The 69,567-nt window shown below is 36.4% G+C and overlaps 1 protein-coding gene and 1 long non-coding RNA gene across 2 annotated transcripts in view; both read right to left on the minus strand.

Annotated features, from left to right (window-relative positions):
* Nucleotides 1–812, minus strand: part of LOC109084398 — an 825-nt gene extending 13 nt beyond the window's left edge. The window contains exons 1-2 of the long non-coding RNA XR_006155697.1: nucleotides 740–812; nucleotides 1–189 (exon numbers count right to left, since the gene is read on the minus strand). The exon at nucleotides 1–189 is cut by the window's left edge and continues 13 nt beyond it. This is a non-coding gene — a long non-coding RNA (uncharacterized LOC109084398). The remainder of the gene's footprint in view (nucleotides 190–739) is intronic.
* Nucleotides 813–9,831: 9,019 nt separating this feature from the next.
* On the minus strand, nucleotides 9,832–35,891 carry nrip1b (nuclear receptor interacting protein 1b). Its single transcript, XM_042732999.1, is given in 3 exon segments — nucleotides 9,832–11,097; nucleotides 11,100–13,605; nucleotides 35,698–35,891. Coding segments are annotated over 2 exon segments (3,171 nt in total). The 5' UTR covers nucleotides 13,243–13,605; nucleotides 35,698–35,891; the 3' UTR covers nucleotides 9,832–10,069.
* Nucleotides 35,892–69,567: the final 33,676 nt, after the last annotated feature.

Consider the following 69,567-nt stretch of genomic DNA (forward strand, 5'->3'; position numbering starts at 1 on the left):
ATGCGTCCACATGTGGGAAAATGCAATTAAATATACAATTTGCAATTCCTTTTGAAAATTGTCCAGAATGTCCTTACCTGTCCATTGATTATGATCAATGCCTGAGAGATCTGCTGGCATTTTCAAATCGCCATGACAGATGGATGGGGTTTTGTGGACTCGGTTAAGGAATTCCACGTTTGTTCCAACCTATAAAATAAATTAAACAAAATACAGATTGTTTTAATAGCAATGATTCACCTATGAGTAGGTCTACAGAAGCTGAATATGCTATAGTGATTGGCTGAAAGGTGTGCTTTCAAACTGTGTAATCAATAGGATGTTCCAGTCAGTATAATCACAGTTTTACATTAATATGCTGGCTATATCGAAACACACAATCACAGTCACTGGCACACAGATATGTGAGATCACACTGCATAGGCACACATAAATTTCTATGACAAGTCACGCAGGTACTGGGTTTACTCCGCAGCTTTTAAATAGCCCATATATAAACAGTTATAGGTGTAAACGTTACCAAAGTGATTAAGGACAAGTCAAAAACACGATCTGGAAAAATGGGTATATGATGAATTCGCTCATTATAAATTATGTACATTCTGAACACAAAGTTACAAAGTGCAGCTTTAACTATAGCACGAAACAAAATTATATGTGCGTTTAAGTTACGCAAGAGTTAGTTGATTTTCACAGACAAACAATATGTATGTTAAATCTATAATAAACATGAACTTACCGTTAGACGTCTCCATAAGACTGCACTCGACGAGTTTTTCTCTCACAAATGTTTCCATGTTCTCTTCTGACAAAAGAACAACATTTTGAATTATGACTTACAAAAAACCTTTATTTACGTATGTAAAGAGACTTTATAAACCACACAGGCATCAAAAATCATCACACTAACGCGGCCTACTCACTCGCTGTGCGTGTGCGCGCACTTTAAAATGTATCGAGGCCCTGAGACGTCGATTCTTTTCCCGGGAATCACTTTGTCCGAGAATTGAAGAACCGGTTTATTTAAACCGGATCGTCGGTTCTTTTAGATCTGCGGTCCGACGACATTGTACGTAATTTGTATGATTTACATGTCGATATAGACAACTGCAGGCATTTGCATTAGAGCAGAAAGTCATATTCACTTATTTTAACTCATTTGACTCACTTAAATGTTAAATTCGCTTTTCAGTGTCAGAAACGACTCTTTCCTCTGTTTTCACAGATATTAACATATTTCAGCGTTCCGTCACTGTCTGATACTTAATAAAACTGTATTAATCTTTCGTCTCAGATACCTTAACATGATTATGCGAGTACACGTAGAATGGCCGTTTGAGGTAAACTGTTCATCATTTAACATAACTAATGTTGGCCTGTAGAAGTTTAAACAGTATTGTTGCCGCAAAAAAGTTATAATTCTGCCATTTAAAATAATTATTAACGAAAACATGAAATAAACTTACCTTAAAACAGTTTGAAACCAGTTGCTTGCCCGTTGTCCTTCCAAAATGACAGTTAGGGAGCGATTTAAAACATCTTCAAGGCGCGTTAAATAACCCAGTGCTGGCCTGAAACAACCCAGCGTTGCAACCCAGCAGGTTTAACTCAACACCTGGTAAATTGAAAACTACCCAAAAGTGTTTTAAAAAGTAATAAAATAAACCCAACAAGATGACCCAACAGACTCAGCCCAGCATTTTGGGTTAAAAAATAACCCAGCCGTTCGTTTTTAGAGTTTAGTTAAATAAAGTGTGCGCTCTGTTTGATGCGTCTTAATATGAATTAATATCGGTTATTTTATGAATATAAAGCCATGCATTTATCAGTTTTTCTTCTGCAATCACACAAAAAAAGAAAGTGTAATATATAATTATATAAATATATTCCCTCTCTCTCTTTCTCTCTCTCTATATATATATATTAGTATGAATTATTATTAAAGTGTGTGACCCTTCACAGACTATTAATATTAAATTAATTAGTGTGCAGTCTGACAAATGCATCTTAATGTTGATTTATATAGGTCCTTTTTATTAATATTATATATCCATGTGATTATTATTAACGTGTCGAAATGAGATAGATAGATAGATAGATAGATAGATAGATAGATAGATAGATAGATAGATAGATAGATAGATAGATAGATAGATAGATAGAACTCAGTGTCCTGCCAGCAGGTGGCGCTCATGTATATGTTTTCAGTCAATGTAAGGTTGCATAAGCTTTGCCGCAGCCAGGCAGCAGAGTAAAGGCCAAGAGGACTCAAGAAGTCATTAATGAGAGGTTTGGATGTTTGTGCTTTTTAGACCTTGTTTGATGAAAGCTATGCACTTATCTTTCAGATCAAGAGAAGCACAAAGCACTGAATCTGTAATTGTGTCATTTTGTAGCCCTGTTCCTGATTTTTTTGTATATGGAGTTTGGTCTCTCGTGATCCTTATAGTGTGGGATATTTCACTGCATGTGTTTATCTACAGTAATAATCTGAAGAATATCAAAACTGTACTGTAATTAAGCACAGCTCTCTCTGATTACATAAGATTTTTATTTACAAGTCAGAGGTCACTAAAATGTAATCATAATGCAATTATGTGAGTTCATGTTACAGCTGTAATCTGTAAGGTTAAATTAAAAATAGCATTCATAGTAACTTGGCATGTTACTTACAAAGAATTCACAGTGAAGAATTCATGTTTTTAATCAAACTAAATCAGATTAATCTGACCTCCACCTCTGAATCAACTCTTAGCTCTCTTAACATTTATATTAAGCCTAAATCAAGGATTTGCTGGTCATTTTTGTGAATTTCATAGGTGTTGTGAGTTGAGTTTGGTCTTGGGCAATATTCTGTAGATATGCGTTGGTTATGGCAGTCACTCTCTGACCTTTGCACTCAGAACCAATAGTTCTAATCTCAATCTGGCCTCAGTGAGATTGCTTGAAACTAAAGCACCCTTTCACATTTAGAAGTGATTTGTGGAAATGTTTGCACTGAAAGTCCATGACCCATGAAGTTGAATTTGAGTTGGTCATACATAGAACATCTAAAAAAATATTTTAAAAAAGTTTCTTAAAAATCTGAAATAATAATAAAATAAATAAATCACAAAAAGAGAAACATTTAATATATAATATCTAAAATATGTAATATTATTATATATTTATATTGTATATTTTAATATATTTAAATTGTACTTTGTTAAAATTATACAAAGTGGGGTTAATTATACGTTATATAATAATATATAATAAAAATATTTTTCATAATGTTACAGTTTTATTTCTATTTAAATATATAAAAATAAAAGTTTTCTTCAATATCTGCAGTCACAATAAGAGAAATATTAAAATATATATTCTATATAAAATATATTCTATATATCTTTACTTATTAGCTTATTAAAATTTTAATTGTTATAATTTGAATAAAAAACATCATATTTGTATTTGATTAATTAATTGATATTATACAAAACAGGGTCAAAAAATACTGAGACCACTATACTGTATAATATATAATATTTTTCATAAAATAATATATAATAAATCATACTTCATTTATTAGTTTGTTATTGTTTTAATTATTATAGTTGGAACATATAATAACCACTTTCACCTTAATATTTAATTTCCAATCTCCTCTCAGACTTAATAATTGTTCTACTTATTAAAGTAAATTGAAAAATCTTCCATGAAAAGATAAGACTGATAACTAAAACTTGTCTGACTTAGCTTGCACATTTAAGGTTTTCTCATATCATGAACAACGCCTTACATTATCAAAGGTCACAAGATCACATCTGTTCCAGCACTGAACTTGAAGTACCAGTCCATTTATCGTGCCATTAAGCCATGAAACGTTAACTCCAACATAAGTTAAGTGTGAATCAATTTTAAGCTCTTTTATGCTCCGTGGCACGAGGTCAACACACCACCAGTTGCCCGTGATCAACAACAGGGCTCAGTGAGCACTCTTAATGAAAGGAGAAGTTCTTCTGCCAGCTGTCACATTTCTGGTGGCCTTTGAAGAGGGGGCTGCTGGGAAATGGGAGGGAGGGGGTCACAGCTGCAGGGCAACTGCAGATCAACCACAGGGAGTGAGCTAAAGATGTCAGAGAGAGAGACAAAGGTCACAGCCCCTGAGGTTCTGGCACAGACTTCAAGAAGCTCACCTTCACCAGCGTCCAGCACAGGGGAGCGGGTGAAACAATGGAAACAAAGAATATCTCCAGCACACAGCACTGATTAAAGAAAGAGGCTAGATGAGGACGTGTTAGAGTGATTTTACCAAAGTTAATGGCTGTTTGTGTTGATACAGAAAAATGAGATTGGGGAAAAATTCTTAGATGGGGGAAAACTGCTACAATGCACAGCCTGGCTTATTGCTCATATAAAAGAAAGTTGATTTCATTTACACAGGCTTTTCACAATGTACCTTGTTTTAAGCAGCTTCTTGTTAAAAAAGAAGAAAAGATAGTAATCGCAACAAACAATACAGGTTTTGCTGCATTCAGAATTTAATTGAAAATTATTTTTATATTACAATTCATATCTTGAATTTGAACTGATACAGAATTATAAGGAAGTAGAATTAAAATGAATGAATTCAAAGAGCCTCACATACAAGAAACTAACTAGTTATAAAAGCAAAGTTTGTTGAGACAAAATTTGAATTTTAGCTTGTTTTAATTTTTTTTGTGTGGGGGGGGGGGGGGGGGGGTATGTTAAGAAGCCTTGAATTTGAATTTCAAAGGATTTTAGATTTTATAGACAAATAAAATATATAGATGGATGGATAGATAGAAGGCTAGTGAACTACTAAAGGATTCTTAGATATTGAACATCTGAATGAGCGAACGAATAAGATGATTTTGGTCTGTATAGCTAATTTTGCCCTTCATGACAACTGTGAGCGGGTGAAATTTGTTTCATAACTCATCCGTTTAAATTATATTAAGCCTTAAAGTTCTGCACAATTAAAGGCGTGGCCACTTGAGTGACAAGTGGATTGCCGCTGCTGACACTGCCGTCAAGCTAGGTGGGCGTGGCTTCAGCAACCAGCTGTTAGTCTTAGTAAAACAAACTCTTAGTAAAACAGACTAGTGGTCATAATCATGCTGAGGCTGTGTAGTTGTAAAAGGTTTTAATATATGCCGACTCGCGCATATGATCCACTCCATGTGATTGTGTCTCTGAACCGGAGCCATAGACCGGATCAGAGTGTGTAAGCTGCCGCGGTTCGCTTGAAACAACGTGAAACCAGACCTCATTTGCACTGAATCGTTCCCTATTACCTACATTGTGAACTACGAGCCATTCACTGTACAAACAAATACTACACTGTGAACAAGGAACCGATCTCAGCCGACGCTTCGGATTCTAGAGAGCATTTGATTGGTCAGAAGATTTTTTTTTTATTATTAATGCTTAAAACAATATACAATGATAACAGATAACAACAGAATACAAAAAAATAAATAAATAAATAAATAAAAAATGGGGGAAATAATATAAATTACCTTAAACATTAACAAATTATGAGAATTACATGACACTGAAAAAAGGAAAAGAGTTACAAACAGATAATGTTTTTAAGGCTTTTTTGTTCTCAGACAACTTAATTGAGAAGAAGTATTTTTCAAGTTCTTTCACAAATATAAGAAAGAGAGGTTTAGCATTAAGATATTTAGATTTATGAATATGGAATCTTGCTAGTAACAAGATCAGATTAATCACATAAAAATGACATTTTTTAGATTGGTCAAAATCAACAAAGCCTAGGACTTCATTCTTCCAATACAACACACATTCATTATAGATTTCAGACCTAATAAATCCTAAAACATCTTGCCAAAACATTTTCGTAAATGGACAATGCCAAAAAAGATGAACTACAGTTTCATCAGAGATGTCACAGAAAGAGCAACTGGAGGAAATATCCTTTTTGAACTTTTTCGTGTATTGATTTGCAGGGTAGCATTTATGAATTATTTGAAAAGAAATCTCTTTTACTTGGTTAAAAAAAGAGATGTGGACGCATCCACACTTTTTTCCAACAAATATTACCAACTACATTACTCCAGTAAGTGGTCACCGGTGGTAAAGTCTTGCTGAAATAGTGAACGGAGTGATCTATTATTGTTTTTTATAAGGAAAAGCAAAGCATAATTTGCCAACAGAAGTATTAACCATACTCAAAGAGATTGGAAGTAGAGATTGAGTTCCTCTCAATAAAGCAAGAGCACCTGATGGGATTGAACCCATAACTATTGAAAATTCTTTGGGAGAAACAGGAAATTAAAAATGATCTAGAAATTCCTTATATGAAAACAATAATCCTTGAGAATTAATTAATTGACTAACAAGATATTTTTATCAAACCAATTCTGAAAAAATATAGATTTATTCTTGTACAAAATATTACAATTATTCCAAATAAAATATTTATTAGGTGAAAAGTTGTGCTTAAATATCAAAGACCAAGCCAAAAGAGACTGCCTATGAAAGGGATTGGTCAGAAGATTTAATGAGAAGATGAAGCACAATGTGACGTCAAAAAAAATCGTTGAGCCATTTTTGTGGAAGTGACGAACTGCAAGCTTTCAATGCTTATATCTTCTAAATTCGAATTTTGTCACCGTTTTGAAGCACACTGCCTTACAGATAACCCTAAGACTAACATATTGATACTAACACCCAAAAAACTTTCATTTTGATTTCATGGGGACTTTAGTTGGGATATTATATTTATACTATTATTTATTTGTCTTTGATTTTTTTTTTATGGGGGCTGTGAGGATTGTTGGAGCATTTGTAATTAAGCACCTGTGAATGAGTGTTTTCTCCACCAGCAGCTGTGGATTGCAATGGATTCAGGTTAAACATTGACCCAGGAGGCCGTGCTTCAATGCAGGAAATACACACAGCGGCTCCAAACCTCCATCTCAACCTGCTGAACCTTGCTGACCCAAGTACTTTGTCTTCCTGGAAGACCAAACCATTTCCTTTGTGTAGTGGGCTGTAGTTAAATTGTAAGTAGATTTCTGGGCTGCCTCCAAACCCCCCGTCCACCGGCACAGTCCAGGATGTCGGAGGATGTGAGACAGACAAACAGCCGTTTGTGCAGTTGTGCAGGTTTAAATGGTGTCATAGGTTTGGATTTTTGATTTGTGCTCTTCTCTGTTTTGAAGCCAAAAGGAAACCGGGGGTTACTGGCAGTTCAAGCATGATAAGTATCTCTGGATGGAGAAGTTCAGATGGAGGAAAGGTTATGTGAAGTTGAAGAAAAGAAACCTTATTAGAGGATTAAGGAAAGGGAAGGAAGGCAGACAAAAGCCTCTCCTTCAGAAAGAGCTTGGAAGTGGAAACATGCAGTGAAATGTAAAATCACTTTACAGCGGCCCCTAAATAAGTTTGACATTTTCATCAGACTTAAAAATGGTAACAAAATATCAAAACGTCACTTTTCTGAGTCATTTTTGCATGTATTATACAGTTCTATTGTTTTATATTGTGTAATTTGAAACCTAACAAATTGATTCTATGAAATATTTTAAATAGAATGTGTGCTTGTGTAATTTTTCTTTAAAATAAATGCCTCTAGGCTTGATAAATTGTTGACTTTTTTTTAGTCTTAAAAATGCATGTACAGGACATTTGGCAAATGTTATAATCCTTATGTATGCAATGCAACAATTTTGTCTCGTAATGTTTATTCTGAAGTTTGTTTCAAGTGGCCGAAAGGAAGTGCAAAATTGAGATCAATGAATTTCTCTCACAATGGTTGGACAAGGCACTACCTGTTTTCCCGTAATTATAAAACAATGTTTTCCAATTTCTCCTTACCATCTCTTTCCTGCTATTGTTGAGAACTGGCAGTCATGCAAATACCAGTTTGGAAAGTCTTTTTATATATTGTGCTCACTTGATGATTGTGATTGTCACGATGAATGCTGGTGGTTCAATTCAAATATTTTTAGGTTTTGTTTTACTTGTTTTCTAGTTTAGTTGATTTTAGGTGTTGTTTTTACTTAGTAAAAAAAAACAACAACCTCCTAATAGAAAACTTGTTTTTGATTGGTTCACTCATGTTCATCTGTAAAACCAACAACTGTCAAGGGTTAAAATTTGACCTCTGGCCTCATTGTAAGGTTATTTATTAAAAATCGCTGTAACCTTGCATATGTAAATATAGCCAAAAGATGACAAACCTTGATTCAGTTCTGTGCATTTCAATATTTTATTACGCTATCAGTGCAAATAAACACCAAAGACAGAACATAAGAAAACCAAAAGGCTCCAGTCATCACAGGAGTATATGAAAACAAGTTTTTTTAGTTCACAATGCAGAGCCACAACATTGCAGATTGTCTCTAAATTAAACAAAGCAATGTTGTTTTAGTTGTTTTTTTAAAACCGAGAACAAACAAAACCATTCAGGAAAAAATATGCACATATTCCCACAGGTTTGAACAGTCAAGGACTGCATTTGCAGACGATTATGGTTTAAGTACCCATCTCTCCATGATAAAAACATCTATTTTAAGACTTGACATTTCCCCATAACACAGGGACTCCCCATGCGTGTGCATGCTACAGGCAGCAAAGAGCCTCGGACAGAGCAGTAGATGTGAACAAAGATTATCGTTAGCACAACATAGACATGCAGAAAAGTGTCGTCCTCCAGTACCTATATTCACATTATTACAGTTTCTTATGTACAATGAAAGACGTTAAAAACTAATTTTTTTTTGTCTTGAACAATACAAAATAGTTATCTTGAAAGCAATATTTACATAAATGTATCTAATCATTGTCAAAACATGAATCGTACAGTGAACATGGAATAAAATTGGTAATTGTTTTTTTTTTGTTGGTTTGGTTTTTTTGGATAATGTTTAAGACTCAAGTGATGGCCTTTATCTGAAGGAAAAAAAAAAAAAAAACAGAAAAAATGAAAATAACAAAAGATTCAGACTGAATTCCTATCCCTTCCCACAGTAGAGCATCTGATTCACACAGTATCCTGAAACATTTATATTCCATAAATATCATAATTACCCATCATGGCTTTGGTGGACAAACTGTATCATCTCTTTCAATATTCAAATTCTTGTCAACACCGTAAATTCGTGAATGCTACATATAGGATTTTTAGATAAGATACAAAACAACGAATTATACGAAATTGTAAAAAGATACATTTCATTGGCTAAAAATATGACACTCAGGTTTTTTTTTTTTAAACGTCATGCCTTTATCACCACATAACAGCTATAGTTTCATTCCTGATGAAAAATAAAGCACTGTAAATCTAACTAAGCTACGATTATAGAACATTCCAGTAAATGTTGTTGCCTTGCGATCGCATGTGAAAACCCTCTTGACCTCAGCAAGTTTTCCAAGAAAGATACCTGATAGATTACACTGACGTTCCTTTAAATTCCGCTGTAAGAAAATATACTTTATAACTGGACATTTCAATGCCACAAATCCAATTTTGTGCTTAGACTGTATAATTTTCTTTGCCTCGATAAAATGGAAAGGGTCCTGATTTGGCTGTAGATTAATATAGTGTGAAATTAGCAGTTACATTTCTGGATTCATCAATAATACATATAATAGGATGTTCTTCATAAATGTTTCAGTTGTGGAAAAAGGAAAAGCTTTTTGTGGTGGACATTTTACATAGTACGGGGAAAAAAAGTTAGCTCAGCATACATACAATACATACAAAAAAAAAAAAAAAAAATAAAAAAGTTATTTTTAAATAATTATATATGTAGAATCATATATGACATTTATGTAATAAATAAAGTTTGAATAAAATGGACAAGTTAAATAATTTAAAGCAGTGGCAAAAAGCCAATGTTTCAAACTTAATTACCATATCCCATGGTTAAATTTATTCAGTTTCTGTTTTTAAATGAAAAAGAACAAAAAACAAAACAAAAAAAACTGATATTATAGACAAATGACCATACACACAGTTCTTCAGCTTCTCTCAGTCTTTGACATTTCTTGTCTACCATTTTTCCATAGAGCCGTTTAGGTTCTCTTTTCTCTAGCTGTGAGTCTGTCTGTGGACTCGAGAGTTTATCCTGTGCTCATAGTCAATACGCGACTCCACTTTTGCACCCATGACACAGTGGGCCGGCTGCACCTGATCCCGGATCTCAGGTCTGAGCTGACCGTTCCCCCGCTGAAGCATGTAGTAAAGAATAGGATTAGACCTGGTTAAAGGGGGTGAGTCTGGACTGGATCTCTCCTCTCTGCTAAAAGTTTCTCCAGGAAATCCCTCAAGTTCATTTTTAACAGGTTTAGGACTGGCTTTAGGAGAGCCCTTAGCCCAAACTAGCGACCCCTCAGTGATATCAACAGGTGCAGGTGCTGTTTTGGGATTTGTACTGAGAGAATAGGGGTACCACGGCAAGTATGACGACTCCTGAGGGAAACAAGATTGGGTTAAGTTCCGGTTGGCTGCAGAGTTTGCCTGAGGGATGAAGGGACTTGGGGTCCCTCTGGGTTTGGATAGCTCTTTCAGACAGTTTTCTGACAGGAGGAGTTGCTTAAGAACATTGAAGCCTTGGCTTTCTCTGGAGAGAGGGGTTTTACTCCTAGGACTCCTTACTAACTCTTCTTCTTTTGGTTTTGCAAGCCTTCTACCATTAAATTCAGGTGTTCCAGACACCAGATTGTCACTAGTGGTATCTCGAGATGGTTGACAGAGTTCATTACTTAGGTGCTCTGCTAGCTCAATGCAGAGTTTTCTTTTTTTAGGAATGGGGCTCTGAAAATGCACTTGCTCCTCTTTTATGGAGTTCCTGAGGAGCCTGGTATGTGGGTTTGAATGGTAGGTAGCAGTCTGGTGTTTCAAAAGCTGGCTAAGAAGTCCAAATTTAGCAGCTGTTTCTGTAGGACATAGTTCAGATTTTGTGTCCTGTGCTTCAGCAATGGGTGAGTGTTGTGATGATCGTCTCTGATGGTATACCCCATCATCAGAGCTATTTGATGAAAGATTTTCCTCTACTGGCTCGGTTTTGATCTTAAGTTGTGGAGAAGGTCCGTTTGAGCTGTCACAGTTGACAGAGCCCCTCTGAGTTTCGCCAGTCCCCCTGAGGTCACTTCCAAGACTCTGTGCCCACTGGTTCTTTCCTTCTGGGAAGCTGTTCCCAGCAGAAGCTGCAGTACTGTGCGCTTCTCGAGAAGGTTTTCTATCTGTGTTGATGCAGAGGGTGAATGCTCACATTTGTGAGCTGGGAGAGCTGGAGGTGAACCTCCATCCAGCATGGAGGCTCTGTTCCGCTTGTGTGGAACGATAAGTTGATCCAAAAGTGCCTGAGGCTTGTCAAGCTCAAGTTCTGGGCTTTTCCTTCTGCTTGTTGGCTTGTGAGAGTGTAAAGGAGGGGGAGAAGGTGACAAGTTCTTTATACCACTCTGGGCCAGATTTTGTAGTAGTTTGCTGGCACTGAAAGGAGGCTCCAGTGTCTTTTCACTTGAGTGAACTTTAGACTTACACAGATCTAAGGGACTGGACTGGGCATGGGGTGAGGGGAAGGAGTATGAAGGGGAGATTGAGCTGAAGGTAGCTGTTTGAGGGTCCAGAGGACTCAGTGTTCTGCTGTCCTCAGGTGTGCCAATTCGTTTAAGTGGGCCTGCAGTCAAGCTGCTGATTATTGTGTCAGGCCGCAAACTAGGATTATCTGAACTTTTGTTTACCTTCTCGTTATTTTTGCGGTCCAGCAGTAACTGCATTAGAGTGACCTTATCATGGGATTTTACGTCTGGGATGGTATCCAGATCTGTGGCCTCACGGACCTTTGGCACAGAAGATTCCAGCTTCCATTTGTTTATGTGAGACTCTGTGAGCTTATCCACAGAGGGGGTTAAGGAAGAGCAGGCTTCTGATTTTTGGCTAGGCGCTCTGCTTTTCATGGAGAGGTCGATGGGGGAACAGCTGGAGAAGCTCTCAGCATCACTGCTGTCTTTGGTCAGGCTGTTATCTTGGTTGGAGTACTCGCTGTCAGACTGCAGGGAGGAGGCCCGGTTCGGGAGGATGCCATAGTCATCCTCCAGGTGTCCATTCCTGGTGAGCTGCTGCTGGGAGTTGTGATTGTTCAGAAGTAGAAGCAACAGGCTGCTGCAGTTTTGTGGCGGTCGACCATGTCTGTCAAAGGGTCGTCTCTCTTTGGGGGTTCTCGTGGAGGGTGAGGAAATGGAAGGGCTTTTTTTGCTGGAGTTTATCGCTGGTGGGGGGAGTGTTCCGTTTTGAATATTTAAGGAGCTTAGCATGTCTAGGGCAGTTGTTGGCTGCCCCATGCTGGGAGGCCTCTTATCCTGTGTTTGTTGAGTAGCCATTGCTGCTAGCCTCTCGCTGGCTGATCTACTGGTTAATTGTGCTTTTATGGCCTGCTCTCTGGAGTACTGCTGTAGATGAGCCTCGCTGGACAGCAATAAGGCCAGCTGACTGCAGGCGACACTGGGCTTGGGTGAAGGGGCTGGACTGGACCTAGTGCATACCATATTGGCAACAGCCTTGAGTCGCTCTGTACAGGACATGGATTCAGAGCTAGTGGGCTGGGCAGAACTTTGAGAAGAATGAGGAGAATCAGAGCTTCGGTTCTGGTTGCTCTGCCTACAGTAAGGCACAGTGTTATGGTTCTGTTGCTTGCTTTTCCTCATGAGGCTTTTTAGGCGGCCTGATGCTGTGCCGTAACTCTGGTAGGTTTCCTTATCAGCAGGATCACTTTCTCTGCTGTCTCTATCGAGCAGTTTGTGGCTTTGAGAAATGTGCTGTGACAATGCGACACTCTGCAGCCGAGAGCTGAAGGACTGCAGCAGAGAAGCCAGCAAGGTGCTCTCCCCCTGCCCAGAGCCATCCAGGCCTCCTTTGTAGTGCTCCTTTCTCTGTCCGTTCACTTCCACTACAGCGCCTGTTCGTTTCTGGGTGTCATCTTCACTCCATGCTCCTGAGCGAAGCAGCCTGGCTTTTTTAAGGTGCTGTGAGGCTGCACTAGGTGGGCTACCCTTGTCTGGCGAGGGGGAGCCATGGTTAGGTAGCTGGAACACCCTAGTCACCCTGTTGGCATTCTCTTCATTGTTTTGGACAGGTTCAGATCTCTGTGTAGCAGTGGCAGCAGGTCCAGTGGTGACCGGATGCATCAGCACACCTTCCAGATATGTTAAAGCAGCAGAATCCTGGTGAGTTTCAGGGCCAGACTCCACCCCATGAGTCATGTTCAACAGTAGGATGCCCTGATGTGATGTTTTACACCTAATGAAAATGTCTTAAGATCTGTGCCATAAATGAAAAGAGCAGAGAACTCCAGCAGTGCTTTGGATTTTGTTCCTTTTCAGTCAAAGGGCTTTACATACAAGACCAGTGGGCATTTGTAATGTCAAGCATGAAAACCCAGCTGGCATCACTGTGCATTCTATGAGTAAATCCACACTGCTTTAAAATATGTTGTAAGCACAGTCAGAGGAATGAGGAGGTTTCTCTGTCATAATGACATAATGTTTGGGAGATCCTCTGGGAAGAACCAAAGGCTCAGTGTTGCCTGTTTGCTCTTCTGATCTCAGACGTGGCCACACGGGAACCTACAGTACAAGAAAAAAAAACAAACACTACATGAGTGACTGGCATCAACATCCCAGCATCATCAAAATAACCACTGTAACTTTCTTTGAAGTCTCTGTCAAAACCAATTATAACAGAATAACTAATTAATTAAAAAAAAAAAAACTTCAGAGTGAACATAAAACTTGTGTTTGACAAACTCTTTATAGGGTTTCTTTGAAGTATTTTTAATAAAAATTTTCTGACACCAAGCTGAGATTCTTCTTAAAGACCTCTTAATTTTTGCTGTCATTTGTCAAGAAGGTCTTTAAGCATCTTAAAGTTTCTTAAATCATGGACAGGGTTAACAGGTCATAGATTAAGGACATCCAAAAAAAAGTTGTGCTTTTTTTTTTTTTTTAAACATCCAAAAAAAAAATGTGCTTAAACTTTGTTAGTATGATGGACAACTTCTTGCCTTCTATGCTTAAGCATCTTTTAATGACCACAAAAATGTCATTCACAAAATGTTTCTCTTTCACAGTGTGCAAATACCAAGTCATATTATGAAAGTAAAACATACAATAAGAAAATAAATTCAGTACAATGAGACTACATCATAAATAAAATAGATATGACAGTCTCCCTGGCATAACAGGATTAAAGAAGTGAATACCCATTCAAAAAAGGTTGTCAGCAGCCCCTCACGCTCAGGCCAGTAGTTGCTCGGCAGGGCTGGCAGGTGTAGAGGGGCACACATGGCACACCTGTCAGACCGCTCCTCCACAGAGCCATGGCATCAGATAACATGACAGCACCGCTGGCTGCTTACTCGACGGGTCTGAACTCTGTCAGAACTGCTTTCATAAACACTCCTGACTTCGCAATGTCAGGGCCACCACCATAAAGGTTAATTAATACAGGATTCCAGCTCCCCTAAAGCAGTGCTCAGCTGCCAGAGAGCATCTTTACCCTCCATGTCCTGCCCCTTCAGCAACAGGGGAAACATGTTACAGTGGTTTGATGAGGAGTTAAGCTCGACCTTGAGTTGGGGATGCGGTTACAGCAATTCGACAGCACGCTCACGCCTGGAATATCCTGAATGTGCCGTAGTAACTTAAGATCCTCAAGATGACGTGACAGGAAAATCCTGCGAGAATCAGCACAAGGTCACACGCATTTAAATTTGATGCAAACTGCATTAAGTTGCAAAGGTCGGGTGCAACAGGTTACGACTGCAAGGACAGCAAATAGGAAAACTAATTCATTAACTAATTCAGTCTCAGTTACATGATCAGCCTGGGCCACTGACCTGAATTTAAAAACAAAGAGGACAACCTGCTAGAACAGGGCCATCTGACGTCTCACGCTAATCTTAATGTGGCAGATTAAGATTAATTTCCCGCCAAAGGAGGTGCTGCTACCCTACAAGCCCAAACTTGGGATGGACAGAGAAAGAAGATTAACAGAAAGGCTGAAAAAGTGGACCATAAGAACAATGAAGTAAACACATCATTCAAGACAAATCAATACTGGGCTACAATCAGATCAGGCTAGATATAATTTAGTTAAAGATAACATAATGGGATAATTTAGGACGATGGTTGTTTAGATATTTTAAATTCTGGCATCATTTACTCACACTGATGTCACTTTAAACCTATATGACTTTCTTTCTTCTGAGTTTCAATCCTGAAATTGGGGTCCAAAACAACATTTTGTTTTTGGTTTCTATCTTGTAATTTTTGTCCATAAATACATTTGTATTTTTGACTTTGAGAGGAAGCAGGCATACAAGGGACAGGAAATACAGGTCTAAGGTGCGATCTCACAGCATACCCTCCATTCGCCTTTCCCACACTTGACCTTTTGCACAAGAAATACAAAATAAGTGATAATCCATTATCTCTGACATTGTCAAACATTCACACCCAACAGCACTTTAAGTGATTTCACTAGCCAGTGGTGAAGGGAACAGCGGCAGACAGGAAGCTTTATCATGGCAGGGCGTCTTTCTTTGCTCACCCAGACACCATGAGCAGGAAGGTCAAACCATCATCAGTGGCTGAAAGGCAATTTCCCTTGAGGAGCTGGACAAAAAAAATGGCCTTAACTGCGAACGCTGGACTTCTTGACGCAAATGTCAGGGATTTGATATGAAAAGCCAATCCGGCGAGGCTCACATGTGGGGTATGAAATTAAATGGAATTCAACCAGTCCCACAAAGTACCCTAACAAAAAAAGGTTAATGAATTATCCCCATTATAAGGAACCATAATCCATTTGCACCATTTAAAATGCATGATTAAAAATAGGGTGAGCCGCAAGAACTGTGCTGCGAGTCAAGGTCAAGTACGCCTGAGTCTCTGTGCAAGCAACAGCTGGAGTCCATGCAAAGCGCTCAGTGTTAATAAAAAGTGACAACCCAGTCCTTGCTGTGCATATCGCTAATATCTGACACCAGACTGGCAGACGCTTCCCTGGCGTTAAAGGTAAGCCAAGGTTAAAGAAATTTTAAAGGAAAGGGAGCCGTGTGAATCGCTTTCCATCATGTTATCGTAAGCAGCTGGTGTTCAGCCAGGCTACAGGCGCTCACTCAGATACGCAGGACAGAGTTTGTAAATCCAATATGGCTCAAGAAAATTAAATAAGAGGAGCGACGTGCCACCTAAACAAACACGACTGTAATGTCCACACTAGTGAACTCTTGCTTTTTTTGGAGTAAAGCACAGAGCAAATAAACAGCTGCTGCGATGCCATGGAGCTCTGCAAACTGAGTCTGCTATAAATCTAAAACCAAGTCAATCAGAACAAACAAACTTACTAAGAAACAAAACAAAAATGCCCTTTGACAGTGAAGTTATTTAAAAGTAAACGCTACAAACTAAACTTGCTGTTTCCTTATATATGTTTTTATCATATAAAAAAAAAGAAAAACGAGAAAAAAAGAAAAACAGAAGTAGAAGACTAGGGCTGCACAATAAATCGCATGCATTTATCATGCGCATCTCATCAGTAAAGTCGGTTCTGTGATTAGTACTAATCATAGAACCGGCTTTACTGACGAGATGCGCATGATAAACGCATGCGCTTTATTGTGCAGACCTATAGAAGACACACACAAGAAATGGCATATTGGATTAATATAATCAAAAAATAAAATTAAAGTCTAAAATTTATGCTGAATTACTTTGTGCCAATAATTTCATAAAAGAAATAATCGCATAAGATCAATATTGTCTTCAGCTCATTATAATTTTGCTGCTTGGCTCATAAGAAACTTTCCAGAACTTTCATATTTATAAACTTAAGTGTACAGCTAGAAATTACATTCAAAACGGAGATTGTATATTAATAATGTATTAATTAAAAGTGCACTTAACCAATGAAAAGTCAAAGCACCTGGGTTCCTCCTCTTGGCACATCATTTCAACTGGCAAAAATGCTGGTAGAACATGCCAACGAAATGCCACCCGAGTACGATTAAAGCATCTCATTCACTCTCCTCTCTTATCGTGGGCTGAAGAGTGTATGCACTCTCCTGCAACTCACAGAAAACACTTTGACTCCTACTTTTATAATTGGGGATTTTGTGCTTAATCACTACTGATGCTGTTAGAAATCGATCTTACCCTGCTCCTCGCTGCTCCTATTACTACTACTACTACACGACAGATCCTGCTACACCTCTAAGCTTTGAATTGATTTGGGCATTCCTACAAGTTGTTGAATTGGAATTTGAATTCCTTTTCCTTCCTACTTTTTCTCCAAATGAGAAAACATTTATTTTTTTTTGCTGTTGAAAATTTATTTTTTTCAATTTTTTATTTTTTTTTTTTTTTTTATTTTAATTTTAAATTTTAAATTTCTATTTTAGTTTTAATTTTAAGTTCTGTTTTAGTTTAAGTTTTGATTTCTAGGTTAAAGTCAAGTTGGAATACCGTTTTGAATGTGCAACTCTTGTTCATTCAGGTTCATTCCTCAGCACTTCACAAGTGTTTAGCACAGATATGAATTCCCATGTTACTGCTGTCTTCCTTCAAAAGGTCACCTAGACGGATGATTCAATTTAAAGCACACACAAATGCACAAACGATGCATTCCCCTCCAAGAAAACACTGCTAGAAATCTCCACTTCATGAAAGTCCTCAGGACTATAGCAGCAATCTTCACACTTTCTAGAACTACGTAAGACAACAGTGTCCCGAATATAAGCTTCATTTTTAATGATGGCTAATGAGAGCAGCCCTCCGTTACGGAGGCGACGGGAGTGCAGACAGAGCGGTCGTCTTCACTGCAGATCTCAGGAGGCTCAGACAGGTGAAGTGTGGTAATCAATTTGCTCTACCGGCAGGACTCCTCCGCAGAATGCTAATGAATCTCTCTCTCTCTACAGACTCACACATACAAAATAATCCCAGTCACGCTCTCAAAAATTATCTCGATCTCACACATTCACTCAAACAAACATTTAAAAAAACTCTTTCATTTGATGGATGGGATGATAAATTATTTGGTTAAGGCTGTGCGTGAGCGTCAGAGTACAGATTATATGGTCGTTCCACTCAACACTTCAAAACAGCTACAGGGGAAACGAGGTGAAAGTCAAACCTGGAGTACAACAACCCCAGCTGCATGGCCCCATTTGAACACAAACACATGAACGTGGACAAGTTGTAAAGTTTGGAGTTAGGAATATGAAAAAAAGAATGCACCTGCAGCCATCACACACAGGTACAGATGCATCCGAGGTAAACAAAAAGAAACACATGAACAGTCACCCAAGGGGAAAGATATGTCAGAGGAGAAAACCAATTTATCATAATTTAGGGATGGAGATTAATTTTAAAACCCCACCTCCCAGACTCACTCTCTACCTGCACACAAAAATATAAATAACAAGTTAAAAAATGATTTGTCATCAACACAAATTCAAATCCAGCTCATAGAATTTCCCTAATCTGATTCCTGCCATCATGCCCTGTCCTCTTTCCACAATTAAAACAATACAAGTGAAAAAAAATAAAAGAAAAATACACATGCTGGTATATATAAAGGCTCTTTGGAATACAATTATTATGTAATCCTGATGGACACAGATTATATTTTTTAATGTACACTACCATTCAAAAGTACTATTTTTATTAGAATTTTTTTTTTTACAAGTACTATTTTAATACTTTTATTCAGCAAGGACACATAAAATTATTATTTTGAACTTCCAAATAATCTAGGACAAACTGTATTCCACAAAATATATTATTTAAACATTAAGCAGCACAACTCTTTTCAACATCAATAAAAATAATAAGAAATATTTCCATGCAAATCAGCATATTAGAATGATTTCTGAAGGATCTTGTGACACTTAAGACTGTTGAAAATTCAGCTTTGCCATTACAGGAATAAATTACAGTTTAAAATATATTTGAACAGAAAACAGTTCTTCAAATTTGTAATAATATTTCATACTGTATTTTTGATCATATAAATGCAGTGTTAGTGAGCTTAAGACACTTCTTTCAAAAACAATAATCTATTTTTTATTTTTATTTTATACAACTATTTTTATATAATTTTATAGTTTTTTTGTATTAATCTGCTTTTACACTATTTATTTATCTTTATTTGCCTTTAATTTAATGGTCAATGGAAAATCATCAGGAAACAACAGGAAGACGTGGGTGGGATCAGAAAATGACCCGAGATTCAAACATTTCAAACTACTATCCAACATGTTAAAGCATCCACTAATTGCTAAGCTACGTCTCTTTTATTGATTATTGATTAAAAAAAAATGACTGGCAGAAGAAGAAACAAGACGTGAAATGTTGACTTGATGTGTTGAGCGGAATTCAAAATCACATCACCACATAAGCTCAATGTGTGAGAGTATGTAACTAACAGCTAGGCCACGGCTAGCCACTGTGCTGTTAGTCCCCTCTGCTTTGTGGTCAACAGGGCAGCAGGACAGTAAACCCAACAGCACATTTTACATCAGCAGGAATAATTCACTTTTTACACATCCAGTATCATTAATCGCCTCTAACAAGAGGACACAACCTTACCTTGGCAGTTTCACACATAGCTGGAGAGTAGACAGAGACGCTGCACAGGAACACACAGGAAGATGCAATCCTCTACGAACTTATGTGTGAAGACAGCCAGGAGCTATATAACTAGAGTGAAAACCTCAAAACGAATTAAGAGAAAAAACAGGCTGTCGCAGCGTTGCTGATGTCTGTGCCCTTGACACACTGACACTGTCATGTGACACTCTGTCATCCACCACCTGGCAGAACCCCACCCTCTCACTTCCTCCTCCTGGTATCCCAACGGCATTGAACTACATCACACTGCCCCCCCTTCTCCAAAGGAAGGTAGAGAGGGTCACCATGTCCTCATCTGTAATCCTCTGCCATTCTTCAGCAGCCCGGCTGGAGGAGGCGGCACCTACCACAAGGGAAGAATGCCCAATTAGGCAGCTGTCACGCAAGGCAGAGGCTCCAAACTCATCCCTGTCGAACTGGAGAGCAGCTGTGGGTGCCAATTACGGCGAAACTTTAACCGCTTTGGTTCAAGGAAAAGGCAAGTGCCTGTGCAACACATGATGTTCGATGATTCCAGGTTTCTAGCATGCGGGCACTGGAACCTGATTACCGGCATTCCCTGGTCATCCAGCACCAGACACTGAGACACCAACATCTACTCCAAAAATACCCAACATGGTGAACAGAGTTGATCCAGTCATATATCAATATTTTATATATGCCAAATTGTTCAAAATGACCTGTTTATTTCCAGGTTAAAAAAAATCCCAGATTTTAAATCAACACTTATTAATATTTACTTATTTATTTGCTCATTCACATAATTTCTTCAAATAAGCAGATGAGTAAAAACTAAATGAGTAAAAACTCTGAAATTAGGCTAAATGGTACTGATCCAGCTAAATATTGATATTTAGCATAATTTATTTTCACAATTTAATTGGCAAAATAACTTTAAATATTTTTTTTAAATAATAAAAATGACAAATTGCTTTATTTTATTTTGTTTATTTATTTATTTTTTTGTGAAATGATCTGTTTATTTCCAGGTTTAAATTTTCCAGATTCTCAAGCAATCCTTATATCAATACTTGTTTATTTTCATATTCATATAATTTCCTCAATTAAGGAAGAAGCAGATCATCTAATTAAGGAATAACTTTACATTTCTTAGTGTGGCCAAAGCCATACCGGAAAAATAGTGACATGAAACATGCAATTGAACCTCAGTTTCGCTTCCACACATGCTGTTTCAATCCCAATTATGATCCTGTTAAGCACTGTGATGTATTGAATCATGACTTTTGTATCATAATATATATATATATATATATATATATATATATATATCAGGTACTTTGTGGTACCTAACACTAATGTGAAAGACTGAAGGGCCAAATCCTCTTTTCACTTCCTCTTTTCTGCCAAGAACATCCGTAGTGTAACATTTCCATGTTTAAATCAGATCTTCACAGGCCTGGGGCCTCCATATCTCCCTACTGTTAATTAAATGATGAGGAAGCGTAGGCGAGCCGAGAGGAGAGGGACAAAGCTGCTGGGTCTCCTGCCACAGCAAGACTCATTAATATTAAAGATTTATGCTCTTCCCCTGCCATCGCTACAGACCTTCCTGTGCTGTGCGTGTCTGTTTGGGTATGTGTGTTTTTAGGACAATGCATTGCAATGCAAACTAGACGATCACTTTGGTCTCAGCGGTGTGTCATGGAGCATGGAAATTGTTGACAAATTTATTGTGATTGTATAATTTATCATCTCAAAACACTTCTGTTTTGAGTAAGACGGAAACTAATCTGCAACTGTGAAATGAAATGAGCAGGACCCCAGCCGGCGGAAGATTTACGACAGAGAGAATCCGGAACCATGACAGTGGTTATTTGTCATTTAGTCTCCATGGTTTCTCCGTTTAATCGAAAAGTCGCAAAACTGTGATAACGGACGCCTGAGGGACAGATTAGATTAGCACAGATACCTCAAGCACACGACCGCTGCTTTTTGATAGACTCTTTTTCGAAGTCAACATCAGGTCAACCGGCTTCACTCTAAAATTAAGAGATTAGTGCTAAGAAAAACTGTACTCTGACTTACTCAAAACATATGACTTTCTTTCTTCTGTGGAACATCAAAGGAGAAATTGGAAATGATATACTGATCAAAAAATATGGCAAATGACAAAAAAGCATCATATATGTAGCTCATACATCTGCACAATTTTTGTACGCGTGCTCTGAAAACACAGCTGGTTTATGTAATGAACAGTCCAAAATTTAAGCTGGTATTCATTGACAAGCTATCTACCCATCAAGTAGGCTGTTAACCTCTGTGACTAGATTATTGAGCCAATTAGTTGAACTTGAGAATCCAAACAGACCCGTTTGTAATAGATTCATTTATAGCAGTTCTGAGAATTAGATCAAATGATTCATTGAAAAATACAGCTCAAAGAATGATTCATTCGTGAATCAAAAAATGCTACTTCTATTATGAACGATTATGAACATGCCAATGAAAGACCAGAGAAGATGTTTCTTTTATGAAATATTGTTAAAATGATGATTAAATAAAGAGAATGTCAAAATTTTCAACTTGTGTTTTGTTTTTTTCAACTTGTATTTTATTGTGTACACTGAGTGGCCTTGATAAATACAAATTTCTGTTCTCCAGAACAATGGTTGAATGAACCACTTAAATAGTTATTGAGCCTGGGATGACCTTTGAAAATTACAATTAGAGGGATTTACCCCCATGCAATTATTTAATGTTTGTGCATGTTGCATATTCAAGCTTGGCCCACGGCCTCTAGTTTTTTTTTCACTGCCCCATTACATTCAAAAGTTGGGCACCCTCCGTTTTAAATGCTCAATATTTCTGATCTCCAGAAGTATGTGGTATGTGTAATGTATATATATGAACCATATATATATATACATATAATATAAATTAATACACACAACGTCATGAAAACAATAAATTAATTCACGAATCCTCTGCTCGACTTCAACACTATGTTCAAGTTATTTTGACTAAATATTTTATATTTTATTAGAAGTATTTTTATAAAGAAATATGAGCAAATTATAATTATGGAAAAAAAGCAAAGTTTTAAATTGCTCTTTTAAATTTTGTATGATCGTTTTAGTAAGATCTGCTTCCAGACTGCTGTGTTACGTAAAATGGGAATTTTACACTAAGCTTATGTGTGACCGCAGGGCACTAGGGCAGTGAGACTGCAGACTTAACAGAGGTTTAACCGTTAATCGCCGCAGATAAAAATGGATGCAGGAGTTAAAAGTGCAGGAGAGGAAGCAGTTAGCATGCCCGTTTGAATGGCTAAGTTACATTAATACCTCTCCCACTCCATTTCAGCCCCATTTTAAAAACCGCACACACTTTTACTGGATGCACCGGAATATGTGGCACTACAGATTCGTTTCAAAGCGTCTGAGGATAATCAAAGACAGCCCTTGACTGGCGCCTCAACGCAGCCACAATATCCGTGGTCACAGGAAGACATTGAGGGGTTAACCAGGGTGGGGTGGGGGTAAATTAAGGATTTTACAGTGCCCCCGATTCCCCCTGCTCCCCCCTTTTCCTGTTGTGGCTGAGAGTCACAGGGTGAGCGCATGTGACCTTGAGATGCATCGCTGGCACAGTCAGGGCTGCCTTGCCTGCAGGCGCCCTTGAACTGGATCTGCAAGACAAAAACCTTCACACTGCCAGATAGACATCTCAAATACCCAGCCCCCTCACCCCAAACGTCTCTCTCTCTCTTTTCAATCTGCGTGCCTGTTATCTCCTCCCCAGCGGAGGGAGTCTTATCTGAATGCTGGATCTTTAACCTTAACACTGAACTCAGACAGAGGCGGAATTTCAAAATGTCTCACTGGTGTATTTTTAACCTTCATCCACAGATTGTTTGTCTCTGTTTCAGGGGATTAGATGACTCTCCATGGCATCTGAGACACTAGCCAGGCCGAGTTGGAATACAAGGTTTTTTATTTTTTTTTTTTTTTTGCAGAAGAACTACATGATGTTCCCAGCAGCCCCCCAACAAACTCTGAGATGACATCCATCTCAGCGAATAGCAGGACGAGCTGGTTTTGTTTTTTTATCATCTTGTGTTCTGCATGAATGTCTTTGTAAGAAAAAAATATGTCCTAGTATGTTGTTATCCCCAAAAGGCTTCTTACAGGAAGATTCTGGAATCATTAAAGGTAAAACTCATTTGACAGCATTTTTGGTGTAACGCTGGTTACAACAAAATAATTTCGACTCGTCCCTTGTTTTATTTGAAGAAAAGCGAGGTTACAGTGAGGCATTTATCATGGAAGTGCATGGAGCCTAGCGTCTGGAGAATTGAAAACCAGACTTATAATGTTATTAAAGCACTTATATCAATTCTTCTATTAAGATTATGCATTATTTGAGTGGTGAAGTTGTTCTTATCACTTTTATGGTCATTTTAGGAAAAATTTTCTCATGGCAACAGTTATAAAATTTAATATAACGAACATAAATGCATATTAACATATACAGTATATTGCCCATGTATTTTGGCTATATTATTATAACAGTGATTATTTTAATCTTTATACATTGACACTTTTCACTTTCGTTGTAAGTGTATCACTATAACCTAAATTTTTGCCTCTTTTATTTAAGAAAAGGATTACATTGTTATTCTTAAATAAAGCTATTAAAAATGTTTCTTTTAACCAAAATAAAATATAAATATTAGATGAAAACTTACATGAAAAATAGAAATATTGAAACTGAAATAAAATAACTGAAATAAAATAAGCTAACTGTTAAGCACTATTATTATTAAAACTGAAATAAAAATACATTAAAAAAAAACACTCTAATAATGTTTTATTTATGACTCAAAAAAATTTTTTTACAGTATAATTATCTCAATTATTAACAAGAACACACCATCATTAACATTAACATCATTGTTTTCATACTTTAATAATACTGAATATATTTTACTACTAAAACTGAAATAAAAATACATTTTTATATATATATATATATATATATATATATATATATATATACATATACACAGACACACACACACACACATATACATACACACAATAAAACTGAACCAAGAATATTCCTTTAAATAGCTAAACCAGTCCTCAATTAACATGCATGTTTTGCTGGTGAACATCATGGCTTTCTGGTCCACCACCTACACCTGCACCAAACTAGCATGCTGCTATTTCACTCCTCGTCTCCCCAGCACTTTAAGTCACTATTATAAAAGTGCAAAAAACAATTAAAAAGTAACCGTTTTGGACAAATATGCATCTCCAGTACCTTTCTAAAGAATAGAAATGACACAAAAAAGTAAGTTACACACTGCATGTGTTACAGGAGAGCATGAAGCACCTTTTATTATCATGCAAATGCAGTGTCCTTGGTTGCACAAGGTTCATCACTTTAAACAAATATTTGGACTGTCCTCTGTACATTGACAACGAGGTGGGGGAAGAGGGGAGAAATGTCATGTTTAAACACTAACCATGCCTCGCAGCTAACAGGAACACAACGCACGCACATGCATCCCGCCCGCCCAGGAACATGCATATCGTGTCCTTTGCGGGAGACTTTGCAGTGCCATGCAGACTGACCTTTCCTGACTGTAACGTTATCGCATGTCATATGTGATCCTGCTGGAAACCATCTGCCATGGACTCCTCTGGCAGCACGCAGGAGTCTGAGACGTCACCACTCTCCTCACCTTCGCTGGAATTCATCAGATTACCGCGGGAAAACCCACCTGGCCCTGTTTGGGACACGATCCCTGTGCAACACGATATGCACAATTAGACCAAAGGTCATTCATGCCAGTGCATCAGTCCGTGGGTTATTAGATCACACTCAAACTAGGGAAGTAAGCAGGGAAGCAGTAAGTCATAAAAGATGTTACAATGATTATGCCATGGTTTAACAGTGCTGTAGACATGACGAGAAGTGGACCAACATGATAAAACACACTATAGGGGTATATCAAAAATGTGTATATCAAAATATATGTCTTTATGTCTTTAAGACAATTTACAAACTAATGGTAAAATGTTCACAAATGGTATGAATTCTGAGTTATAATTTTTTTTGAAAACACTAATGAAACAACTTTGATTATAACAAATATCAATAAATAAACACTTTATTAAAATACTACTTTAAGTACTTGTTCTATACAGCATTGTTTTTTTTTTATATATAAAAGTAATGGAGCTCATTAGCAACTAATTAGGTTCATTTATACATAGTTCAACTGATTAATATTAATATAATGATTCATGATTATAATATAGTGATTAACAAACAGATAATATCTTGAAAAAAGATAAAATGTTATATTAAAAGGTATTTTGGTCCCATTACAAGGACAATTCTACCACTTATAATAGTAAAAAAAAACTGTTTGGAACATTTAGTTTGAACACTTGCTAGTAAATTCCACAAATAATTACAGAGATGTCAAGTAACTTTTTTTTTAATTAGAAAGACTGGAAAAAAAGTATTTTCTTGAAAAAACGTACTCTAATAATGTTTTATTTATGACTCAATTTTTTTTTTTACAGTATTATTATCTCAATTATTAACAAGAACACACCATCATTAACATTAACATCATTGCTTTAATACTTTAATAATACTGAATATATTTGTTTTATGTGGTACAAATTCTTATAGCTGCCAGGAAGCAATATGCATGTAAAGCAAAAGTGACACGAGTATTATCATGAACTGAAATTGGTTCAGTCATTTTAATTATATATACTGAGCAGCTAATAAGATCTGTCTTCAGCTATATATCAGATACTTGTGATGAAATTATGTTTAATCAAAGAATTTCAGTTCAGTCAATTCAGCATTATAACTGCACCCGACTTTGGAAGCCAAGATAATAACCTGTGATAAAACAGATAATTAGTTTACATTCAAAGTTAATATTGAGGTTGTTAAGTTTGCCACGTTTTACAGTTGCACCCCACCAGTGCAACTTCCAGCGCAGGCCGACCTGCTTTCCATTACTCACAGCATTCATGATAAGATCCGTGGCGCGTGAACACAACTCAAAATCTCAAATACTCAAATGCTGGGTCGGGTCAAAGTCTCCCTGTGCCTGTTAGATGCAAATAGCTCGCCTAAATCAAATATTGAACTGTGCAATATAAACGGTCATTATTCAAAAAGAACGCTTTTTGGTGTCCAAAGTCCTGTCTCCTGCTCCGTGTCTTTCTCTCAGTAGGCTAACCGATCCGTTGACCTTTTATGTTCTACAAAAACAACAATCAGTCATAAAAGGCCACACCCACTGGGATCTGTGTCCAAGAGCGTAATGATGATGCAGTGATTCTCCCATGACTCCTGGCTTTCACCAGTGTGGCGATACTGATGTCATCTTAATTACCCTGAACCATGGAGAAAAAAAAAACCTTGACTCAAGCTGTGCGCGTCACCTCGTAAATTCAGCGACTTTGAGGAAACGCTTAAGGAGACCAGTGAGAGAATCAGTTCATGATCTCAGATCTGTCTCAAAGAAAGTGTACATGAATCTAGACTGAAGCTTTCTTTTCAGATCTGAAAGGTTTCAAAGTCCACACACTATAAAACCGCTACAAAATAATATATCAGGATCATATCAGTTATCAGCCAATATTTGAGTTTTTAAGAGAGTTGTAGAAAAAATATATAATTAAAAAAACATTTTTTTTTAACATTTTTAATAAATAAATGTACGTTATTAATAATAAAATAAATATTTAATATTTACTATGACAAATAATAAAACAAATAAATATATTATACATAAAAATAATTGAAAATATATAGTATTCGGACAATATTTGAGTTAAGAGATTTGTAAACAAAAAATATTTGAATAAAAATAAGTATACACAAATAAAATTATAAAGCTCTATAAAGAGATATACTCCTTTAGAGGAGTGATGGCTGTATTTAGCGGCAATGTACAGTATGCGTAGCCATAGTTTCTGAACTGTAACTGAGACTATATTGTATTTTGTTTTTGTGGAGGTGATGGGTGTGGGTGTGATGGGAGAGATAGGACCTCCATGGACAGGTTTGGGTGTATAATATGTGCTTCATTTGCAGCTTTCACTACTGTTCGACAAGCCGTTCACAAGACACAGCCCCTGCCGTTGACCCACTTCTGTGTGTCTGGCTGCGTCTGGCGACAGCCCCTGCACCCCATCTGACTGACTGCAGCACCGCAACCCTCGGCCTCCCTGAACTGTGAGAAAAATAGGTCACCATGGCCCACTTTTCTTTCTTTTTTTCCTCTCAAAGAGAGTGTATGAAGACTGCTGCAGAGTCTTATCAGGCAACTCAGAAAACACTAAAACAGGAGAGAGAGAGAAAGTCTACAGTAGGTTCATTAACCCCAGTATCCAGAGAACACATGCTCCTCGCATCAGTGACGTACAAGGGTCTTATCAGATGACAGGAACACTCACAACACATGCCTTCATTAAACATGGTGTGTGAATCACACACGTCACGTACACAATTTATGATTCAGGACATTTAGAAAATGACCTCATCAGTGAAAACAAGACAGCAACATTCCAACAACTCAAAAGCTGAAGGACCCAAGTTTAGCTAGGTACCAGCTAAGGCATTTTAACAAAGACCAAAAATCAGGTTTCAAATTTCACTATATCACAAATATGTATTACAAATAAATAAGTATTAAAATACATAAAATAATAAAATTACAAAAACCTTTTATTTTTTTTTTTTTTTTTTTTAATACTTAGCCATATCTCACCGGAGGAACTATGAGTTGTGTTGTGCTGACAGTGAAGTGAAAGTCTTGTCTCATTACCGAAAGGGTGAGAATATGTTTTCAAACAACACAAACACATACATATAAATATATATTGATCGGGCTCACAATGACAACAACTCAAGCTCGAATTTGTTTGTCTCTGACAAAAACAAATGATTTTGCCAGTTTTAAACTCAAACACTCTGGACACATCTCAGCAAATGCGGTAATCATATTTAATACATGCAAAATTGCTGAAAATTGCTCAAAATGTTCATCCCCATTAAAAATTATCTGCCCTTTCTGATAATCTTAAATTTGCCAAAAAAAAAAAAAAAAAAAAAAAAAAAAATCACCTATTGGCCTGCCTGATATTTTGATATATCACTACAAACAACCACCTAAAAAGACAAATGCTGCCCATAAGAATGACTCTAGAATGCGAATAAACACTTTATAATGGGTAAGCAATGAATGAGCTAAAATGAAAACCTACGAAATGACATTACATCAACACATATTCACGTAAACAAATCTAAAGGGCAACAACAAGCAGCCTAGTCAAACTGATCATTGACCTTTATTAAACCTGTTTAAGTGTATTTAGGGCAAGCCATACCTTAATATAACCAACAAGGGCAGCCTTGGACACAGAGACAGGTGGCTTAAAGAAAAGATCTGCTCTATTTGAGCTGTCTGGCCTTTGTGAAGGAATCAGCCATGTAAACGTACTTACACAAGCAGAGCGGAAGCACATGTAAACATCGACCACAGGTCAGCGGCCACAGGTGAACCAGTTTCTACATGGCCCTCATCCAGTCTCAGGACAGACACACAAGCGTCCAGCATTAGCTCACTCTGATTATAAATTCTGGATTCTGGTTTAGGTTCAATGTAGAATGAATGAGTTTTGTTTTTGTTTTGTGAGGGTGAAAAATACCAACTCGCACCACAGCGACTTTGTGAAAAAGGCAAACTTTGCAGATCCCAGTGAGCTGGGAGTACATGAACCTTATACCAGCTACACCAGCAAAAATGCTGATACAGTTGGGAAGTTCAGTATATTTCTGGGAATCTTTCAGGCCATTTCAATAAATCTGCAAAAAAAGAAAAAGAAAAAAAAAAGAAAAAAAAAGGAAACAAACAAAAACACAATTTTATTTGTTTATGATATACTGCTAAAATATTTATTAGAAAACAGACTGTTAGATTTTAAAATATTGTAATATTTATTATAATATTGATGCATTTCTTTAATTTTGATGTATAAAATAAATATATAATAAATACAACAAATAAGTGATTAATTAGTTAAAATGATTATTTCTTATCATAAACTTATTGACTAATTAACAAATGTATTATTATTATTATTGATAATAATATTGTAATAATAATTATTATTATTATTGTTATTATTAATACTACTACTACTACTACTACTACTAATAATAATAAAGTGCCTTACTAAAATTCTAAGTGCTAATTAAAAAAAAAAACTCACAGTTACACCAATTTAGAGCCAAATAGCATACATAAATATCAACATTGAATATTTCTAACATCCATATTTGGCTTATGTAGCAAGTTGCAAAAACAGCTGAATTGTATTTAATATTTCTTTCCACCAGACCAGACTGACACCAGGAAAAGTCTTTGTCCACCACAATTTGTTTTTTCTGTGTTATGCTAAATCAATCACTGAATCAATATTCATCATGCACAGTGGCGAAGCTGTTAATTAATAATATGAATGAACAACCCCTCACCCACACCTCAAGTCAAGTGTGACACATAAGCCCTTCAAATGGTGTCACATGACCGAATCCTGTTTTAGAGAGTTACTTAAAAGCTTTCAGGTCAAATCAGTCAGGTCAAGGTCAGAGTGCTGCGCTAATGCCAGGAAAGCAGGCACTGCCTCCATAAGCCCCAAGCGCTCTGCTAGGACATAAGGACGTCTGTCCAAGGGCATCTCCCAAACTACTGAAAGAGATGCGCTCAAACTCAGCTAATCAACGGCCCGCAGCTGATTGGGATGCACAGAGTGTGAACATGAATGCACGGGAATTGCAATTCACATGGAAAAGGTTTAGTTTAGTTTAACACAAAAATCCAACACTTTCCATTTGTGTCTACTACTTGTGGCAGAAGTGCATACAAACAGCGGTCCATAAAAATATATCCCAGCATGCCTTGCTGTGTAAAGCATTAGAGTGCTTTGAGAGTAGGGGCATGGGGTGTGAATCTTTCAACGCTTTCACTGCTGGCTGTGCATGAGGGATGGATAACTACACCCCACATCTAGTGGCTGCTGAGGTGTCCCTTGTTGCCTGGCAACAGCTCAGCTCATTTTAACCCCTTAAGTAAGTCTTAAGTGATTCAGCAGTCTGAGGCCAGTGACGGGTGGGCTGCTCCGAAAGTGACAGGACTTTATTACTTTCTGGGGTTTTAGCGTGCAGCTCTGTGCTAAAAAAAAAAAAAAACAAGGCAGTGTAAATCTGCTCCACTGTGTTTGACTCCTGACCTCTGCATGAAATGAGTCTTAGCAGAAACAGTCCGCATGACAAAGGCCCCATGACATCCACAGAAGCAAAAAGCTATTAGAGCAGAGCTGCGATAAATACAAAGACCCGGTTTACATCTGGTATTAACATCCATCTCACGTGATCCCATCACAAGTGGTCGCCGCTTATACCGGTCACTACTCGTGATCAGATTTTGTTGAGGAAAGTCAGCATGTGATTTAAAGGGACAGATATCGAAGAATGAAATGATATGACTTAATTTCAAACAAAATCAGGTTGAAACTAAGTTCGTTTTGAGTTTGTTACGGCAGTTCGAAACAGCTGACCAAAGAAAACTTTCTTGGGGAGCTTATTTTGGCTCCTAAACGCCTTTGAGCTTCCACTGGTCCGTGGCAAATATGCAATCAGTGGGTGGGTTCGGAAAACCCAACTTCTTTCATTTGACATTTCTCATTCCACGGAGGGCAGACAGGAGAACAACATCTAGAACAGCAACAACACCAAGTTACCATCAATATGATCACTGGAGTGTCGAATAGCTGAGCTGTATCCGCACCTGTACAATCGCTCGCGGAGAGACTTTTGAATTAAAAAGATTCTGAGAATTAAAATCTTAACAGAAATTGCAACGAAGCACAAGTTATGCAAAGCGACATGGAGAAACATCCAATGCAAGCTTTCCAAAGCCATGAAAAGAATGAAGCATATTGCTGCTGCTGTCATTTTTTCTGTAAGTGAATTTAAAAAGGTATGCAATAAATGAAATGCCAAAAGAACAAACAATAATTAACCTTTGTTTTTATCAAAATTAAATCATGACACCACATAAAATATAAAAAGGTGCAATCATTTACCCAGTTTGATAAAATAAATTAACAATATTTTTTTCACATCATGCTAAAGTTTTCAGACTAAAAAAAAAAAAAAAAAAAGACTATGAGCCATTTGCACTTCCCATAAAGGACTGATTATGGTAATGGTATGGTTCTTTTGTATTGCAAACATGACACTTGACTCTGAACTGCTGCTAATCATTATTCTTTTGTCTATTATATATTTTGACAATTTGGTACCCATCTCACACCTAGATACATTTCATCATTGTATCGTTGCTGTGTTTAGGGCATACGTGCGAGCAGCACGACACATAATAATCTACAGCCCGCCTCCGGCAGCGCAGGGGTGTTGGAATGTTTGAATACAGTATACTGCTGCTCAGCCTTTTCAAACCTCTGTTTGCCCTCAAACGAAGAACGAAAACAAACTTCGTTTAAAGTATATCGGGGCATTTACTTTCTTCTGTAGAACACAAAAGAAGGCATTTGTGACTGGTAACTGTTTATGCACATACAATGAAAGTCAATGGGAACCAAAGTGAAAAAGCGACACTGAACTCAATTTACTTTAATTATTTGGAAAAAAAAAAATATATTATTTGTCCCCACAGCTGGAAAAAAAAATGCATACAGTGTGAATCACAAAAATAAAATATAATAATAAATGAATGAATAATAAATAAATTAATGTTCTTTTGCATTATTTAACTACCATACTATACTAACACATACATACATACATATACATATATATATATACATATACATACATATACATACACATATATACACATATATACATACACACACATACACACATACACACACACACACACACATACATACATGCATACATACACACATATATAAATAAAAGCGTAAACAGTTCCAATATTTACCTGAGAATCATGGTACAAAACAACAACATCGCTAAAAACCCTTAAGACCTTAACTGACGCCTCTGAATCCCTCGCTTACAAAACAAAATATATTAAAATGGGTCAACCTCAAGCAGCAGTCTTCATAAACCACACATCCATCTTTCATTTATAAATTCTGAAAACTCCTCTTTAGTTAATTGCTTGGGCCTGTGCGATCTGAAAGCTTTTAGATGAGAGAAATAATGAAGCCTGGTTCATTCCTGTCGCTTGCTCTGTGAATGTCGTACTGATGCGCTGATTGCAGATCATTTTGAGAGTGTTCATCTTTTCAGCATTACTGCAGGGTTTGTGTCCTTCTCAGGGCTTTGAAGGTTTCTGAAAGGACAGGCCACTAATTCGGTGTGAAGGACAGCTTGGCACGCTGCAGCCTTGGACTGCGAAATCTGCATGTATTCATCTCTCGGCTCAGAGAGACAAACGACTAAGCCTTACAACTCTAGAATCACTGGCGTTTCACTTAGCGCAGCATATAGCCTGCTTAAAATAAGACACCATTAGTAACGTCCCCCAGGAGCAGTAAAATCTTCCTGAACCCAATTGCCAGGATTCCTTGACCTCCAGGTCCATCTAGCCTCAGGACATAGTGGCCGATACAGAAATACAGCTGGCAGTTAGAGGTTAGCTCGGGTAATTATATTAAATTAACTTGCGTGTTATACAAGTTGTTGATATCATGTTTCTTAGGTTCAACATTTGTCCGTTGTAGGGGAGTTTACAGATGACCTACATGCTTTTCATGCACTGTTCTTTGCAAAATGTTCATGCTTAGCTGCTAAATGGTAACAAGCCCAAATTAACATTTAGTTACAGCCAGATTTAGAAATTTTTACCACATTTAGGGTAAAATGTGTTAAAGAGTGTAGTATACTGTATAAACTTCGTTTACTGGCCCATAATCTAACTATGCCAAAATATGCATAAGGGGACATGACGTGTACAGACTGAATTGTCCAAAAATGCATTGGCTGGTCAGTTGGTAGATGTGTTGAGGTCATTGCTGTCGTTCGAATGTGTGGTGGTGATGCTCAATTTATCAGAGTTGCATCTCCCAGCGACCCTTCACCGCAAATTCAGCAAACTATAAATCGTTTACAGTAAATCAATCAGCAAAAAATCAATCCATCGCTATAAATGAAAGCCCTGCCTCTGTCTCAAGGCTGAGGGGAGAAGAATCTGTGCCTTGAATTTCATACCGTCTCAGCATTTCAATTCTCTGAGCCAGACAACCTTGTATTTCATTTCGTTTGATGATTTAAATTTTTTGTGTAAGACAGCACTGCTTCCTGTTGATCTCCAGGCCACCTATTATCACTGATATACCCTGTATAAAACAAGATTCATTGCACAAGGAACAAACACGCAACCACTGTGTCCCTGAGCTGTCAACTGACCTGTTAATGAGTGTAAAGCGCCCGTGGCTTCTATGGATTTATGACCAAAACACCATGCAAGTTTATGTTGCACTAGCTAAAACCATGTGCTTCAGTATTCCTGTGAAAAATGCCCCTTCCTGATAAATACTTTGATAAAAGTAAAACAACATAAAAAGATCTAAGCCGGAAGACTAAACTGAATGTTGAAGTTGAGGTTTAGGATACTATTTTAAGATGATGATGACCCAACATGGTTTTAACCACACTGTGTTCATTGTATTGACATCCCCTCTGAGAAATTAGGTCGCAATGTGTTCATTTTAATTTCTCTTGCAGTGATAACAATTTCAAGTCAGTATCAATCTTTAAGAAGTCAGATAACAGGTCACATAGTGCTGTCAGCCTGACTCTTTCCCATCTCTCTAGCAGTGATAACAATTTCAAGTCAGTTTGCAACATGAATTATTTTGCACCTGTACTGTAGATCTAACAGACAAATGTCTGATTCTTAAAATAAATGTCTGATGACGAGACTAATGAATATGCATATTTTCTCTTGATGGAGATATGAGAGTGAAAGAAAACTAATGGATCAAGTAATAGGCTACTAAAATGAAATCCACAATAGATTTCTCAATCCACTCTGTCCTGACTCTTCTTCTTAAAAACATGTGCATGTTTTTTGTATTTGCTATGACAAAGACTTTTAATTTTCTGTTATTTTTCTTTTCCTTTACCAAAGAAAGCCACCTGAACCAATACTGAACACAAACTATGATCTCTAACCACCTTTAAACTTAAACCCTTGACCTCCCAATTTTATTGACTGAACCCACAGGAAACCTAGATACAGAAAACTAGGCTATAAACAATGTAAAGTCCAAAATGTGTGTCAGGTAAGATCTTGAAGGGTTTAACCTAGCGTATTAATGAATTTTATGACTATTAATGGCTCTTAACTATAAAATACCTTTCTGGAGAGCACTAATACTAACCAAGACAGAATATATATATATATATATATATATATATATATATATATATATATATATATATATATATATATATATATATATATATAGCCTATATCAGTACAGGGAAAAGTACAGATCACAAGAGTAAACCAAATTTAATGCTTCTTACACTGCATTACATATTATTAAATTATAAAATATAATAAATGATATGGCTTGGAAACATAGAGATATAAATAACCAGTTCTCGTGTATGAATAATAAACCAGCAGATAAATGAAAGGGTAACATCGCACTGACTGTAACAGAGGAGAAAAATGGTGGATAATTGTGAGGGGAGAGAATTTTGATTTTCACAGAGTGCGTTCTTGCGTCTTTGGTCTCGCTGTTACATTTTTAAGACGCGGTGTCAAGTTAAAAACAGTTCAACTTCTAACCACGGCGTCCTGTTTATGAACCTAAGAACACGTCCGGTGTCTCACATTCCGTTTTTCCTTCAGCACCTCCTAGGAACACAATAAACATAGATGCAAACACCACAGTCATATGCAGCGGAGTCTATCCAGCTGCTGGGCGGGCATCGAGTGGTCTCGACACGTACCTGATTCCGCTTACCGAGCTTGAGCGTTTCCTGCGCGCAGACGTGCGCCGCGCCAAATGGAAGTAGAGTCCAAAAACTCGTCGGGCTCCAGCACCGACTGTCGGGTCTGAGTCTGAACTGTATATTCTCGGAATCCCCGAGAACTCCGCAATGTTCACACTCCTCCTCCTGCTTCTCCTTCCCTCTCTCTCTCTCTCTCTTGCCCTCCCTGACTGAGCGAGCGAGTGAGCGAGCGCTGTTTAAAGCTACAGGAGACGCTTTGTGTGTACGTGCGTGCGCGCGCACAGCGAGACGTGCGTCACCTCACCTCTCACCTTTAAGAATCTGGAGTAATCTGTGGGAAACAAAGATTTTATGGCTTCAGATATATTGCATTTTATAAGCAAAAATTTATAAATATTTGTATTGCAACTCATTTGACAGAATAAAACAAACAAAACACTAAAGCCATATCACAGGACCAATAGTGTAATTGCAGGTAATCTAACCGTTCTAATATTCAGTCTAACTGCATGTATAATAAGAAACTAATATATTGTTGTCCACTGAGGTTAAATGTTTCTTTTTTTCCAATGAAAATTGGACAAAACTTTTTTTTTTAAAAGCATTGTTATAGCATTTCAGCATGAATCCGCTTTTTCCAAATGTGATTCATATACAAGTTCCTGGATCCCGGAAACACACCGGATCAGCAATTTCAGTACTATCTCACCAAGTTGACCTTTGAACTTAGAGGACCTTTCATCTTTGAACTATGACCTCACATGCCACATGAATGGAGATACAACATCCACCCTTCATTCCTTCACCATCTCGAGCTGGTGACCTGTGCTCCAAAACTTTTCACAGAACCATGGTTCACGGAACTTCAAACTTTGACCTCAGAACAGAGACGTATGTGTGTTTAAGTATGTTTTTTTTTTTTTGTATGTTTTTTTGTTTTGTCATTCTTTATATTGGCATTCTTTATGGACTACATCATCTCCCATTCAGCCTGTTGATAATCATCTTTAATGCATCACAGTTATTTTACAGATTTCAGAGACTCTGGGAACATGTACTGGCAGGTTTTGCAATCAGTGTAAACATATATTTACAAATCAATGTTTTCATTTGTTTTTTACATGAATATAAAACCTGTTTAAAAATGTAACCCGTAGGAAAGAAAAGTCACAAATGAGATTTCTTTAGCTCAATTATTTCTCCCTAACAGCAATGAGAAGGAATGGAGAGCAGCTGGAGATTTTGCTTAAATTGTCCTGAGAAGAAAATAGTAATCCCAAAATGTTGCCTCTAGAATTTCAGAAAAGATTTTGTCTCAGAACACAAACATATTAAGCAGCACAACTGTTTTCAATATTTATAATAATAAGAAATATTTCTGAGCACCAAATTAGCATATTAGAATGATTTCTGATGTATCATGTGAAGACTTGAGTACTGATACTCAAAATTCAAGTTTACCATCACAGAAATAAATGCAATTTTAAGATATATCTGATTTATAAAGGATTTTATGTATTTAATATTGAAATTGTAAATTTAGGTATTTTAATGTTTTTTAATTTTTTTTTTTTTTAATGTTTTTAGAATTTTTTTTTATAATGTAAATTTTTTTTTTTTTTTTTTTTTACTAATTATTCCAAACTGTTGACTGCTAGTGTATGCCTCCTCAAAACCTTTCAAAATCAAATTATGTGTAGATTCGACTGATTGTCACAAACAAGTGTGGCAGACTGAATGAAGTATAATCCACTTTTACCATACAAAATGAAACTCTGGCAGGTTTATTCTCTGGTTCCACAGGTCCAGCGGGTCGTCCAGGGCATTTGGACTCAAGACGCCTGACTGTCTCAAGGGGAAGAGACCGCTGTGTCAGAGGATATTAACCTTTGACCTCTGGCCCCATCCATGCATTAACCTCTGTGTATCTGGTGCAGGTTAAGTGGTGGGAGAAAAGAGAAAGGAGAAAGGTATGAGATGAGGTTAGTGGAATGTGGTGAGATGAGAATGGTGGATGAGAGTGCTCACTGTTGAGACCTTACTTTAATACATCTTTAGTTCTACAAACCTCAGAAGCATGACACACTACAGGTGCGACTGATGAAACAGTGCCATTCGAACTTCTGAAACCTCAAATCACCTTTGCGTTTAGACACATAAGAGGTAAACATACACTTAGGAGTGTATTTAGGTTGGAAGGTGTTTGCAATAGCAGTTTGAATGTCATCAGATACAAATTTACTCTCTTAGATTTGTACAAAACAGTTTGTGCCAACCAAATGAGGTGAAAGAATATCAAAAAATAAGAAAGCAGTGAGGTTAAGTAAACAAGAGTCAAGTTTTTCTCATGGGAGCTTTCATTATACACCTATTCAACTAAGCTTCTGACTTAAAAACCACAGAAACTTGAATTTGATGTTAATGTGTTAAACTTCTTGAGTAACATCTGACTGTAGTTTTCACTGGTTCAGGGTAACACTGACACTATTCTATGCCTTCATTCTTGCAATTTGCTCTTCTGATTTACTCAATATATGGTTATTTGTTGAATTATTTCATTGGATTACAATGTTGCACTTTGAAACTTGCCTCCCCTTTTCTTCACCTCATTAACATTCTTTACTTCAGGTTCATAAAGAAATGAAATGCAAAAATGAATGGAAAGCATTTTAAACTGCCCATCAATATTTTTTACATTTGGTAAATAATGGAAATGTTTTAGTTAAAACAACATCTTGTTTACTATGTAAGTGGTGATTTACATTTTTGTGAAATTATCCAATTATATATGCAAAAGCATATTTAAAAAATATAACACAATCTGGCAATAGTAAAATAGTAAAATAAAAAACACATTTAAAAAAACACAATGTGAACTATTATTATAATTTAAATTGTTACATGCAAAAGCATACAAAAACTAAAAAAAAAAAAAAAAAACACAACACAAACTGGGATACAAATGCAATAAATAAATAAATAAATAAATAACATGAACATCCAGTGGTTACAAGTATACAAAAATACAACAAAATCTGGCATTGTAGTAAAAAAAATATATACATATATATAATAATAAAAAACACAACATGAATCAGGCTTTATTAAAACCATTCCTTTAAGCTGAGAGTAAATGACACAGGTGATCACCACAGCATCCAAAGTCATGACCTAGATAAAGATGTATTCATAAATAATCAGACAGGCGTGAAGGCATGAGATTTAATATTCTGTTTTTGCAGGGCTCCAAATATACATCTAAAAATAGCCCTCACAGGATTATATCTTGAACAGGAAGCTTTCAGAGTGCTCAGTGTCTGATCATCGCAGGTATTAAAGCGAGCGTTACACTCGCAGGGGTTCAAAGTCTGTCTGAGCATCCGTTAGCCTCTTGATATCTCCATGATATGTGTCAGAAAGAGGTGGGAGGTGATTTCATCCGATTTTTAAAGTCTTTTTTTCGCTCCCTTAGGCTCAAAGATGCAAAAAGTGTGAGAATCCAAAGGCGCGAGATGAGATGAGAGTCTCTAGTGCATTCGTGCCATAAAAATGGTTTCCAAAATGACGTTCCCTGCGTTAATCAAAAGTGATGAGTGATTTGAGCTTGTCGTTTCATTAATAAATAAGTTTAGCTTTTAATAAGTTAAAGCTCCCCAGTGGCTGATGGGGAAAAGAGTATTTACTCTAGATGTCCCTCTTTACATCTCCAGCATTTAACCTACATTCGCAGGTTCTCAAACACTTTGGCTGTCACTTCTGTGTCTTAACTCAAATTTGAAATCTAGGTTGCCGCTGGTGTGTGTACGTGTGAGTAAGTGAGGCGAAATCTAGCAGAAGGACAAGTCCTGGCCTGTCACAGAGAGGTGGTTCACAGTCTATCCTTCCTTGTGCTTTCAGAGCATGTCTTCTTGACCTACTTTGTGGTCTTTGGTTAATCCCTGGATAGGAGAGAGAGAGAGCGAGTGGTCTGGGAGGGGCTGCTTTGCTTTTCTTCTGCCTCATTTGATTATCAGATGGAAAGGACAGAGCCCCTTGTAAAAACATTTCCACGCAGCTTTGTGGTTTGATTTTGATGTGACATCACTGTGTTCTGTTGTTTTTTTTTTCTTTTCTGTTTTTTTTTTTACTTAGTTCGATAAGGTATTTTTTTGGGTTTGGGCATCCGAGTTGTTACTGACACCGAGACATGGTTCTCATCAGGTGACAAACACGCTCTGACATCTTTCTTGTCATGTCGTGTCTGGCCTTGTTTCTAACTTAACACGCCATTCTCTGGAGAAGCTACTTTTTTTTGTAGGGCAGGCTTTTGTACAAGAAGCACGCTTTTCCTTGTGGACTTTGTTGCACATCAGAATCCTTCCGAATCGAGATAGACACATTGTAAAGGACAGTGTATAGGCTTTCTAAGTGACACAGTTGGGTGAGATTTTATTACTGAGTGTTAAAAGGATCGAGTTATTGAACCTCTCTTGTTGTCCTGGTCCGTGTCGGATTGCTGATGTTGTGGTTGATAGGGTATTGTGTTTGTGTTTAGGACATGTGTTAAAGATATCAGCTTCATTGTGGATGTAACTGAAGGAAGTCTGTATGGAGGTTTCTACTTTTGAAGGAATGGTTCACCCCAAAATTTAACCTCTGTCAATATTTACTCACCCTCAGTAGGTTTCATAAATCTTGTTTACTATAGTTTCTAAGCCTGAAGCCATTTGATAGCTTTGATTGAACTTGGCCTGCAATATGTCCATCCAGTATGTTGGCTTTCACTGCATCACATAAAATGTCAATAACATGATTAAACATTATTGGTTCTCATGACCAGACATAATTTAAAAGTCATTTTCGAAGCTTTTCTATGGCTTTAGGACACTTGAAATACATCAAATTCAATTGAATAAAATGTTTCATGTTATGGGACAATAACTCATAAATGTTAAAATTATTAGATTAAGAATTAAAATAATTATTTTAATAAGAGGTCAATTGATGTATAGGCACTGATACGCTAATAAAAAAAAATTGTCAGTGTGTGATAAAGCAGAGCTATTTTTTAATTACATTTAATAAAAGCATTTACATAAAGTCATTATTGTTAATGTTGTAATCAAGTTCATCAATGATTATCATTTAGTTTAGTTAGGTTGGTTTGGTTAAGTTTTTATTTATATGATGTATTATAAAAAACTATCAGCCGATTAATCGATTATTGGCCAGATTTTCCAAATTCATTATTGGCAAACTCAAATATCGGCCCTTAATATTAATAACTTTAATTACTGTATATATTATATGAAAGTATAAGAATACTATTGTTATATAAATATGAAATATTACACTAAAACTTAAGAAAGTGAATTTGAGCATCACAACATTATAGTGTACTGTATGAAAACTGAATCTAAGATTTGCTAAATATTGCATTTATTAACAGTGTTAGTAAATTGTAAGCGTTAAAAAATTAAAGGTACTGTACTGTATGTAGGATTGACACCGAGTGGTTGAACTAGGTATTGCAGTCCAAATTCAAAATATTGGAGAGGGATTTTTTTCACCCGGCCCCTCCTCCTCAGACTTGATGCACACGCAGTTTGCCAGATTGACTACGCAAACAGGAACGAGCGCACTTGATGATGAATGAAATTAAATACGCTGTATTTTCCCGCAACTGGCAACCCAGGGTGCCGACATACAATTGGGTAAGCTAGCAGTGGGCGGGTTTCACAAACCAAAACAAAGACCGGCATTCCGGCCTGGAAAGCACAATTTCAAAAGAGAATAACTGACTGTAGCATTGTTTTTCAGATAAACAAGTATGTTAACTTAGCATAACATTCTTAAATATCTGCAAACATATCATGGTATTTTTATGCTTTATTAGAGTCAAAATCTTACATACAGCACCTTTAACTTAAAAATTAAGTGAGGTTTAGATTATGGTAAAACGAGCATGCACAGTTAAATATCCAATATTGATCGATACAAATCTTTAATATCAGCTCATAAACAATATGGTATTGATAAACTGTGCATACCCATCTATTTGTGTTCCACAGACAAAATAACAACATTCAGGTTTGGAACGACATGAGGGCGAATACAAAATGACAACTTTCATTTATGATTGCAATATTCCTTAAACACGTCTATATTCTAAACCAAACTGAGGGAAATTAAATATGTCAACACATGTCCAGAATGATAAGTACACCCAAAGGTCACGTCCTAATGAAGTTCTGGAAGGTCAAAATCAGCCTATGACTTTAAAACAGCCCAATCTGCATTGTTTGCATGAGGCCCACCTGTGGGGGAAACTCAGCTGTCAGCGAGACCCCCCCACCCCACCCAACCCCACCCAGTGAGCCGATCAGAGGACAAAGAGACAACTCCGCAAGGTTACGCTGCCTCTTTCTCGCTCTAGACCGGCCGCTCAGGGGGGAGGAGGGGAGCAGCCACGGCCCCCCCGGACACATTTCCTCTGTTCCCACGGGGGCATTGACATTCAATTGCCCCTGTTTGCTCATTATCAGAGCAGCATGGAACAGTCTGTGGCCGTTTTAACAGGCCGTATGTAGTAGAGATTAAACTCCCTGTTCAAGGGGGAGATTGCAGTCCACAACAACCATCTCTCACTCTCACTCTCTCTCTCTGTTTTTCACACATACTCACTTTGTCTTTCTCTCTCCCAAATATATATTGAAAACAAGCAATATGATCCAACAAAATCAGAATGTCCCCTGGGCATTCACACTGCTGGGTATATACAGGAAATATGAACCAAAAAAATATAAAAACTTAAAAATAATGTAAAATCTATTCAGGAACACTTTGCTGCAATATACCGTTTTAAAACATTTATCATCTTACAAAGAGTACGCACCCGAATAGAGCACAAGCAGTGATGTCTGATTTACGAAAAAATACTCTTACAAAGCAAATCTTTTTAATGAGTCAAAAAGATTCACGTGAATCCTGATCTCACATGTGATTTAGCAGTTTAAATCAGACTCGCTTAGTAAGTGAATTATCTCACTCAAATGAGTCATTTGAGTAATTGATTCACTGATGATTCATCATCCAGAGTCATTACTCAAATGACTCCTTCACTGAACCACGGGTCATTTTTCAGCTCGGTCTGATTCAAAATGAACCACAAACCATTACTGTGATGTATAAGTTAATGACACAAGGCTGTTTAGACTGTTTAGCCGTAGTAGTAATAATAATAAATTATTTCAAAGTATTTTTAAAAATTTTCAATTCTATTAGCAAATCATTTAAAAGGATAGTTCACCCAAAATTGAAAATTCTTTCATAAATTTCTCACCCTCATGTCATTCCGAACTTTAGTTCATCTTCGGAACACAAATTAAGATCTTTTTGATGAAATCCAAGAGGAGATTTCATGTTGGAACAACATGAGGGTGAGTAATTCATGACAGAATTTACATTTTTGGGTTTTGTATCCCTTTAATATATGTGGTCCAATTAAGATTTAATTGACAGTAAGAAGTTTGTTTGGGTAACATTCGATTCAAGTTTATTTTTATAGCACTTTTCACAATACATAATGTTTCAAAGCAACCTTACAAAAATGCTTGTTTTAGTGTCAGAATAAGCAAGTATTATTATCAGCAGTTATAAATATATAAGATAATATGTTATGTGATTAGTAAAGTCATGTTTCAGTTAAACAAACACAGTTTTAGGCAGCAATTACTTAACAATTACAGTATAAGGATCACAGCATATAAGGATAGCATCATACTGACACGTTGGAACCGTAATCATGCAATGTATAGCTTGCACTAAATGCAAATCAAAATAGGAATGGAGCTCATGTGATGCACCCTATGTCACAGTCATTTTATAGGTGCAGTCTAGTTGTGTTGTGTCACACCACTTACTTGCCATGTTGATACAGTGATACTAGAGCACTTGGACAGCACTGCAGTCCCAGACGTATTTCTGGTCCCTCTGAGACACTCACAGGCAGTCGAGTTGATTCACTCCAGGGAAATCTCAGCATACGGCACTGCAGATCAATGACTGCTGACTACACTGCTACACACGTACCATTTTCATGACTCTGTGTTATCAATGACATATTGCTTTCAGTGTGAGTGTCCTCATATGCCCAGAAATTAAGAATTCTAGATTAGTGCAATGGAAATATGAATGTTCTAGGTTAGTTTTATAGAGTAAATATGAGATGGAATGCACTGAGCGGACAGATACAAATAGAGTTTAAATGAGACACATCAACCTTGTGCTTTAGTCAATAGCAGCCGTGACCCTTCATGGTGTGAAAGCGATGCCCTTTGGACCCCTCGTTGCCCCACTGTTATCTGTGTCTGGCAAACAGATTTAGCCTCTACTGTGAAGTCCATGTGCACCATTTTTTTAGGTCTGATTACAAGACATCTGGTCATATACGAACATTTTGCTATTAAAAAAGGAAGACTGTAGCTCCCCTATAATTTATGCTGCAAACAGATCAAATGTTGATGTAAGGATGACCTCTACGCTGCCGTCTGTGATTAAACAGTTTCCAACTGCTGAAAGCAAATTATGGAGAGCAGAGAGATAAAATATTCAGTCTGACCTTCAGATGGCCTCCTTTGAATAATCTACGGGTCACTAACTTTGTCCTTCACACTGTGAAAATCTCACCCGCCCCTCACTCATGTACTTCTCTCTCACTGTCTCGCTCCGTCTCTCTGTATTTATCTTCCTCCTTGGCCTTTAAAAGGAATAGTTTATCCAGGAAAAATTCTGTCATCATTTACTCACCCTCATGTCGCTCCAAACCTGCATGATATTCTTTCTTCTGTGAAACATGAGAAGAAATTTTGAGGAATGTTCATGCTGCTTGAATGTGAGAAGAATTTTTGAGGAATGTTCATGCTGCTTGAATGCAACTGAAGCATATTGTGAATTCTTCTATAGTAAAAAAAAGGATATTACAATTAGTCTAATTTCTGCACCAAAAACCACTATTCATTATTCACTGATAATCTTTTGAACAAGGCTTTGTCAAGCTGATGATGTCAAGCTAAGTATAGTTAAAGTGTGTTAATTTCAATTTCTAATTAATTCTACTTAATTTTAAAATCAAAATTTACATCCTGTTTGCTTCCTCAATTCAAATTTATATAATTTAGAAATATATCCATACAGTTTTTATTTTTTGTGTAGTAATATTTTTTGTTGGTTTTTCAGTATTGATTTACACTAAATATAATTAAAAAATGTTTAATTAAAAAAATAGAATATAAATTAATTTATATGAATAAGCTAAAAATACAGTAATTAACAGCAAAATTAAACAATATTCCACTAGAAAAAAAAGATGATCCAAAATGTTCTGTTCTGAATCTTTTTGTGAATCATTTAAATAAAATGTCTGAATGAACCGATTCATTCACTCTATACAATAAATCAGACATTCTAATGATAAATGTTAGAAATCTTTTTTTCCTAAACAGGTTTAGTGCAAACCCCATCCCAGATCTGATTTCACTGGTTAACCTAATCAGTCACTTGCCAAGAAAAGTTCATGGATTCAGTTCAGAAAAATCATGGATGTATCCAATCATACTACACAGCTAAACACAGAATGAAAGAAAGAATCACTAATGGCCATTACCAATCAAATCTTCATAGTAATGCATCTTCAGAATTGGTTGTGGAAAAGGGGTTTGCTCTTGGGGATTGAGAGAAGAAAAAAAAGACGCAATGCTGCATATTTGAGAGAAAACTGATTCACTAGATAACCTGGATGAACTGATTCACTAGAATGCATTTGATATTAAAGTACTACATTAAGAGAACCATTTGGGATTCAATAAGATGTTTTTCCATTTGTGGTTGTGTGAGATGATTTTTTTAGGTTTGGGTTTTTTATGGTTTTGTTTAGGTTAGCAATTTTTCTGGTTTCATGACACTTGTGCATATACACATCCTCCCAGACATTGCAGACAGACTTGCATCCAGGAGAAATATCCTGCGGCATGCTGCCAGGTGTGTGCAGCTTTTAATTAATGTAACAGCTACAAACCCTCTGCATCTGCTGGAAAATACTGATGTTTCAGCAGCTTTGAGACATCAGTTATGCACTGTATGATTACAGAGTGGCACAAGGCCAGCGGAAACACTGAGGCCATCCTGACGCAGACGGGAACTACATGGTGACATTTAAGTCCATCTAATAAACACCTGTGAGGAACGGTATCATGAATTAGTCATTATCTTTGAGACCATACACTGACTAAGTCATATGGATATATTTGCCTTGACGTACCTAGTCCAAGGGTAAGTAAACATATTTAATCTTTAGGGAGTCTCAGTGCCATATGGAAGCCAGCGCCTGTTTTATCTAATCTTCAGACAAACCCCACCTGCTGGAGTTGGCCACGGTGATTCAATCATAATAATACACTACACCTTAGTTATATCAAAACAAGGTTGCATTAGGACCCACACAAACCACAACTCTTGTTTAAAAGAAGAGTACAAAGACATTTTTATTACTATAACTTGTAGATAGAAATAGCGTGGTTTGATATAATTCACTATCTGTTGATTTTCACAAATTATTTTGCTTTAGAAACGCATGAAAATATACAGTTATGACTTACTTTTCATTAATTTTCTTCGCTGGCTGTCGATGCACTGTTTTTAAAGTTCAGTAAATGTAAATCATTCCCATCACTTATGGTAGATTGGTGTTTTTAGTTAAAATGATAATTATCTATTTGTATGAGGAGGAACTGTGGTTCATGCCACAGATACATCACTCAAAGTCGATGACTGTTTAAAGTTAAAATAATCATTCTGGATGCATGAGAACAACAACAACAAAACCTTAAGACATTGACATCAGGATCTACCCGACTTTAAAGAGCTTGAGCATTTAAAGTGGCAGACAACAAAATTGCAGTGCACTCTTATACTGTAATAAAAAACATGTAAAACAGCAATGTTGGTTTGGAATAATGTAGCTTATCAATTATTTTTATGTGAAGCATCAGTCTTGTTTAAGCCATCACCTGGCATTTTTAGTTTCATTGAACTAGGCATATCATTATTTTTATACTTAGCACTCTTGGTGCAAACAGGCTTTTAGTTTTGCTTCAGTTGCATTTAGGTGACCCTGCTGATTAAAATAAATGATAATAAAAAATTATCAGCAGTTAACACTAGCAACTGTGTTTTCTGTCCTAGTGTGAATTGCTGGTGCATTTTCATCTCATTGGCTACGGCGGTTGATGTTTCCATTCTTAGTGCAACCTTTAAAGCGTGACGCTTGACTCTCTTACCTCATGCATATGAGATCGTGTATGATCTGGAGAGGCTTGCAGCTGTAGACTGATAACTTCAATGATCATAATTTGTTGGCACAGACATCAGTGCCAAGCCTCGTATCATCTCTGCCAAATTTGTGAAGTTAGTGTACACATCATAAACGCCCTGCAATATCAAATGCCACTAAATGTTTCTCATCAAACTCATGTTTAAATAATTCATGAGGTGCTCATGTTTGGAGTCCGAGAGGGCAAAGAAATCAAGCATATGTCCTGTGTCATGAACATGATCGAAACTGGATTAGTGCTATGAATCGAGTCCAGCTGCAAAGGAGTTAACAGATTTGTTGTGCGTTCAGCGCAAAGCGAATAACCTTTGTGAATTATTTAGTTTATTGACCTCCGAAAGGTCGTTTCCTGCTGGCGGAGAGAGCGCCAGCTGGTTCGCAGGTGACACGTTCAAGGTCGCACATCCCCCTCGGTTCGTAATGCATTTGTCAGTGCCGGGAATGAGGGTGGCAAATCGTTCACTTGATTAGCACGACCAATAAGGCCTGCCAAAGATAATAAAGCACACAGTGGCTTAAGGAGATGTGTCAAATACCCCCACTGTCTCGCTCTTTCACACACACACACACACACACACACACACACACACACACACACACACACACACACACACACACACACACACATATTTCACGGGTCTATTATTGTTTTTTTTTTTTTTTTTGAAGGTTAAAATGTCTGCTGAACAAAGAGAGCGGGCCACACCCCGGGCGCAGGAGGCTGGCTGTGCTGGATCCAGGCAGTTCTCGGGCCTGACTCTGTTTGGGAGTGTCAGAAGACTGACCGCGGGGCACCATGGGCACTCTGTGCCTCTCAGAGGGGTGAAAGTGAGGCTAATTCCTGACCAAGCTGTCACACATAATCATCGAGGAAAGCTATGAGCCTTATTAGCACCAGTGTTTTGGCAGTATGAGGTGCGGCGTTGAGAGAAAGGCTGTATGAATAATAGATGCATAAGGAAGAGAGAGAGAGAGTGCAGTGGGTTTCGTGATCTGGATATGAGCTCTGTATGACTGAGGTGTCATGGGAATGGCTCAGGCAAAAGGGAACATTCTATCAGCATTTACTCAACTTTATGTTGCTCCAAACCCATTTGACTTTCCTCCTTCTGGGGAACACAAAAGGTGGTTGTCAAGCTCCAAAATGAAAAAAATGCACCATAAAAGTATCATAAAAATGATCCAAATGACTCAAAGAAAAGAAGAATTAAAGAAATTAATAAAAGAGAAATGAAAATTCATATATTTGTTAAATGCACATTATTGATCTTATTGTGAATCATTAATTTGTGCATATGTTGTGCATATTTTCCATAACTACCTGTAATTTTTTATCAAAATGTCCTAACTTGATCTTCTGGTAAAAGGACACCAGAAATGACTCGACCTTATCTCAAAATCCAATCAACAAACGATGGATAGAACCAAGTCCCTGTCACACATTTTTTTCTTTTTTGACAAACTGAAAAATTTAAGTCTGATTGTTAAATTTTAGTCTGTTCGTAACTTAAAAATATCACATAACTTTAGAAGACTTGAAATATAATGCATGAAATTAATTTTTATATGGACCACTTTCATGATACTTTTTTGTTGTTGTTATAATTTTTGTGCTGGACAGCGGCAGTTTTTATTAAATTTCATTGCATTATATTATAAAAAATAATTTTCTTAGTATTTTTCCTGTTTTCTAGAACAAATATCTTAACATTCTTAAAATCAAGATACTTAAGAAGCGAAATGACATTAGACGTTTGGTCTTCTTTTCTGAAAAAAGTACAAGAATTAAGCTAAAAACAAAAAAAATAAATAAAACAAAAATCAGCTGATGGGGTATGGGGTATGAAATTTATTCCTTAATTAAATTTATATTTATAAAAAATTATGTTCTGTGCTTTGAGTGGTGAGGTCAAGGTAAGGTTTATTTTGTAGTGTGGTGTTAGGGGTTTAGGGGTCACATACATTGAACCATTTGTGCCATTAACCCTGAGCCTTCCTCAGAGACTGAGCTGAGTGTAGAAACAAAAGGTTTGAAAAGGATCTGAATGGACTTGTAATCGACCAGGATCTGAGACAGAGAAATAAACATTACTGTGATGATATCTTTTTAAAACTTACTATTGATATAATTTGCACCTCAGAAGTTTCCTGAACCTTGCTATAACAATCAGCGAGCTTGTTGCAAACAATGCAAACAGCTATATTTCACAAATATAACATCTTCTCAGATAAAAAAATTCAATTTTTACTGTTGTCTATACTTCACAGACACAGCTGTTCTCATCTCAGCCTCACAAACTCGTACACAGAATCCTGATGGATCTCTTCAAGGGAAAATGATCCCGTCTCATTGAGGGGTTTGCGTTAAAGGTCACTCAGCTGGAGAACGTCTCTCACAGTGAGCTGAACTCTCTGACTGCAGTTTGATTCATGAGCTCACGACACACTGATGTTTCATTTGATTTAGAGGCATGATGCCAAAAGAAAATCTCATTTCAATAATTTACATTTTATAGACTTTTCGATCCGGATGTCATGTTGTCTTGAAATGCTATAAAATGTCTCTAGTTTTAATGCACATGATTCATCAGTGCACAAGAAAGTTTTCTTTATCAAAATGAAGACTGGAACTTTTTCTTTTCTTATTAATGAGTGTTGTGTATGTTTTTATTTATGTAATTGTAGACTGTTATTTTTTATTTTGTTTTATGTTGTTTTTTACCAGTCAAAACTATATATATATTACATTTGTGTCACATTATGGATATTAAAGACTCCATTTTGCTGTTTTTCACTCAGAAATACAGTGTGCAGTTAACAAGTTTGGGGTCAGTAAGGTGTTTCTTGAAAGAAATTAATACTTCTGTTCAGCAAAGATGTATTAAGTTGACCAAAAGTGACATTGTTACAAAAGATTTCTATTTCAAATTTCAGTTCTTTTGAAATTTCTATTCAGCAAAGAATCCTAAAAAAAAGTGTCACAGTTTTCTCAAAAATAAGCAGTTTTATTATTTATAAGTAGGTAATTGTTTTAAATGTTTGTTATAATAAGAAAAGTTTCTTAAGCTCCAAATGATTTTTTTAGGTTATTGTGATTTTTGAGAGTTGAGTTGTTGTTGTGAAAATTCAGCTTAGAATCACAGGAATACGTTTTATTTTACAATATATTCAAATAGAAAACAGTTATTTTAATTTATAATTATACTGTATTTCACAATATATTACTGTTTTACTTTATTTTTAATTAAACAAATGCAGCCTTGGTGCATAAGAGACCTTCAAAAACATTAAAAATAAACCCCAAACTTTTGAAAGGAGGTATGTTAAATTACAGGAGTAAAATTGTTGCAACCAGCAAATCGTGTTGATTTGAATGTTTTCTGGTCATATTGTTCTTTCATCCTTCATTGCCTGGAACAATGAAACTCAGAGAGCAGCAAAGTTTTTTTATAATTAATTTTTCTGAGTGAGGAAGGAAGCAGTAGTGGAAGATGTTTGAATATTTTTTATTTTCTTGGTTCAGCAGGTTGCTCTGCTTGGACATCTCTTCCAGACAACTCTGTTTCAGAGCTCATTTGCAACAAGACAGCCTATTGTGATAGCAAAGAAAACTGTATTGATTTTGCCACTAACAGTGTGGTGGCTCCCATTGATCAGCACTAAACACTTATTATTCAGAGTTCCCAGAATGCTCGGCTGGCTGACACAAGCTGCAGGTCTCACTTAGGGGCTCTGAATGGGGCTTGTGTCCTCATTTTACCAGTGGATGTATCTCTTAAAATCTGTAGAAAAAGAAAGTGAGAAGTCAAATGGATAGTTCACCCAAAAACTTTGAATTTCAATCTATTTGAATCAAAACAATGTTTTACCCGAATATTGTTATATATTATATTTTAAATAACATCAAAAACTTACAATTGAATACTATTATTATGTATTATATAATAATAATAATTTTTATAAGATAAAAAACATATGATAAAATAAATAAAATCTACATTAAAATACAAAATAAATTAATATTTTTGGGGTGACTTTGAATTGAAATCTATTTCCAAGTGTAATAAAAAATATTTATTATAATATATTATAGAACAAATAACATAATAAATAAATAGCAAAATAGAAAATAAACATTTGAATTCACATCTATTTTATTTTAATTAGATATTTTGGTTTGTTGGTTTGTTTGTTTGTGTTTGTATTTTTAATGTATCTGTATGTTATGTTTGTTGTCTTTCTGAGGGGTTAAGCTGTCAAACAGGCCTCTGTTGGTCAGCTGATTCTTTCTGCCTGCTGTGAGCTTGTGAGAAACAGAATCAATGCGCCAGAGTAAAATCACTCAGTGGAAGACACGAGACAGCCGCGGGCCCCCGCGCTTACCTGAGTTCCATTTCATGCATCAGCTGTCTTAACACAAACACAGTGAACTAACACACACTCACACTCACACACACACACACTTCTTATGTCTCAACAACACTGTTCTGTACAGGTGCGACCTGTTCTGGCCCTGAGGGAATCTCCCAGTTCACACAAGAACAGCAGTATCCACACACACACACACACACACACACACACACACACACACACACACACACACACACACACACACATACACACACACAAAGACCCTCAAAGCATTTTCTAACCAGTATACTCTTGAGTCCGATTGTCTCAGTCTTTGACCGCCCAATGTCAGCTGTGCAGGGACTACACAGGAAGCTGTGCAGACAACTGCAATAAAACTGTCCAAATAATAAAATCTGGACCCGAATTAACCTCTCACATTAACTCGTCGAACTAATAATATTTTTATCTAACCGCTTTGAGATTCAACTTGATGCTTTTATGGCCACCCATGTTCAGAGTTTGTCTTTTCATACCTCAGAAGAGACCTCAGTTATTTAAGTGTCAAGTGGCCAATTTCTCAAGAAATTATTAAGAGAATAAATACTTTTTTTGGGGATCTCAGAATAAACAAATCTGAACATTTTTTAAAAGACTACAGTAGTGATAGACTTAAGCAAAGTATTTGTTCCCATTTAATCTCACATGAAACAATAGAGATGTCAAATTAAAAAGATAAAAAAATAAATAAAATAAATAAAATAATAAAATAAAATAAAATAAAATGTTTGTGTTCATGTTGCCTTACAATTTTAAGTTTACTAGACTAAAATATCCTAATTGTCAATTAATATATTTTAACATTTCAAGTTGGCTAAATTTTAGAGCACAAACTCATACTTTTTGTTGAAAAGTATTTTTTGTTTTGTTTTGTTGAATCAAATTTTTCAACAGTGTATCAGCGAATTCAAATATCACAATTGTTTCAGCAATTCTATTAAATGGAGAACAAACTTTAAATCTCCTGCTTTTCATATTTTTCTTCTGAGAAAAACAAATTCCCATTATCCTGCATGTTACTTTAACAATATCACTAACTTGTGAAATTTGCCAAAATACCAAAGCATGCAATCAAAAGCCCAATTTCTCATCAACCTTCCGAGAACAAATTCTATCCACAATAATTTCATAGCATAGAAACCAGGTTTATCTGTAGTACAATAACCTTGCTTTAGTTTCTGAACAGAGCCACTTTGAAACATTAAAATACTTTCTAATGATTTATGGAAAGAAGAGTCTTGACTCATTTAAACTGCCCACTGAATTTACCTGAAAATTATCTACTGAAAGCAGACAAGTAAAATGAAGTTTAATGAGACAAAAAATTCATTTACATAAACCATTGCAAAGTCTGCGTCCTTGACTCTGTAGTATCTATCTATCTATCTATCTATCTATCTATCTATCTATCTATCTATCTATCTATCTATCTATAGATATCCAGTGTTAATGCAACAATAAGTCTCACAGATGTAGCTGGTTTATCTCCTGCATAAGTGAGAACAAACCCCTGCGTGCCAGGCCACAGCTGTGTGTGTGTTCATGTGTGTTGGGGTCACAGTGGGGGATAATAGCCTGCCATGGGTGATTATTTGTTAAACAATTGTAAAATGCAAATGGATGTATTCTCTAGGCACTGTACCAACAAAAGACCCATGTGAGAGGTCACCCACACTGTCAGGGAAAGGGCAGCGGGCTTTGCTTTTAAAAAAAGCCACGACATTGTATTCAGTCAGCTGGCAGAAACATCACCTGTTCTGATTACAGGGACACTCAAACAACTTTATGAGCCCAATACAGAACATCACGGTGAATAGCCTTACAAACAAGCACAGCTACTACATTGGTGATTTTCTGTCAAATACAAAGATGCAGATAAGTTTGTTTCTTCATTTGAAAGGATTATATTACTTTATTATATTGCTCACCACTGGATCCTCTGCAGTGAATGGGTGCCGTCAGAACGAGAGTCCAAACAGCTGATAAAAACATCACAATAATCCACAAGTAATCCACGTGACTCCAGTGCATCAATAAACATCTTGTGAACTGAAAAGCTGTGTGTAACAAATAAGACGTTTTAATGCTTTTGGCCAATATATGAGTTGATAATCTATAATAATGCTTCCTTCAGTAAAAAAGTACATCCCCTGTTGTCCTCTCACATCAAAATGAACCCACATATTTGTTTAGAACTGTTTTGGACTGTAATATTATGGATAGAGGACTTGAGTTTTAGTAGTTAAATGTAAAAAAAAAAAAAATTAATAATGGATTTAATTCTTACAAACATGCAACTTTTCACTTTGCAAGACATTCATTGATGGACTGGATGTGGATTACTTATAGATTATTCTGACGTTATTATCAGCTGTTTGGACTATCATTCTGATGGCACCCATTCACTGCAGAGAATCCATCGGTGAGCAAAAGGTGTAATGCTACATTTCTTCAAATCTGTTCCAATGAAGAAACAAACTAATTTACATTTTGGATGACCTGAGGGTGAGTACATGTTCGGCACATTTTCATGTTTGGGTGAACTATTCCTTGAACAGAATGTTAACGCTGATTTTCTATAAAATGAAAGTGAATGAAGGGTTGACGTGAAATCTTTTCGGGGAACTATTTAAAGCTCTTACGCTAAACACAAAAGCAACATTTTCAGGTAGAATACATATTTACTCTTTGTCTAGAGTAAATTTAGATATTTTGATCGAGTATCAGGCTTTTCAAAGACAATCTCTTTAGAATGTGAACAGGCAGTGGATTTGACACCGTGCCCGACTGCCGTAAGTAAAGATTACAAGGTGGCCTGGTTTCCTTTCTCCGGAATTTGGCAGGAGATGATTGCGTGCGGCACAGGGTCACCCTGATCCCTGACAATGTTCTCTTCTTCTTCTTCATCGTCGTCCTCTTGCCAACCCCCCCCCCCACCCCCCTGATGATTGCATGCGGCACAGGGTCACCCTGATCCCTGACAACCTTCTCCTTCTTCTTCATCATGGAGCTGTCTAAGCCATCGCTGCGTCCTTGTGCTGCCAAAAAGAAAGCTGAAGGATTGGCTGGCACTGACTGAGTTCGCAAAACTCCTACGCTGGAAAGTAGGACAGCAACGAGTAGTGTATGATAATGTCTGATAATCAAACTTCTAATTGTATGGATGGTGTGAAAGCAAGGTGTAGTTTTTGTTATGTCCAAAGATTAATTTTTCAGCATTTTAAATATGCGAAAACAAAGATTTTTGATGATAACATATGGTAATTATTCTATCATAATATATATTATTCAATATTGAATGAATTGTTGTAATGCATGTGTGTATTGTGTGTGTGTATTGTAAAATGATCATTTACATTACAACAATTCATTAAATATAAAAGACCATAGTATAATTATAAAAATCTTTGTTTTATATATATATATATATATACACATAGTATATATATATATATATATATATATATATATATATATATATATATATATATATATATATATATATATATACTAATAATGTATAATTTACATTTGTTCAATATATTATTCACTATATTAAAAATTCCATCATTTGCGGTATCTGAAATAAAGATAATATAAATATTAGAGATTAGATTGACATAAAAAATCAATTAAATCTATATAAAAACATTTAAAACAAAATTACTAAAAATGACAAAAAAAGCACATAACAAAAAAAATTCTAAAACTTAAAATTCTAAAACAATAAATCTAAATAAATAATTTACTTTAAAAAATCTAAAATAAAAGCTAATTTAAGATTTTAATAAATACTATAACTTAAAAAGACTTAAAAAGAAATGTATTATTTATAATTATTTAAATTTATTTTTTAAATATAATATTATTTAAGTATGACTAATATTAATAAACTTTTAAACAGAAAAAAAAAACTGAAAAAAAGATTTCAAAAAAATAATAATTACTAAATTAATTGAAAATGTATAATAATTGCAAAATATTTCATCAAAATAATTACGGAATATATTAATTAATTTAAAAATAAAATTAATTTGACGTTGTTTGTATATTTAGCAGCCAAAGACAAGACAACATCCATAAAGTAAATAGTTGCATTGCCATTGTGTTCAGGTCAGAAAGCAGTCCTTCTGCCCTGTTCACATGCTTCATCAGACATCATACAAATAACAGCCTTGAGAAACAATGAACATCCGCTCACCCCACAAGCAAAGGTGATAGAGAGAGAAGCAGAAACTTGCCCGTCCTCAGGAGGGCTGTAAAAATTGATGCGCCCTTTTGGCTTTGCTGGCGCTAACCTCCACATCAGACACAGAGTGATGGCTGCAGTTTTACAGCACGTCCAAGGCCCGATCGGCTGATTTTCAACAGTTATCAAGGATTCCACAGAGGGCATTTAACTTAGATGTTGCCCAGAAACTATAGCGGAGCTTGTTATGTCTGAAGGACATGTCATGATTTTTAACTAGCGATAGATGTTCGAAAGCGTAAAGCACAATTAACTCTTGAAGGTAACAAAAAAAAGAGGCATTTTGGGAAATCGACACCACCTTAAACTATCCTTTCCCTGGTCGAGGCAATGAGAGCTTTTATCTATCGCATGCCTGGGAGTAATTACGTTTTTTTTTTTTTTTTTTTTTTTTTTTACCTCAGCCATTTTGTTGCTATAGCTGATAATAACAGTGGTCCCTGGTGCATTCTTATTAGGGTGCGTTGACCTTGAGAAAGCACACACACCGTTGACATCTTAACTAAGACCGGAACATGCTTCTACAACCCTTCTCCCTTTGTCTGCATGCACCAACTGAAGTGGAAAAACCAGTGGAGGTTCAGGAAGTATGGGTAAAAACTAGACTTTTATGAGGTGTTGTAAGGACAATGTGTATCCTTTTTCCCTTTGTCTCCCTGCAAACCAACCTTAAGAACCTTCAGCATTTATTCCCCATGGTCTTCCCTCCAGTGACAGGGATTTCATCAAGTAAAACATGTTCCTAATCAATAGTTTATTTAATCTATTTAATAAGAATTTAATGTATTTTAAATTCCAATTCATGTTCTGCGATGCAGGATGTAGGATACAATTCAAATTTGAGTTTAAAGAAGTAAATGAGAATGAACTAAATAAAGAACTAAAAGTGCAGTTTTTTATTTATGATGTTTTTTTAATTAAAATTCTTTTATTTAGGTTTTACATTTTAAAGTGTTTATTTTTTTTAAATGTTTTTTTTTACAGTGTGAGTTTTTTTCTTAAAAATGTTTTCACACAACATATATGCTACCATTCGAAAGTAAGATTTGTTTAAAACAAAACTTAAGCATTAAATTTATTAAACAGTGGGCCAAAAAACAAAAGTTTTCAAACAAATGCTCTTTTCCTCTGGAACAAATTTGTAAAAATCGTTGAAATTTCTATTCATCAAACAATCCTGAAAAAGTTTTTGAACTGTTTTTTAACAGGAATTAGTGAGCGTTCAGGTATTAAAAAAAAAAAAAAAGAAGAGAAATGTAGTGAATAGAAGTTCAAGTTATATAATATATAACTTATGGAAAAAAAAGAAGTGTAGAAAGAAATGTTGAAAAACAAGTTAACCATCTAAAGAACCTACTCTCTTTCCACTGGAACAAATATGTAAAAAACAAACATTCCCTAGAGGCTACAAAAGATGGAATCAAAAGCTTCCAAAACTCCATTCTCACACTGATCTAGTGTAAGCAGCATGTTCTTGTTTGGTGGGAGTGAGGAGTTTCTTGCAAGCGTCTCAGTATGTGGTGGTGAGAATTGAGTGTTGTGTATTAGTTTTATTTTTTGGTGGTCATCAATACCGAAATGAGGAACAAACACAAGCAAAACGAATAACTTGAGATTCAACGCAGAATTCCCACATCGCCGCTGCTAAGACCCTTTTCCGCCGGCTTTCCAGATTCTAGAGAAGAATGGGTCCATGTTGACCAGAAAACAGGTTTAACAGTCAATCCCATTAAAGTATACATGAAGACAATTGCAGCCAACCCTTGAGAAATCACAAGTACCAGCACAATAACGCACACACTGGGAATTAAGACTGCGGGGCATATTGTGCTACAACTAGCAGTATTTTGCTGAGGGTCTGGATATTCCCCTCCCCTTTGAGTGACGGGCATTAATTATTGCCTTAATATTGCGGGGAATGTTGTTTTAGATTTTGCATTGTTTTGCTGAGGGTTTCAGGCCTCTGGAACCGACGGAGACTGTTTAGATGTTTCTGCATCTTGGGAAATGTTGTTCTTATTACTTTTTGTCACAACAGCTCCCCAGCTGAGACTTCTTATAGTTTCATTGCGATATTAACTGATTCTCTGATTGCTTGAAAGGTGAAAGATTTTTTGCACTGTGATATTAAGCACATTTTCCTCCGATGTTTCATTAACAATGTAAAAAAAAAAAAATGGATTACTCACCCTCATGTAGATCTAACAACTTGACATTTCATCGTGACCTGCTTCAGACACACCAAATGAAGATATTTTTGATACAATCTAAGAGCTGCCTAATGTCTACGCAACTTATATCAGATTTCACATGTGTGGGTTGTGTCTTGTTATTATTATGTGTATGCTTGACACAATGTGAAATATCCACTATGATCTACCTAATCTATTAATAATGTTAAAATAAGAGAAATAATAAACCTCTGAAACAGACAAGTCTTTAATATTTATACCTATGGAGTTGTGTTAGGTCTTTAAAATATACTCTCTTGTAGAAGAGTGAGGCATCAGGCAGAAATTGTCTTATTAAAAGAGAACAAGCATTGCAAGTACTTTGTCATCATTAAACGGGAACAGTTTTATGACACCTGCTTGCACCCTCTGGAATTAGCCTTACTGTCACCAGCCTGCTGGGAATGAAAGGGCAGCTCACGGCTTAGGGTCACCGAAGGTCACGGGTCAGTGGCAGGGCAGTGAAAAACCTGTGGACATGCACAGACACACAAACGCAGCTTCAACCCACTTTGACTTATTAATGCACCATAAAACCTATAAAAACAGGCTACAACTCTGAATGATTTGGAGTGTGAAATGCTGATCATAAACTGGCAGTCATTTTGTCTTTGTCTTGATTGGAGGGGTGAATGTAGGCCCGAGGCCAGATGCTGTTGACTGACATTTGAGTGTAGAATGACGTTTGTGTCCCGCCCTGTGGCAGAGTCACTACAGCGAGCGCAACTGTCGTCACACTCGCATACCGTCCCGAGACACACAGCACTCTATGAGAATCACGTGTGAGGCCTACAAGAGATTCATGGAGCTTCAGAAGCATTCATTCAATGATTTAACCCTACAGAGGCAGAGGGGTCAGTACACAGCAGATCAGCTCTGTGTGGGCTTTTGGCACTACTGTGAAAAAATGATTCACACAAAGGTGAAGGATATGTGTTGGCATAACACAACTTCCCCACAAAAACACACCTCATCAACAGTTTAGAATAATTTGAGAGCAGGATCAGAGGTGAGAAACAACTAGCATGGCCTTAAATTATATTTGACTATTTGCTAGTCAAAAATTTTTGGTTTTAAATGATATTTGAATATTTGCTAGTAATATTTTTGGCCTGTTTTCCCAAAAGAGTTATCTTTATTTTTTATTTTTTTTGATTGAGGTGTGTACTATTATAGTGTAAGCTTATAAGCTGAAAAAAAGAATATATATAATAATAATAATAAACTATTTCGTCTGAACTTAAAAAAAAAATTGGGCCAAAAAAAGGTTTTACAGTCAGACAAAGAGATTTTCATTATTTAAAGAACCCTGAAATCAGCACCTGTAATATAACACCAACACCTAAAAAAAGGTTTTATGATATATATATAATAGAATATGTATATATATATATATATAATTAATTTTTAATTAATTTCTGAAAGATCATGTCACACTGAAAATTGGAGTAATGACTATTAAAAATGTATCTTTGCCATCACAGAAATAAATAATATTTTAAAATATATTCAAATAGAATATATAGAATCGTAATAATATTTCACAATATTACTGTTTTACTGATCAAATAAATGAAGCCTTGGTGAGCATATGAAAACTTTCTTCAAAAACATTAAAAAATCTTACACACCCCAAACTTTTGAACGGTAGTGTATGTGATGCTTTTATGAAAAAAAAAACATAATAATATATTACTGTATATGTAAACAAAGTTAAAAGCTTGATGTTAAAAAAACATTTATGTCCATTTTATGTCAGAAAACCACATGCAGAAAGGTTTAAAGTTATTATTCAGTGTACCGCCTATAGCTTTAGATAAACAGAGTCTGGTGACCCTCAGCAAGTGGTTGGTTTAACTGCATAGAGAATCTTCATGGGATTAATTCTTCTGTGCTGATAAAAGCGAATCTTGACTTTGATAACAACATTTTAAAGCAGTTCATCTTTGAAGAACTTAAAATTCAAGATAAAAGCAGCGATGACGGTAGCAATATTCTGGCTGGTGTGCTGCGAGACTAATAACAGGCCGAGCTAATAAAGGCCACAGAGGTCAACGTGCTCTCATACCTTAGCGGGATGAGAGGGGGTGAGAGGTCGCCCGGCGCAGGGGCAAACTGTTTCACTTTTTGACTAAAGGGCGTCAAACATTCAGCGGGTCAGAAAGAAGGGCAAGAGGTCGTGACCTCTGGGTTCAGATTCAGAGCATGACGGGGTTCAAAGGTCAGCGCAGGCATGTGAGGTGCCCGGGGGAGTGATGTCCCCTCCTCATCCCGCTCACCTCACTCACCTCCTGAAGGGTTATCAGGACAGAAGCCTCAATACACTCTAAATCTTCCCGTCCAACAGAAAATAACTCAGTGTGATGCCCTTGAGGTGATAGATGATGTTGTTCCTCAAAAATATTGGTGATGGATTGATGTTTTTTCTTTCTCTCCCGCAGTCCGGCTCACGAACCACAGCTCGAATCATTCCTGCCCATGAATCTTTTTGACACCAGCGCAGATCAAACTGCGGTCTGTGTGTCCTCCTGAAACCATTTCTGCTCCATCAGGATCCAGCTAGACTGTGTAATCCTTCATCACAGAGACTAAACACTGCCAGGGCTCCTCGGAGACATACATTATGTGTGACGGGGTAAAGAACAGCGTTAAAGAATATAGACTGGGTTAAATCATCAAGCTTAAATCATAAATCATCAGCAAGTTGTAAAAAACAACTTGAAAAAGTTCAAAATGTTCTCAAAAAAGTTTTTCTTGGTTATGCGAATGTTAAGGGAACATTCCATTTAATCACTTTGCAAGCATTATTGAGACACAACTTTTAAATGTTCACCAAACATTTACCAAAAAAAAAAAAAAAGTTTCAGAAAAGAAAAAAAATTAATGAATTGCTACAAATTTTTAATTGCATGTTTTAAATGCATGACCAATAAACAATGTTTTGAGAATATTATTAAAACCAGATAACCGTGATCAAACATTCTATTAACATTATTGGAATAATATTGTTTATAACTTGAGAGAACCTTGCCAAAAGTCCTGACAATATTCCCTGTTAGCTGGGATTCCCTTAACCTTCACAAAATGTGTTTTAAACATTAAAAAGAAAAAAGAAAAATGTATGTTACATTCAGAAGTAATGTTTATTTTGTTAGCTGGTGACAACTTGGAAAAAGGAAGCTAAATGTGATGTGAGATCATCCATAATCATATCCGTTTTTAGTTGATCTTTCATTTCCAAAATATAGTGAACACCTCTTCATCAACCGAGAGAGAGAATCTGACACAAACAAACTTCTTCTCGGTTCATATCTGAGTCAAGGCTGGGGCTAATGTGAAAAGCAAAGGCCAAACTGAACAATTTACGAATTCTGAACAAGGACAGACAAAATCAATGGCACGGCGGCTCTGCACATCATCTGTGGCTGTGGGACCGCACGCCTGCACATATATCAAACTCCAGAGATCACCTGTCTCACTGTTTTACCACCTTTCTGATCATCCCTGGCAGAGAGAGAGATTTGACCACCTTTCCTTATATACCATTCATATTTCATTTTCATGTTTAACAAAAATGGACAAAAACTATTTAATAAACCAGCACCAATATATTATCCCATCCCAATTGATCAAAAGCGGTTATTACAATGACATATAGCAACGTATTTAAAACCAGAACATAACATGCTACACAGGTGGCTCACATTTCAAAGCTTTGATATGAGTGGATCTGGTGACGTTAAAATTGAAGAAGGAGCAACAGCGCCCTCAAGTGGGAAAGAGTGTAAAAGACAAGGTCCTCACGTTTGACTGAAAACAAAGAAATAATGCTTTGATATACGAGACATAAAAAGTTGAATACTTTATATATATATATTGCTATTTCTTCTTGAAAGGTTATTTTATTTCGATTACATTTTATTTTACACATAAACTGTCTGAATGGGCGTAGAACGCAGGGGATGTGGTTATGTATTTATGTTTATATATTGCATTGTTGTATTTATAAAATTATTCAATACAATTTTAATGATGCATTTTCATATTAAAATCTGGCCTCTGGTATTAAAGATTGTGTGGAACAGGAAGAGATCACATACTACTGTACTGAAAAATATTTTACTATAATAACGGTTTATTTTTATTGATTGATTGATTTATTATTTAACTTGTTACCTCTGAATTACCTCTGAATATATATATATATATTTATATATATATATATATATATATATATAAATATATATATATAATGTGATTTTACCCAGAAGAGGGCGCTAACAGATGAAAAATGGAATGACCTGTCAGCAACACTGTCAGACCTGTAAAGAGAAGGCATAATTACCACAAACACATCTCTGACCTTTTTCACAGTTAAGCAGGAAACTGACTTTCAACGTCAGCTGTTTTTGTCTGCAGCCAGTCGAGTTATCTCACGTGAAAGCATCCAGACATTACATACTGTACATATACTTCAAGGAGCCTACCAGCTCAAAACCTGCATGAATATGAAATATTTCCATTTGAGAAGTGTTTAGGCACTCACTTTCACTATTTCAATCTATAGAACAGATATTCTGTGACCGACTAACATTAAAACTTTTCCAGGATGAGTAGCTATAAGAAAAGCACTTATGGTCCATGGTCAAAAATAAACCTGCTGGACCTGACTAGTGTTGTGCTGAAAACAATAAGACCCAAATCCAATTAAGTACCATGGAAATACATTTTATTTTTTTATTATTTTGTGGACATTTTATGGGTTAAGATATATATATTTTTTTACTAACCTTACAATGGTAATATTCTGTATTTACGACATGTTAATTGGAATATAAAGTAAAAACCATGATACACCACTGATCAAAAGTCTCTTATTGTAACCAAGACTGCATCTAATTCAAAATAAATGTGTCATATAAGCCAAAATATAATTTTGCCAGTACTTTCTCTGTGGGCCAAACTCACTCTGGAACATTGTTCACTTGTCATTACTCAAACTAAAAACACAGAAATCATGTCATGCCACGTGTCCTCCTGTCCTCCTGTTCTGACAGCACGTGGACAGCACGTTTGTTTTGATGGGAACATTGGGGTATTTGCAGCTCATTAGCAGGCAGGGCCGGGGCACCTAAAGAGTGACGGCCCACTGTCGCTATTGGATTATGGGAGGGATTTTCAACTTGCATTAATCTGTGAGGCCAAAGACAGTCCAACAGCCTCTCAATCCCAGCGCTCTTTGTGCATAAGAGCTCACACACGCTCTCACATATATGCAACTCTCCGATTAAAGTGAGTGAAGCCGCAAGGACCCAGACTAAGACTTGGAAAATGAACCTCTTCTGCTTTACTTTGGTAAGAGAGATGTTTGTTATTAGTTTTTTTATTTGAATTTGAAAGTTTTATGTTTAATTATTTTTTATCAGCTATTCCAGAAGATTAACAGAAATGAGAGTTTGACATCTCATGATCTGAATTGATTCACGCCGGCCGACACTGTATGCCATCTCAGATTGAACTGATTATCTGTGTCTCTGTCGGTAGAAGAACAAGATTAGATCCTTGATTCCACTGGTGTTGGTTCAACTTGAGCTCTACTTTTACATTTGTATAACAACAGGGGTTTAATATACTCAAGTAAGTACTCAAGTAAGAGACTTTTATATTACAAACCAATATTTCAGAAAAGGTTGCTAAAATGCTCATTTTAGCTGTAGATATCATGACATTATCTCATGCCAAGAGAAAGTGGGATTGTGATTGTATGGAAACGTTAGGTAAGGATTACCGAGAGACAGAGAGCTCCTTACAGCAGATCACGGATCAGCAGAAAGGAAAATGTCCTATTCATAGATCAGGGGCACCACAGCACCTCTGAAGGTCTTGAGAGGACACTACATTCCCCGAATCCAGATATATCCATCCAACAACTGCCTGCAGCTCCTGAACATGTGTGAAAAGGGTCTCTGGACAATCCATACTTCGTTTTCATAGAGTGCAGATCTAAAAATCAAAGATCAAGACCTTCAGCCACACATCTATTACATGGTTATGTTATAATTGCAGAAATATTATATATATCATGAGTATGTTGGAGATGAATAATAACAACAATAATATGGATAATTGTAAAATAATATAAACAATAATAAATTAAATATAGAAAACGATATAGTACATGCACACAATAATAATAATAAATGTACGTAAGAATCTAGACAGATCTTTATGCACTTTAGTAAAAATGTTACTTATTTAAATCAAAATTGTGATTCGTCGCCTTTGGACTGTCATAGATCACCCCTAAAAGCTTTTAAACCTTGGTATTCCTGCTTCAGAGCTGCAGTTTGACATAAACTGTTAAAAGGAAGGATGTTGAAATATGGATGTTTTGGAGGAAGTGCCACAAAAAGGCTCATATTATTTAGAATAAATATTCTTATTTTGTGTTTGGTACAGGATGGTTCTACAGACAGCCTGTATGAGCCGGCCCAGATTGGCCAGAACACTCAAGATTTATTACCCAGAAGGCTGCCTAGTCCCAACTCTGTGAAGATCATGGGTGTGTGGAGTGGATCTGAGCCATGCATCGCCATGGTGGGTTCATCCGCACATGCCTAGAAATGCAAGGGAAATCACATGGTATTTCATGAGACATTGAGCTGCAGTTATGTCTAATGTGACATTGACGAAAATATTAATATGGAAAAGTGCTGCCACCTGTATAACTGCTGATTAATCTGTGAGTGACATGTGTAGGGTACAGCAGGTCGCACTCATTAGGAAATTACCAAAATCCCAACATGACTTTTTATCCAGACGTGATGCTGCATGAGGTCATGGACAAATAATGTATCAGATATCATGATGCACTAAATATGTTCTATTCTGTATTTTATTCTAGAAGCTTCCAGAGACTCACACAAGTAAGACTCAAGAAAGTAAGACTTTGGGAAAGGCAAAGAGAAAGTAAGTTCTTGATCTTTTGGTCTGTTAATGACACTTCAAGACCTGTATAACATTATTTATTTATGTTAATACATTTCTCAAAATTACACCTTTTATGAGAATGATAACATAAATGTATACTGTCAGGGTGGATTATTTGCATCAGGATGCCCATTAGATCATGATGTGCCATATGCTGTGTTTTATGAGAGAATGAGAGAGCTGGATTAGGATTATATTAATTGGGACAAGTGTAAGGGATTTAGTTACTGTTCTAACTCACCTGTTTAAACCAATGCCAGACTTGTCCCTGCTTAAGCATCATATAGGCTACTGGTAATGAGTTGCTTGCTCAGTTTTGACCAGAACAAGTCATTTTATAGTTACAGAAAAAGAAAAGGAAGCAGAAGAAAAAGAATACGATTCAGACCGCTTAACCCATTACAACGTAGAAATTCAACAAAGTCACTGAGGAAACAAGTCCATCGATTGGCCTCTCTCTCTCTCTCTCTCTCTCTCTCTCTCTCTCTCTCACTCAATGTGACAAGCGTCACTGTTCATCGTATTTTCTTGAGCTGCAGCACCTGATCTGGGTAATATTTACAACGAAGAGCCTATTATTATGTTGGTGTCTGATGTTTCTCCCACTGGCAGCCTTCCCAAACTTGAAATTTTATGGCTTTATAAGTTATGGTTTTGTTCGTTGACCACAAAAAAAGATATGTAAGGTTGGATTTAACTGGCGTGCAATCTTAAAATTAAACCTTGCATTCTCCATAGCAACGGTGATGTTCATTCAATTTTATTGCGTGTAGCCTATAGGCCACTACAACAGCGAGTTATAAACTTGATGAATAAAATGCATTTATAAAAAATATTTTATGAATGAAAGATTGAGGGATTAAAAGAAGCAAACAATAAAAAAAAGAGCGTATAGCTTTGCTGTTATTATAAAAACAGTCACATTTTATATTGTTTGAAAGCTACAAACAAAATTAGCTTGTTGGAAAATTTACATTGTGTGTGAAATTTAACTAATAGTATTGTAATATTAATTAAATATGTCTCAAATTTAATATTATCACACTTTAAATAACCATTATATACTATAACATTAAAAAACTGTCAACTGTAAACATGTACACATCCTACCACAGGCCTTTTTTCACAGTTTTAGAAGTTTGTTGTTGGAATGTTATGTTTATATATTGTTTTATCTTATGCAGTTTCTCTTTCACATAACAGGTCCCAATTACTATCCACATCAGAAGATGAGACTACAGGTTTGTCTGTTTGTTTTGAATGAATACCCAGAATTCCTTGCTGATTTCCCTTACAGTTCATTAAAAACTTAAACCACATGCCTAATACTACAGTACTTATAATACTGCTAGTCATTGAACAAAGTGTCATAGAGTTTAAAGGTCTGTCAAATTCATAATCCTAGGGTCAGTTATTCCACCCAGGAATTCATCTGTCTGGAACTGTAGCATTATGCTTTATGAGTCTGATTTTTTATTTTTTTTTGCCTTGTTTCAGGATTAAGGATTGAACTTTATTGTATTTGACCCACTGAATTCCAGCAAAGCTCTTCTGCCTTGTATTTTTGAGCACTGTTACCCTAATGCCAGTCCTGCTGACCTACTTGGCGGCGGCGCCTCTTCATTTGCCTTCCATGTTTTGCTTTTAAAATAACCCTTTTTTATATATGACATGTTTTTTATATTTTGATGATCATTGGGAGTCTGATGGGCAATGGAGATGGCTTGGTACACAGCAAGAACCATTCGAACACAGGTAACAGGTCTATAGAGACTATGGTGTGTGTGTTTTGTTAGTCGAGGAAGTGTGGTGGGCTCGAGGTCAGAGAGAGCTGCGTGTGTCAAACAGTCTTAGTGGATTAGATCAGTGACGACACAAAGCAATTCCAAAAGCCCATGTGAAACAGAGGATTTGATTTGGGCTCAGACTGATTCACTGACAGAGAGATAAAATGTGATCAGGGACACACTCTCTTCCCCAGACTTCCCAAGTTTCCTTTAAATTTCCATAAAGTCTGAATAGTCATAAATCCAGGGCTTGAGCTAAATTGTGCTGTATTTTAATCTAGAGACGGTCAAAGATCACCACCGATCAAAACTCAGTAGAGAAGAGAAAGAGGAGCGGGTGACTTCAGAGAAGACAGTTATAAATCCCTCCGTCCAGGTAAATCACAGCAGCTACACAGAAAAAATATTGTGCAGTCTCACTTTTATGAGACAAAAACATCAAACACTGCCATCAAGAAGATGTGCCTCTTGATAATATAGGATACATTTCTCAGTGATTAAATTCTCCATTACACTAATGTGATTCTATCATCTGTGTATTATTGCACTTTTGTCATTCTTTCGATGTCTGACCTGAGATCTTTACGATAATACAGTATCACTTTCAAACTGATTCAGCTTTGGTGTTTTTATTCACAGGGTGTGAATTTTGAAGCCTGGAATCCCAATAGAGAAAACTCTGAATGCAGACCGCAAGACTTGGTGAGTTTCTTCTCTGATGACTGCCACAACTTTTCAATAATTATTGCACTTTATTGTGGACAAAACGCCTGTTATGATTTTGTATTGAATACTGCCATTCACTTATGGCTCAGTCCAGATTTTTCATATTTCCCATACTAATTTTGAGGGGAAAATATAAAAAATTATGCATAAATGAATGAATTTTTTTCCTGATAATCAATCAAATGAACAAAATAATAAAAAATAAAAATAAAAAGTGGATGATATTACAACTCTATATAATTTAGTTTAAAATAAAAATAAAACACTAAAAAGTCAAATGTAATCATTTTAAATTGATCAATTGTAAAATTCTGTGCTATTTTAAATGTTACAAAAAACATTAAAAACTCAAATTAATTTTAAATTTAGGCATAAAATACTGTACAGAATTTGAATTTTGAGGTTTTCTAAAGATTACTTTTTGTGACAATGAATTATTATTCGTAAGGATTTTTTTTGGGTTTTTTATTTTTATATGTAGAGAGATTGAGTTTATGTAATTTAATGATCAATACAAAGGCTGATAACCAATATGGTATTGATAATGTGCATCCATTTAAAGTACTTAATAAACAAACACAAAGACATTAAGGATATATAGAAATGTGTGGGTACTTTTAAAAAAATATTTATTTTAGTTATTTATTTTATTTTATTTCTAAGCCTGCTTATGGCATCTGACATTGTGTGAAGTAAGGATAAAAAGAAGAAAATAAAAAAGTGTCTTAGGCTTTTCATGGAAATAGAGGTCAGATTATGAGGAACTCAAATGACATGTCAATGTAAGAATGCTCATCTGTGAAAAGCTTCTAATAAGGTTAGAGCCTGAGGGCAGAGCTTTAGTATTACCCAGAATCCCCAGCAGTTTGTAGAATCTCATGTGTGTTGATCTTGAGGCAGATTGAAGCATCTCTGATCTCCCTCACGTGCTGTAATTACCCAATGCCTCTTCATTTCAGACCAGGAGGTCAGAGGGTGAGGATGAGGTGCAAGGTAAGCTGAAGAAGATCCAGAAACTGGTGGGAGTGAAAAAGGGGGGTCAAGGTGCCACGGAGGAGGCGAGGAACAACACAGAGCCTGGTGGTGAGAACCTAAATAATAATTTCCTCACGTGAACAAAATAAATTTAATTGTTTGTACATATTTATTACTTAAAAGTTTGTATCATATGTATTAATTCATTTGCATAGTATGAAGTAATGTAATGGCATGGATCAGTGTGATGTAATAAGCTGAGTAGGTATGCACAAGGGCATCCACACGGCAATCCCAGCAGCCCCTGCAGGATAAAGACACTGATGCAGCAGAAACAGAGGGTTCTTGGAGTCCAGGGCTTTTCCAGGAGTACTGGAGCCCCATGGTGTTTTCTCCAGCGTGGGACACGTCCACACACACCTGCCACAGGTCAACAGCGGAACAGGTCATGTACAACTTCAACTTCACTCTCCCCAGAGACACGGACTGGGAGAAATATGAGGAGCTCTTCCACCGACTGGACCCCTACAAACGAGACCAGCAAGACAGGTGGATCACCCACTCTGTCATGGACCTGGACACGCCGGACCCTCTGGTGAGACACTGATCAAAGCTGCACTTCCTCTTGAAAGGACACACAAGATTAACAGCATCACATGCTGGAGACCAGGCAGCATCCAATGTTTAATGTGCTTGTGATATGGAGATTTCAGGCAAAAATGCTAAAAATACAAAATATGGAAGAAGGGAGCTTTTTTAATCAAGGTGCAAACAAAACATGTCTTTTTAATATTTTTTAAATAGTAATGTTTTCCTTGAGCCACGAGATAACAAAATAGGCCAATTTGTGGTTTTGTAGGGTAATGGTGATATTATTTTAGTCCTATTTGTGGTGTTGTGGGTTTGAGTCTCGGGCTGGCAATACCACGACTGAGGTGCCCTTGAGCAAGACACCAAACCCCCAACTGCTCCCTGGGTGCCACAGCATAAATGGCTGCCCACTGCTCCGGGTGTGTGTTCAAGGTGTGTGCTTGTTCACTGCTGTGTGTGTGTACTTTGGATGGGTTAAATGCAGAGCACAAATTCTGAGTATGGGTCACCATACTTGGCTGTATGTCACGTCACTTTTTT

Source organism: Cyprinus carpio, chromosome B10, assembly GCF_018340385.1.
Source record: "Cyprinus carpio isolate SPL01 chromosome B10, ASM1834038v1, whole genome shotgun sequence".
Taxonomy (NCBI): Eukaryota; Metazoa; Chordata; class Actinopteri; order Cypriniformes; family Cyprinidae; genus Cyprinus; species Cyprinus carpio.